This window comes from Leptodactylus fuscus, chromosome 9 (genome assembly GCF_031893055.1).
Source record: "Leptodactylus fuscus isolate aLepFus1 chromosome 9, aLepFus1.hap2, whole genome shotgun sequence".
Classification (NCBI taxonomy): Eukaryota; Metazoa; Chordata; class Amphibia; order Anura; family Leptodactylidae; genus Leptodactylus; species Leptodactylus fuscus.
Genome location: NC_134273.1, coordinates 42585434 through 42657522, shown reverse-complemented (window position 1 = coordinate 42657522; position 72089 = coordinate 42585434). Strand labels below are relative to the sequence as shown.

General features: G+C 42.0%; 1 protein-coding gene across 2 annotated transcripts; it reads left to right on the top strand.

Annotated features, from left to right (window-relative positions):
• The first annotated feature begins 12253 nt into the window (after positions 1-12253).
• Positions 12254-61313, top strand: MGAT3 (beta-1,4-mannosyl-glycoprotein 4-beta-N-acetylglucosaminyltransferase). Of its 2 annotated transcripts, none has more exons than XM_075286841.1 (2): positions 12254-12813; positions 57663-61313. In XM_075286841.1, the coding sequence occupies exon 2, from the start codon at positions 57664-57666 to the stop codon at positions 59176-59178; it is 1515 nt and encodes a 504-aa protein (XP_075142942.1). In that variant the 5' UTR covers positions 12254-12813; position 57663; the 3' UTR covers positions 59179-61313. The 2 variants fall into 2 exon arrangements, with proteins under 2 accessions (XP_075142942.1, XP_075142941.1); XM_075286840.1 differs by lacking the exon at positions 12254-12813 and adding an exon at positions 46922-47332.
• Positions 61314-72089: the final 10776 nt, after the last annotated feature.

Genomic DNA, 72089 nt, shown 5'->3' with positions numbered 1-72089 from the left:
TGTGTATAATGCGCTGTGGCAAGTTTATCCCCACTCTCTTCTAAATTGACTCCGCCTGTTCCAATCCATTTTATGTTGTATTCTCCAAGTAGTATAATACCCCTACTGTTACCCTAATATTATATGCCCCAACATTATAAAGTCTCTCTCCTGGTGCCCCAGTTTAATGTCCCCCTCCAGCTGCCACAGTTTAAACTTGGGGCAACTAGAAGGGGACATTAAACTTAGGTAGCTGGAGAGGGACATTAAATTATGGGGTTAGCTGGTGGGGGACATTAAAGTGGGGGCAACTAGAGGGGAATATTAATGTCCTTCACCAGCTGCCCCCAGTTTAATGTCCTCCTACAGTTGCCCTCAGTTTAATGTCCTCCTACAGTTGCTCCCAGTTTTATGTCCCCCTCTAGTTGCCCCCAGTTTAATGTCCTCCTCCAGTTTTCCCCATTTTGATATCCTCCTCCAGCTACCCCCAGTTTGCTGTCCCTCTCCAGTTTAATGCCCCCTCCATTTGCCCCCAGTTTAATGTCCTCTCCATCTGCCCCAGTTTAATGTCCTTTTTCATCTGCCCCCCACAGTTTAACCTCTTCCCGACATGCGCCGTAATAGTACGGCGCGTGTCGGGTCTGTAACTATGGCGACCGCCCGGGAGCCAGGCGGCGGTCATAGCCGCCGGGTGTCTACTGCTTTAAGCAGTAGACAACCGGCTCTAATGCCTCCGATCGGTCCCCGGACCGATCGGAGGCATTAACCCCTGCGGCGCTGCTGTCAAAGGCGCCATTTTCCCGGCGGCGCATGGGCGCCGCCATTTTGGCAGGGATCGCCGGCTCCTGGAGCATGCTCTAGGGCCGACGTCATGTTGCCATGACAGCCGGGAGCCTTGTTAAAGGCTCCCAGCCGGTCTGCAAATTCTCTCTTTTGCAGGCTGGTGTATGCAGCCTGCAAAAGAGATGATGATTTTTTGCAATGCATTGCAATGCATTAGCATTGTAATGCATTGCATTAGTGATCAGACCCCCTGGGGTTCAACACCCCTAGGGGGTCTAATAAATGCAAAAAAAAAAAAAAAAAAAAAAAAAATAATATAAAAAGTTCAAATCACCCCCCTTTCCCTAGAACAAATATAAAAGTAGTTAAAAACTGTGAAACATATACATGTTAGGTATCCCCGCGTCCAAAATCGCCCGCTCTACAAATCTATAAAAATATTTTTCCTGTTCGGTAAACGCCGTAGCAGGAAAAATAGTCAAAAGTGCCAAACCGCCGTTTTTTCACTGTTTTGATTCTGATAAAAATTTGAATAAAAAGTGATCAAAGCAATAACATTTCCCGAAAATGGTAGAATTAAAAAGTACACCCGGCCCCGCAAAAAAAGACGCCCTATGCATCCCCGTACACCTATGTATAAAAAAGTTACGGCCGTCGGAATATGGTGACTTTTAGAAAAAAAAACATTTTAACACCGTTTTGGAATTTTTTTTAGGGGTCAAAATGTAAATAAAACCACATAAATTTGGTATCCCTGGAACCGTACCGAAACACAGAATATAGGGGACATGTCATTTTGGCTGCACAGTGAACGCCGTAAAACCAAAGCCCGTAAGAAAGTCGCAGAAATGCATTTTTTCTTCAAATCCACCCCATTCTGAATTTTTTTCCCTGCTTCCCAGTACATTATATAGAATAATTAATGGTAGCATCATCAAGAAAAATTTGTCCCACAAAAATTAAGACCTCATATGGCTCTGGGAACGGCAAAATAAAAAAGTTATGGGGTTTAGAAGGAGGGGAGTCAAAAACAAAAAACGAAAATCAAAAAATGCCATCGGCGGGAAGGGGTTAATTTCCCCTCTATCTACCCCCAAAGTTTAATGTCCTCCTCTATCTGCCCCAAAGTTTAATGACATCATCATCACATCAAGCCTACAGCTCCCAGAGCTGGAGCACGCAGGGGCAGAGTGTTGAGGCTTCACCATTGTATTCAACTCATCTGCGCCAATACCTCGCATCAACCGGGACCATGGGACAGGACCTGGAATCCAGGACTGTCTCGCTGAGTCTGGGATGGTTTCAAGGTATGCAGATTTATCACAGTGACTGATGCTGGATGCTAAATTTGGTGCACTGTTTTGTTTACATTTCTACCACCATTTAGTTGGCTTACTCTGAGCCACAATTTCACAACACTATTTTAGTACATTTTTGACATATTATTTAAAGGGGTTGGCCACTTTCAGACCAATATTGACAAACAAATGTACAATAAAAAGATATATAATTTTCCAATATATTTTCTGTATCAATTCCTTACGGTTTTCTAGATCTCGGCTTGCTGTCATTCATTGTTACTTCTAGAGGATAAAACTCTGACTATGGTCATGTGATTTACGGTCCATGGTCATGTGATGAGCAAACAGGTGCACAGCTGATTACCAGGCAGATGTCTGATTACTGTGCTGTGACTGTAACGAGCGGCACCTGTGTGCTCATCACATGACCAGGGACCATAAATCACATGACCATGGTCAGAGTTTTGTCCACTAGGAGTAACAGAATGAATGACAGCAGGCAGAGATCTAGAAAACCAAGAGGAATTGATAAAGAAATTATATTGGAAAATTGTATATCTTTTTATTGTATATTTGTTTGTCAATATTGGTCTGAAAGTGGCCAACCCCTTTAAGCCATGCTCCTGTTCCCGAGAATCCACTCCCTAATTCCCTCCCAAACTAGATGCGTCAAGATGTGCGGAAAATGCACCATGTTTACACCAGTCTTTAGCCTTATAGTTATTAGCAAATCTGGGCTTGTTTGCAGTGAATTTACACTGTTTTTCAAGGTACATATCTTTGTAGCAAAGGAGCTTTCAGGATTTCATGGTATCTATGGTTCGGACAGAAAGAATCTCGAGACACACTCACTTTAAGCTAAGGCCCGCAACGTGGGACCTTAGCTTTATAGTAATATCTAACAACAACATTTGTGAAAAAAGGAAATTGTTTGTGAAGCCAGGCCCTACGTTGCAAAAATGCTGCAATTTGGGTGAGGTGGAAACGCCACAGCAAACACCATGGTGTTTTACCTTACCTGCAAAGTGGATAAGATTCTGGCTAATCCCATCCACACATTGCAGAAAAATAACCACAACAAATATCAAAAAAGCTGTGTGTCAATTATATGTACGGAAAAGCTGCCGTTTTCTCTATAGGTATAATAGAGGCAGAAAGTCTGCAGAGGAAAACTCAGAACATATTCTGTGAAAAACACTGCGGAAAAAAACATGATGCATTTCTGATTTGCCCGCGGCGGAAACGCTGTGGGGAAAAACACGTTTTTTTTTTTTACAGTAACTGTAAAGTGGTTGGGGTTTATGCGAATTTCATATCCATTCTGCATTTAAAATCGCTCCAGTGCGGTTTTGGAAATCGTAGCATGTCAATTATATCTATGGAAACGCTGTCGGTTTCCTTATACATATAATGGTAACAGAAAGTCGGCGGAGGAAAACTCGATGCGCTCCCACTGCAGTTTTTCCTGCAGCACTTTAGCACTGCGGATTGTCCCATGGGGCCTTAGCCTTTTGCAGTGTTTTTTTTTTGAGCCAAAGTCAGGTGTGGAAACATCTAGGAGCTTCCTGTATATTTTGGATTCCTTTTCAAGCCACTCCTGACTTTAACTTAAAAAAAAAAAAAAAAAAAACACGCAGCAAAAACTACAACAAAAAAACAATGCGCTTTTTGCAGCATGGGACCTTAGCCTTAAAGGGATAGTACTAGCTTGACATTTATGGCTGTATCCATAAATTTGCCATTAATGCCTGCGAGATGTGAGTCTCGCTTCTGGAACCTGGACATATTTTGAGAATGGGCCCTGTTTTCTGCTGCACGTGAACAGATAGGGGTTGTGCTTGTGTATTCATCATTTACAGTGTCAAAAACTGGTAGAGCAACCTCAGCTATTTTTCAAACTCCAGTACAAGTGAATGCAGAGACTCACACATGTGCGGCCCCTCCCCATTCACTTCCAGCCGTGTACAAGACCCCATTCTTGTCATAGATGCAGGACTCACATCTATCAGGCATTTATGGCATGTCCTATGGATATAGCCATATATTCCAAGATGGAAGTATCTATTTAGACTAGTGAATAGCAGCTAAAAAAAAAAAAAAAAAAAAAAAAAAAAAAGGATGTACAGTAAAACCTCAGGAGAAAAACCCCAGCAAAAATACTTTCACTGCTCAATATTTCTCTGCTGCCTTTTGCATTTTTTCCCTCTCCCTTGGAGAATACATAGTGCACCACAATTACCATGACAAGTATGCCTTGAAAGTGGCCAAAAATGTGTCTCTACTGCCAACTTTTTGGCACTTCTCAGCCTCTGTGCCCTGCTCGCCACTTTTTTAGACAGTGAGCAGAGCAGGGTGGGAATCTAGGATGCCCTAATCCTCCAGATTTTACTATAACTCACACATAAAGCTTGCATGAGTTATATCACATCCGTACAACAGTTCCTGACCAGCGCAGATTTGTGATCAGGCGCACCTATGTGTGCTAGAATTACTAAGGGTAAGCTCACACGGTGTTTTTTGGTCAGGATTTTGAGGTCATAGCCGCTTCAAAACCTGAGCCTCTGCCTCAGGTTCCGGACCAAACAACCCCATGTGAACTTACCCTAAGAGGTCAGAGCCTCTCAGTAAATTGGATATATCGTGTATCTGGGGTATGCATTATTACTGAAGTAAGAATCACCAGTCTTAGGGTGCATTCACACGGAGCAAAATGACGCAGATGTCGCGTGGATTTTGGCGCAAATCCACGTGGAATTAGCGCAGAATCTGTGTTAGATTCGGCGCAGTGAGGCTTTTTTTCCCCATGCCGAATCTAATGCGGATTCTGTGCTGATTTTGGCACATGTGCACCATTTTGCTCCATGTGAATGGATCCTTAGGGCTAGTTGACACGGGGTCTTTTGGCAGCGGATTTTGAGGTGGAATCCACCTCAAAATCCGCTGTCAAAAATGGCTCCCATTGACTTCATAGCTGCCCTATCTTGCCGCGGATTCCGCAACTGAATCAGCCACGGCATCCGCGGCACAATCCGCTAGCGGAAAAAAGAAGCTAGCAGAACCCATAGAGCTCTATAGGGAGGCTTTTTTTCCACGTGGATGCTGACATGGATTCAGCGCCAAACGTACAAGTATAAAGCTGGGTTCACGCTGGGTTTTTTGGACCAGATTTTGACGCAGAACCCGCCTCAGAATCCAGCTCTAAAAAACACCTCCCATTGACTTCAATGGGAGCCGTTTACTTCTTTTTTCTGAGAGTGGTTTTTCCTGCTTGCGGAAAAAAGAAGCAAGCTGCCCTATCTTGATGCGGATTCCGCGGCTGAATCCGCCGCGGCGTTCTCGGCACGACATTCTCTCCTGACTAGGCCCATTCATTTGGGCCTAATCTGGAGAAGAATGCCACAACTGGATGCATCCAGTCGCAGCTAGCCATGGGAGAGGCGTTTTCTGGACGGGATTCTGAAGTGGCCTCCACGTCAAAATCCGGTCCAAAAAACCCTGAGTGAACTCAGTTTAAAAACTTCTATATATATTTTCCATTCCTTTTGTAGCCACTCTTGGCATTAGCTCAAAAAATAGCAGCAAAATCTGCAACAACAAAAAGAAAAACGTTTATGATGTGGGGCCTTAGTCTTAATAAATTCTGTAAATTGTGCAGCCCAAAGCTCTTCTGAGGGGGTGTCCAATGCTCTGTTTCATTCCAATGAATATAGAGTATATTCCTATCCTGCTTTGTGTCAGTGGAACAGAACCCTCAGTTTGTGGCCCCCCAGGGCACCAAATGTCAGACATTCTTGCATTCTCAACAGAATCTGACACAGGTATTCACAATAACAAGAGAGCAAAAAGTATTCAACTGATGATGTCATCGGTAGATCAAAGTGGTCTTGTACAGCAGAAACTTATAATAAACACCTAAAGACTGGTTGATGTATGAAATTCCAGAAACCAAAATGTAATTCTTTAATAAAACTTTATGCAACTATCTAATATGCTTTGTTATATCCTCTCTGTTATACAGTATATATTGTGATGTACAGGGGATTCAGAAGCTCTGGTTTCTTTCCCAAAAGCAGTCTCTATTGCAGCAAACAAGCTTAAAGGTACAGGTAGTGCTGCTCAGCATGTCAAAACAAACAAATGAAAATAAAGACCTATGCCTCTCCGGCGGCTTACTAAACGAGTTATTCCCTCACTAACCAGGGTGTCAGCCTATTGCTGACCTCCTAACAAACAAGGTTCACAAGTAAACAAGGGGTACACATACCCGGCCCTTTAACAGCATCCTTTTTGGCACAGCTTTCCCAGACTGGTTGAGCGTGTGTTTCAGTCTCTCTCCTCTCTCTCACTAACCAGCCCACCTGTGCTACTTACAGAGCTCTACTGGTCGGTTCCCAAGCCTGGAATGGATTGCCCTGCAGGACTGGACCGAACTGTACTCCAGTCCGGGACCTACAAGCTAAACGCCTGTGCATACTGCAACAGTCTTGGGGAAAAATAGCGGTTCTCCCACACTATACCTCTCTCCACTTCACAATATCTATTATATCCTCAATATCTCTGCTTGCTTAAATCTGTACCGTCCTAGTACAGGTAATAGATTGCAGTTCCCACCGCAGTTTTTCCCACAGTGCTTTATAGCTACGAATTGTCCCGTGGGGTCTTAGCCTAAAAGTGTCTAAAATAAATGATATATGTAGCACACAGCATGTTAGGCAATTTTTAGGTGCAAATTACTTCAGAATTGATTAATCTGATGCAGGCTAAGGCCACACTGGGCAGAAACGCAGCAAAAAAACAGTGTAAAAAAAACTGCAGAGAAAATGCTGTATTTTCTGTCGTGGAAAAAAACGTGCATGTACATGCATTTTTCATTGTGGTTTTCAGTTTTGTGCTGCGGAAATTCATATGAGTTTTCTGTTGAGTTTTCATTGCGTTTTTGCTCGAGTTTCTCATGTGCAATAAAGGTAATTGAATGGCTATGTTGAAAATCCTAAAGAATTATGGTCCTCTGCTATTCAGGCTGGGGCCCCATGGGCCGGAAACACCGCGATTTGGCCACGGCAGAAACGCTGCAGGAAAAATTGTGGCATTTTACAGTACTTGCAAAGTTGATGGGATTCATGCGAATCCCATGCCCACTTTGTGGAAAAAAACGCAGTGCGGACCACTGCAATTTCCAAAACTGTTGTGGTTTTGAAAATTGCTGCATGTCAATTATATCTACGGAAACACCGGCGGCTTTCCCATAGATATAATTGTAACAGAAAGTCTGCGGGGGAAAACTCTGTGAACTTTCTGTTCAAAGTGCTGTGGGAAGAACCGCAATGTGTTCACACAGTGGTTGTTCCCGCAGTACTTTAGCGCGATGGGGCCTAGCCTCAACCAAGCAAAACAGTAAGTTTTTGTCTGTGGATTTTGATGCTTTTATGCGGCGTTTCTGCAGAGTTTCTGCAACACATTTATCATGCTGCGTTGTAAACCACTGCAATTTTTACTGCAGTGTTTCCACCACGGGCAAATCACGGCGTTTCTGTTACATGGGGCCACGGCTTAAGCAGCAAATTAGTCTTTTTTATTCAATAAGAAAAGGTTTGTATAGTGAATTCAGAGATACCTACAGTCAGTATGACAACACTTTCCAACTCAAAAGGAAAGATGCACATTATAGCATATAGTAGAATTCCTTTAGTTCTATACCCTTTGTTCGAGAATAGCACCACATGAACTGTGACAAATTCTGGCACATTTTGGCAGAAAATATTGTATCTCATATTAATTTATATTTATTAAATGAATGACCAAAAAGAATACGTTTCCAACAAATGTGACACTTTTCAAATGTGTCTAGACAAGTGGGTGTGGCTTAGCAGGAAGGGGGCATGTTTTAGAATGCAACATTGTATACGTTTTAGTGTAAATATTAGGGGTAAATTAAGACAAACTAAAGATAGTATAAAGTTGGAAAAAAAGTCTAACGATACAACCAAACCAACCATATTTGTTGATAAATTTACCGCATTTTCAGAATGCCTAAGTCCACTGTTAAAGTCATGGGCATAAGTTGTCAATGTTTTGCGCTGCGGGGTTTGAACCCGCAGCATATCAATTACTGTGGTAGATTGCAACCGTTGCAATGCAAATATTGTAAGCTGCTCCAGTGCAGGAACTAAACCCCTGGAGGAAACAAGCCAGATTTTGGCGCAGGTAAGTCCACTGCAAAGTATCCTGCTGCCGGTGTCCCATAGCAGACCACCACATGTGCTCGTAACCCAAAAATCTGAATATAAAAATAGAAACCGTAAATCTGCCCATTGTTTGTTAACTCCAATCTAACAGGCCACCATTTTATGATATACTGACAGAAAATTAAAAAAAGCAAAAACAAAGGATCCAACATCTTCAGTTGGCACCACAGCACCCCTGGAGTCAATGGCACCAAATTATATGTTTCCGTCATCAGACCTGAGGTTAGTCTAGGGTTGTAGCCATAATATTGTCACTAAAAGTGGCCCCTTATGGCTGTCTGAACACGACCTAACATTTCATGAGCATTGGGCCAATCTTTGGATTGATTCTCATACAGTGTAGCAATAGCAGAAGCTGCAGTTTCAATCAGTTCTCAATATCTAGGGGGCCCATAGTCAACCCTACACATCCTATAAGCCGGGATATGAGATGCTACATTTATTTCATATCCATACTACATAGAAATATACATATCTTATAACATATCGTAGTACTTTATTGGGTGGCACTACATACAGATATCAGTGGTCAGATAGTGGGCTCAGGATATGTAAACTATACAGTACATCTAGATCTGTATGTATCTATACTGTGTATACACCATGTCTCTATACTGGACATGTGTGCATGTAGAAATGCTGTAGACCCCTTTGCAAGAACAGTTTTCTAATATCACAGCACAGAGCAACCTCTTTATGTCTCTCTCCAATCCACCAAAAATTATTAGCCACAAAGTTCAATAATTTAGGCTTTTGTTGGCTTTGTTGCTGTTGTTAAGGTGATAGGGCCCCGTGCACACCTGTACAGGTTACACAAGTGGTAGGTGCACCCCTTCTGTGTATATATGTAACTATTTATATACACTTGTGTTGTGTGTAAGTATATTGTGTCTGAGTGTATTGTTGTGCATGGACATGTTTCCTGTGTGTCTATACAGTGTGTATCTAGATGTGTGTGTAAGTAGTATTACTATATAATATATATATATATATATATATATATATATATATGTGTGTGTGTGTGTTTGTGCTGTGTGCATGCAGCTATTCTGTACCCATTTGTGTATGTAGCAGATGTAGCAGTGCTGTGTTTATAAGGGTTTATGTATATATACTGTGCTATGTGTCTATGATGTATATATGTGTGTTTCCACCCTGAAACTGCAATACCAACAAAAACAAGCCGTGTTACGCAATTGAGGAAGTAGTAGATGTCAACAAGATCTGAAAAATGATCATATTTTCAAGCCCCTTGGCATAAAAGCCATGAAAGTTTTTTTCAGCTACATGAAACGTCAAACATGGCAAAAAGTGGGGTAAGATGCCTCCTGTTCAGTTATCACAAATTGTCCTAAACTGAGATGGACAGAGAGCCTGGTTTATCACTCTGTCAGATCGCTATATACCTCAGGCCCTATTCACATCCGCTTGGGGACCCCCCGAAAGGAAACCTATCCGCATAAAAAATTACCTAAGGAAACCCACGGACCCCATACACTATAATGGGGTTCGTGTGGTTTCCACTCGAAACATTCAGCACTTTTCACTCTGCATGTTTCGTGTGGAATCCAAGCCCCCAGTCTATAGTCTATGGGGTCCAAGGGTTTAGGTAACTGCTTTTTTTATGCAGATAAGTTTCCGTTCAGGTGTTCCCCAAGCAGTCTCCCCGAACGCAGTTGTGAATAGAGCCTCAGCCGAGATATCACACTGTCCATTCTTGCATGTCCTGACGGTTAGGAGAACAACGACAAACTGGAATAACAGCAGAAAGTGCACAGAATCGAACCTCTGCATGGACGGATTGTCTGACTGGCAGAATGGTGCATAGTGATCTATTCTATACATGAGCCAGATATCAGCTACGATGTGCATGGCCTAAATGCACTACAATGGCCTGCAGCGTCTCCAGACTTGTCTCCCATTGAGCACATCTGGGATGTCATTGCTTGACAATTGCAAAGGGAGCTGCCAGTAGCCCATCTTGATGATTTGTGTGCCTAAGTGCGGGTATTTCTGCTTGTGGTCTTCATACTCAATACTGAATACATCGAGAAGTTCTGAAAATTTTAAATTTTTTTTATCATTTGCATATCAATCAATGTCTATGCTGTGTTTATATCTCAATGGTATGTTGTATATATGTATATATGCTGTGTATGTCTATGTTCTATATTATATATATATATATAGTATACATAACTTTTATCAATGTGTGTATAGTCTTATCCTCTCTGTATATACTGTACATAAGTGCATGTACCTACAATGTATACATCCTGTATCTATGTGTATATAGTCTTAGCCTTTTTGTATACTGTATACAGTATGTGTTACTGTTACTTTGATAAATGTGGGTAGTTTGCATAATAACTAGGTATTATACACAATAAGCAATAAAGGTGGTTAATGTAATAAATATTTTATATTTTGCAGAATCACATTAACGTGTTATTATGAATAATATCCAGCACCTCTGGTTAGTATGATAAATGCCACACTTATGCAGGTTTGAACCTGTCTGTTTCTGATGTCGAAAGGGGTAGAAGTGACTCCAGGAACATTCTTGGGGTCATTCTGCAGGTGGTTGCTGATGGAAAGATGTATGAGATTGGCACTAAGAAATTACAATTGGCTCAAAAGTATTCTAGGAACCAGTTTGTTTCGTGAGAATTTCATTTCATAAAAGGAAGTTCCTGGTGTAATTGTGACTATTCATCAGTGTGCCAGGAAATCTTCAAAAGATATCTGCAGAGGAAAATGTCTTTCAGGAAAATATAGTAGCAATAAGCTTGGGTAAGGCTGGTTTCACACTACCAGCGCTGTCCGCCCTGGGGTTTCCATCCTAAACCCCGGGGAAACTGGACAGGAATCGACTTGCCGGCGGTCAGCTTTAAAACCCATTCATTTGAATGGTTTTTTAAAGGTGACTGCTGGTGTTCGTATGCAGCCTCTCCGCCTGGAAACCTGTTTTTTTTGGAATGGACACAATGTCCTGCATGTACGACTTTTTGTGTTTCCATCCTAAACCCAGGGGCGGACAGCGGGGGTAGTGTGAACACAACCTTAGGGTATGTTCACATGGCGGAATCCTTTTCCGCCGTGTGAACTCTCCACATGGCTAGCCACGCCGCGATGTTGATACAGCGCATCGGCATCCATTTGTGGCATCTTGCTCCTGATTAGGCCCAAATGAATGAACCTAATTGGGAGTGAGCCTTGTGCTGAAGACGTCGCCGCTATCTCAGCCGTGGAATCCGGGGAAAGAAGGGGCATGTTAGCGGAAAAAGTGAGTGGCTCCCATTCAAATAAATGGAAGCATTTTTTGCAGCCAGATTCTGCGTCAAACTCCGCCTGCAAAAAACTCTATGTGAACAGACCTTTACTGTGTAATTCCACGTCATGATAGTTTGCCATGTTCTAACAAGTAGAAGGTTGTTTGTTCACAAATGGTCAAAATAAAACATTTTATTGAATAAAACATTGTCCTTTTTATTCCACAAACACTGATGACAATTCGTGTACTGCCTAAATATTGTAATCTATCACTTCAGCCAAGAGGGTTTGGGTTGTATGTAAAATAACCAGACTACATGTCATCACATTAACCATGTTTATTGGTTATTGTGTATAATACCTGGTTATTATGAATACTAACACTATCAATGTAACAGTAGTGTATATATATATATATATATATATATATATATATATATATATATATAGTGTAGGAATGTGTATTTGGTGCTATGTCGGTGCAGCTACAGTATATACAGCAGCCCGTATCTGTATACATATATAGGTGACCTGTGTGAGGTATCTGCCCCCTCCTCAGGCACCCTCCACTCAGTGAGCTAGGACTTAGAGGGGCTGCTGACTGTCGCCCTTTTATTTCCCTTGATTTGACTTATCATGAGAGAAGGAGGAGTCACTGACTGGACGGTAACAGGGAGAACAGACACTCTCCAGATAGGCTCCGAGCAAACACAAGGAGAGAGGGAGGAGGGGGCTCACAGAAATGGGGGACAGGGAGTGAGGCAGAGACAAGAGCTGCGGGCTATGGAGACATGAGGAGACGCGGGCGGGAGAGTGCGGGGAAGATGCTGAGAGATGTCAGCACAGGACATGGGCGCCTCTTCTAGCGATACCTACACATCTACATAGCGGCACAGCAGGAAGGAGGGGAGGGCGCTGCACCGGCTCCAGAGGACGCCGCACATAGAGCCCCTGTGTCTGCGGGGGGCACTGCCTCAGCCGCCGCTACGGCTCTTTGTTGATCGCCGCCTGCTACACAGATCCTTGGTGGAGCCCGGACACCGGCACGAGCCGGGCACTCTCACAGAGCACGGCGACTGCTCGCCTCACTGGATATGGGCTCAGAGGCTGAGGGTCTGCCGGGGCTGAGGAGGGGGTCGCTGGACAGGAGCCCGGGCTTTGCCGGCTATTAGTGAGTCCCCCTGCTTGATAAGACTGAAGATCCGCCGCCTGGGACCCACTCTTTGCAATGGGTGAGTAGGGGGCTCCTTCTGGGGGCTTCAGGGATGGGGGAGGCTGTGGGTATAATGCAGAGGGGGCGGGGGATGATGCACACCCACCCCCACACAACATCTCCCCCTACTACCACCTCACATCAGCTGTACCTATGGAGAGCACAGCCATGGGTATCAGCCCTAGTGCCCCTGTATGAGGAGGTGGATGTGATTTCTATACATGTCCACCATCATCATCATCATCCTCCTCATCATCATCAGTGGGAGATTACGGCTAGTCACAGATGAGCTGCTGGCCAATCCTCACAGCCGGCCCCACTGGCCGCCGATGCTATTGCAGGTTTATGATCAATGCCCAGTGCCCTTAGATTCAGGCATATGCAATGGCAGCAGTCCAGCCCTGACATTCTGTTTGCATTCTGCATATGGCATCTTCCAGGTCTCTGCCCCTGTTCACATGATATTATCTTGCGTAGAATCTTGCATTTGCCTATGATGCGCAATAACTTACTGCAGGCAGAAGCCGCCCCTCCCAGCACTGGGCCACAGAAGCCCTGATATTGGCTGACCTTGTGACACAGGTGCACCCAGGCGTATCACAAGCGTCACCACACACGCACACAAAGGGTTAATAATACCTATGATAAGAATTCTGTATACACTGCACGGTTACCAAGACACCAATATTTCTACACTCAATACTGGATATGAGTATGTATAGAGATCAGTGATGTCATATGAACAGGATGTATATGGTGAGCAGCATTTCATTTGTCCTTTTTATGGCCTGATTCTGGTTTGTTCTCATTCACATTGGGTCACTAATGAGTTAATAAGCCTTTAACTGTTACATCGCAACCATAATTTGCAATGGAGCTCTTCACGGAGTCATTTTCTACCATTCGTTCTGGTGGCTACGGACAGAGGTGATGTCATCTGTGTGCCGGGCAGATACGTCATGCAGTTGGATGCCTAGTATGTATGATGAATATTTTACAAGTGCAGTTGTGTAACAGAACCAGATTATGATGAACATATCACATATCTTTACAACTTGCACTTGTTGCAATATGAAGTTAAGTGTGTTCAACGGTGAAGCAGAAGAAGGGTTAACACATAGTAGTTTATGTGCCAGCTACTGTTGATGTCCTGTCAGTGACTACGGGATGTCATGCTCTATGCTTATTACTGACTCTCCAGTATTGTACAGGTTGGGGTGGGTTAGCACCTGCGCCCGGTCTCCGCTTTGTTGGTTTCCGTCTTTTGCCCGAGAAACTGGAAAGGAGATGGAAACCCGGCAGTCATTGTCTGCCCGTGAGGGTCTTCTGGTCTCCGCGGCAAAACCATTTTTTTTAATTTAACGGTCTGACTTTGTGTCCGGTTAAAAGAAAACGGTTTTGCTGCGGAGAGGCAGAAGACGCTCACGGGCGATCACTTTGCAAACCCAAGTGAATGGGTTTGAAAATTGACTGCTGGTTTCCGTCTCCTGTCCAGTTTCTCGGGCAGAAGACAGAAACCTGCAAAGCGGAGACCGGGCGTAGGTGTGAACCCGTCCTCAAGGAGGAGAACATTCACTTTGCAGAATTGTCCTTGTCTGAAGTGCCCGTACACAATATCGTGAATACCCCACCCCCCTTCCTAATAAACAGTGTGTATACAGGAGCCATCGCTGCCTCCATTGTCAAGGTATTTCTGGTTTTGGCAATATGCAAATGAGCTCTTTGGACAATGAAGGTGATGCTGTTGCTCCATAGAGGTAAGCGATTACACCCTTGTTGCACCAAAGAGTTCATTTACATATTCCCCAAAACAGCAATATCAAGGCAACACAGTCATCGATTCACAAGGAAAAAACACAATTTGATTCAGGTAACCCTAACCTATGTATCTGTAGGAGTGGGTTGATAAGCCCATAAGATTAACCTTGGCCAATGGCCAATTTTGGCAGGACTGAACAACTATCTCATGTATATGGGGGTGCCTTTACTTTCGCCCGCCAGCAGATGTAGGCGGTAAAACCGATTGGGCTGGGGGATTTCAACATGGATGAGTCATTTGTTCTCAGGGGACATAAGCTTCTAGCAGACATGTCTGGCGTCTACTTGTTTCCCTTTCCCTATTGAGATGACATGCACACTCGGGAGGATTGGCTGTCAGCTTTCTGAAGTGTATGGCCAGCTATACCCCCACATACATGCTGGGCTGAGTCCAGTGTGCCTCTGTATGGGGCAGTCAGTTATATCCAATATATGGCCGGCCTATGGTCCTGCCTTTCTTTTGTTCTTCTTATCTATCTTCTGAGCTGATTCCATAGATCTATATGCATTAACTAGTCCAAAGGTTTCTGACTGACCCCCGCTGTTGACCCTGCCCAGTAAAAGGAGAAACGCACTCAACGTTGTATGCCTACAATAGGTAAGGAAGACAATATAACAATCTGAGAAATAGGAAGCACTTGACTGTGCTCTAACATTGGACGGTGCAGCGGGATCTCACATCGGTAAGATGTCAAACCACCTGGTGTCTGGTTTAATGGGACTTGCACTTCATAATGTATACCTTATTAATAGATCCATGTGGGATCAGACAGAGGAAGGTATTGTGTTCAGCAAAGTCAGTTATACATTCAGCAAACATTGGCAAATTACTTTTTGTCCTAGGGTTGGGCCACTTTTGCTTAAAAGTAAAATCTCCATTTTTTTCAAGTTTACGGATGATGCTCAATTTTAATCTTGATTTTCTGAATTTTTTCGCTTAAAAAAATGTAAAAGATTTCAGTGAGATGGCATACTGGGAAATTGTCAGATATATGTGATGCAGGGGTCAGTAGTTGGGTCCTACCACCAAACTATTGACAACAGTGAAGAATCTGTTGATCTGAATAGAATATGGAGATTCCAACGCAGATGTGACCCCAACCTTAGGTTGCCAAACTGGACATCTAGACTGGGGGCTCCAGCAACTGTGGCCACCAGCTAATCTTGTCAGCAAGTGGCCATTTTCAGTTGTGTGCTGGCCACATATTTGCGGTTCTTTTCTACGAAAATCAGTGGACCTAACATAAAACTACTCAGTTACAGAAGGTTCCCTGGCAAGAACAGGAGATGCTAGGGGCATCCATTAGAGTTTTCACCCTTTTCGGGCAGAAACCAAGCGGAAACCATTATAGTCTATTGGGGTTGCAGGTAACCACTTTTTTAAGTGGATTAGGTTTCCTTTCGCGGGGGGTCTCCAAACAGACCCCGGAACGGAAACCAAAACAGAGATGCGAACCTAGCCTCAGAAATGTTGGAACCATGACGTGCTCAGTCTGGTATTTTGTTAGGACCTGGTTCTGAATCTTAGGGTTTATGTATTTAAATGATGTAATGTAAAGCTCTACAAATATATATATATATATATATATATATATATATATATATATATATGCATTGTGAAGTCATGTATAAGTGCTGACAAGCTCAGGATAAGTTCATCCTGTTGTGTAATGCCAGAGCACTACTGTACATAGTGATTTTCATAACTCGATCGGTATAGTTGCATTTCTATCTTTTCCAACATGTCCTACAGAATTGTAGTGTATATACAGTACAAATGCTGACCCCTTGACTAACTCCACAGCTTCAAGACCGTTCCCATCATTTAATGATCCGCTGCAGTGTACCCTCAAGCAAGAGCAGTGCATCATCATGTTAAAGACACGGTTAGACTGGAGAAGAAACCTATGGTAGATGATCGGAATTTTTTGGGAGTCAAGTCTTCTCCAAATGATCAGCTATCCAAATAATATTACACGATGGCTATACGAATGAATGGCAGTCTGTATAATACTTGTATGGGCTGGGCTCTCCTGAGATCTTATGGAGTAGCCCTCTGCTCCTGTTCCTAAAGGGGATCACAGAGAGCACATATGGACAGGACTTGTTTTTTATGAGATAACCCTTTATAATCATGGAACTAAGAATCTGTGGAGTCTTAATGACATTTTTGGCAGTTTTATCATACTAGATGATGGTTGTCATAGATATTAAGTTATATGCAGAATTGTTTGCACAATATTATATAAAACCACGTGAGGATGAAAAAAAAAAAACAGTTTTCAGCTAAGACCTCATGGGATGACCCGCAGAAAAAAATGCTGCAGGAAAAAACGTGGTAGCAAAACATTGTGGTTCTTTCCACAGCGCTTTAAACAGAAAGTTTACATAGTTTTCCTCTGCTGACTTTCTGTTACAATTATATCTATGAGGAAACCGCTGGTGTTTCCATATGGTATAATTGACTTGCTGTGATTTCCAAAACCGCCACAATTTTTCCCACAGCGTTTCCGCCGCAGGCAAATCGCAATGTTTGGGTCCCATGGGGCTCCGACCTTAGTCTGAGGCCTCACATTGCGGAAAAGCTGCTTTTTTTTTTTTTTTTTTTTTCTGCATATTTTGCTTTGTTTTTTTGAGCCAAAGTCTGGAGTGTATGTAGCAGAAGGGTATAGTATAAGTGTTTCCTATATATATATATATATATATATATATATATATATATATATATATATATATATATATATAAATTTCCCATTCCTATTGAAGCCATTCTACACCAAATTTCCCATTGGATCAGCATCTAGTTAAGAGTCATTAGATATGTGTACTATAGCAGGTTCTCAAGAGTGTTAAAGAGAGTCTGTCACCTGAGAGTGTTACACCAGGAACACAGATAGGTCACACTCACCCGAATGAAACATCGTTTTCCCCATGACAATTCACACCTCCATTGTCGAGATACTCATTTATTTAACAATATGCAAATGAGCAGTTTGGAGCACTGAGGGCAGTTCTGTTGCTCCAAACTGCTACACCACACACTGCTCTAATATGCCCACCTTCATAAAAAAATATGTGTATATATACTTCTAAGAGCGACGCTGGGTTCACACTAGCGCCCGATCTCCGCTTTCAGAAGACAGAAACCTGGCAGACCATGTCCGACCGTGATTGCCTGTGCTTGTTTTGTGCTCTCCGCAGCAAAACATTTTTTTTTTACCCGGACACAAAGTCCTGCATGTCCGACTTTTGTGTCCGGTTAAAAAAAACACAAAACACTCACAGGCGCTCATGGCCGGACACTTTCCAAACCCATTCAAATGAATGGGTTTGAAAAATGAATGCAGGTTTCTATCTCCTGTTCAGTTTCGGGAAGGAAACGGAAACCTGCAAAACGGAGACCAGGGCGCTGATGTGAACAAGCCCTGAGCTGTAAATTTATGTGGTATTACAAAACTGATTGTAGGACAACTCACAATATGATCGGCGAACAGATATACTGGAAGCAAACATATATACTGCCAAGAGGGAGCTAACTACTGAGCAGGCAATGTGAACCACTATGCTGGGAGCTGAGATACTGTGCAATATAGGGGGTACTCAAAGTGGGAGGAGGGGAGTCAATATAAGCCGCATAGAAGATGCAATCAGATGACAAATAATTGTTTTTTTTTATTTGCTGGCTGATCACAATAACACTTAAGCAGATGAGTTATTGAAAATGACTGTTCTTTATTTATTTAGCTTACTTATATAGCACCATCATATACAGAGATATTGTTGGTCACTGGTTACATTACTTATCAATATGTTGGAGTGTGGGAGGAAACAGGAGTACCCGGAGGAAACCCACACAAACATGGGGAGAACATACAAACTCCTTCCAGATGTCATATAATAGGACTATATAAAGAGGCCTTTAAGGTCTGATCTCATGAACAGTCAGAAACTTTTCACTTTAAGCACCCACATGTTATGACAGGAATGGATTTTTCTTTGGAAAGTTACTTCCTTCATCGGAACTATAGTTCCTGGTCATGGATGGTGCAATAAAGATAATAAGTAAAATACAACTTGCTGTTTGTGAATTGAGGCCAAATGTTAAGGGCTATAACTTATCCACTTGTTTCCTCACTGTTTATACTGGGAGAATTTTTTTTTCCTTATCAGTATGTTTTTGGAGTGTTGGAGGAAACCTATGCAACCACGGGGAGAACATACAAACTCTTTACAGATGGGTTTTGTTGTTTTTTTTTTAAGTGTAGATTGTGAGCCCCATATAGAGCTCACAATGTACATTTTCCCTATCAGTATGTCTTTGGAGTATGGGAGGAAATCCACACAAACACGGAGAGAACATACAAACTCTTGCAGATGTTATTCCTGGCAGGATTTGAACCTAGGACCCCAGCGCTGCAAGGCTGCAGTGCTAACCACTGAGCCACCATGTTGCCCCCAACTCCTTGCAGATGTTGTCCTTGGCAGTATTCAAACCCAGGACTCCAGCGCTGCAAGGAGCACTGCACTGGGCCACTATGCTGCCTGGGAGAACTTTTTCCAGGTATTTCATCAACTTCCTTTTGTGTTGTTCTAGCTTATTCTGTGAACAATATTCTCCTTTTTTATATTAGTTCTTCTCCAGTTTCCCTCACAAACCTCTTACCTGTTCTTTCACAAGACTGCAACATTCTTATTCTCTTATATTTTACTGAATTTAAAGGGATTATCTAATTTTTACAATGCCTTTGATACAAACATCCACCCCAAAAAAGCTGATCATGGGTATTCCCAATTATTATCAGTGACTATAATGTGAGGGGGGTTCCCAAAATTAGGAAATGAATGTTTCCCCTGCAGCAACACTAATCCCAGGAAATATAAAGCATTACATGGTGAACTTTGAAATCAGTGACTAAGCAGATATACTGGATCCTCCAAAGAGAGACTGTGTTTGCAGCCATTCTCTACCAGGACTGTGGCGTTGTAGTCGTAGTCATGGAGTTCGGTTCAGATTTAAAGGGTTTCCCCATCTCCCTGTTTCAGCAGCTTTGCCTGATGTTTCTTCTTCTCACTTCCTGTATTTTTCATCAAACAGTCAAAGCTGCTCCCTCAAGCTTGCTGAACAGCACACTATGAAGTATCAAAATATAGACTTTGTCTTTAAGATGAGCGATTTTATATTAAGAGTACTAGAAATCTAGTATAAATGCAGATCAAATAACATGCCCAGTAAATGTATAAAAAAACAAAAACTTGAGTCTTTAGTAGATGATATCTTTTTTAATGGCTAACTCATAATGATAACAGAATATAACGTTTCAAAGCTCTTTGGCTTCTTCTTCAGATATAACTAAGAACAATTTCTGAAGGCTGCATATTTATGTACAACAGGACACATAGGGATAGGATTTCAGGAGGGAGGGGGATGAGGAGAAGAGGCTTATTAGTATATACATGTAAACAATTCACAGTTCCCAGGTTCTTATCTCTTCGGCTGTCTTAGTTCAGTGATTTCTATAGCATGACATGAACCCATGTGAGACATTCATTCCATTCTCCAAAGTGTTAAATAGGGTCATGCACTTGTATTCATGAATTCGTCTCTGTCTCCTTGATTTAAAATTCCCTCTTAAAATCTAAATTTTCATGCCATTGGTGATATTATGATCTTCATTGCAGAAATGTTTTGGCACGGGAAGGTCCATTCTCTGTTCTCTAGTTGTAATTGTACAATTGTACAGAGAGCAGTGACTGACATCATTTGTCCTATCTTATCAGACAGGTTCGGCTCTATGAAAACGATGTGGGGGGGGATAATCTCACAACAATGTATTTAGGAAAACTCTTGAATTTACATAACCTAGCAGTATAGATGGGATCATTGAGATGGGAATACCCCTTTAATTCAGATATGATATTTAGTGAATCATTTATTAAATACATAGCTTGCTGCATATCTAATTTCATAAGAAGTTAGGTAATCTTTTGAATCTTATTCTAGGATGTTCTAAGGGCAGTAGAAAATCGTCTATCACCTCTCCCTTAGGAGACTCTCAGGCACTGTATTTAGCATTAGATGTCAGAATATATGTCAGTTTAGATGTCCGCTATTAGATAATGTTACTCAATTGACTGGGTGTTTATGATCAGGTTTCCTTTATTACAATTCCAGGTATTATAGATTACTTTGTGAGACTTCTTTGAATATATATAATTTACAAATGCAGTCATCTATTTGGCAGTAGTGTGAGTCACTAAGATAAATGGTAGTCACTCCAGTCTATCCTGTAGTGTCATGCCACTGCAGCAAGTAGTGATTTCAGCCGGCGGATTCTTGTCAGTATCAGTCATTACGCCTGCATTTTTTAGACTTGTCCTTGAGACTTGTTATGTGTGCATGAAAGATGACCCGTACGCTGAATCCACAGCTTTGAGACCGCGCTGATCAGCCGCATTGTACTCTCAGGCTAGAGTGGTGCATCAGCTGCCGCAATGAAGATATGAGAAGACCGAAGCTCAACTCCGGAAATAGCAGACTATGGGCAATCATATTCGCTCATAAACGTGAGAACATTTTATTGGTCAGTGATTGGAATTGTTTACTTATCAAGTATTATATATGCTATTTCCCCACGTGGTATCTGCTACGTATAGATATAATACCAGAGAGTTTTGGTCCACATTTTATGTCCAGTCAATACTGGATAGACACCTAAGACACTGAATGAATTCGGCTCTCCATGACTTAAAGGACAGTAATAGAAAGTCTGCACACCACTGGAGAATCCTAAATGAAGCAATGGCGCCCTTCTTCATCCAGATACACAATTTGGCAGTTTAGTGGGGCAATAACTTCTTTTTTGGTCAGATTTAGATAAAAGGATAAAACCATATTCCCCAACTCTTTCCTTGGTTTTCTTGTATACACCTTATCTTTGATCACTCCGGAAGTCTTGTGATCATGTTGGCCATTTAACTAGGCTTTTCTATCTTCCTAATCTTCTTCCCATTTCTGTTGAACCGTTTGAGCATTCTCTGTCTTCCAGTATTGTTGGATTATCCGCTTTCGTTCTTCATCTGTTGTATTACCAGCCGTATTTAATTATCTGAATAATGGAATAGAAAATTAGGGGGGATTTATAGTCTAAACACAGAACAGGCACAGCTTCACTTCTGATAGTGCTCTTCAGAAATGAAGTAATTGAAGGCTTTTTGATAAATTCCCCCCCCCCCCCCCCCCATATACCTACTGATGCACCCCTGTATGTGGGACGTGGGCAATGTATGTGACAGTCACATCATAAAAAATGGGGCATGACTGGCACATTTTGTGTTTGTGTCATTAGAAGGTGTGTGACATTCATCTAAACGACGGGACGTGCTGTTCCTCAAAGGGTGGTGGAGCTTTAGGAAAAGGAGCATGAGGAGGAGAACATTTTCACAGTGAGCTTTACATGCTGGATCTCCCAGAGGTCAGCTTCTAAAAGTTGGCATCTATGACAATGCACATTAAATTTAGGTTGCCTGAACCCATCAATATCAGAGGGACTAGATAACCATCTAGCGTGTATGGAGGCCTCCTGAGAAGGTTGGAAAACGGCATTCCTGATACTTGTGTTCACAGGTGAGATGCCTGCAGAGATGTCTGACAGCAGCTTTCTAGTCTGACAGCATTCAACACATGCACACTTGACTGAGCTGGGTTTGTGTCAGTGGGGTCAGTAGAATAGGTTGGCAATTTCAGATTGGTGGAGTTCATGCCTGAGTGCTGTGGCCTCTTTCTCCAGTTATTGACCTTTATCCCCTAACCACAGGACACGAAATAAGTGTCTGATTGCCGAGTTCGCTCACTGATCAGGAGGCCAGACAAAAGCTGCAAAGCCCCTATATTCATTAAAAAAAAGCTGGTGATTGAATTTCTGTGGGAGCAAATATTGAAGCAGATATGCATGTAATTAATTATGCAATATTAATAATTTTATGATATAATTAATCATTCTATTTAGAAGTTGGTAACTTTTTTTTTTTTTTTTACTGATTCCTACATTGACTCTATCCAAAAGTGGTCCCGACTTTGACAGCTTTAATGGCTTTATATAATGTAGGTGACATTAATGTGAGGTTGATGCTGATGACTGGGCGCAGGTAACCCAACTGTACACATACAGCAGCAAGGTAAAGAGACGTGTAGGATTAAGCAACCTACATCTCACCCCCTTTGCACACGTCTCATATCCTGGATTAAGATGAAGTACACTTGAATAAGAAGTAGTTTACTGACTCTTAAGATTCCTTGTGTTTTATGGGCTTTGTGTTCACTCCCTGTTCATCCTGGTAGAACATCTTTCTTTATATCTCCTCTGCTTCCTTTTGTGTTGTCTTCATGCTCCACTTATCGCTATTATTTCCCCGCCAGTTTTCTGTCACCATTTTTCTACCTGTTCTAAAACGTTGATTCATCCATACTTTCAGAAATTTAGAAAGTTCAATACATTCTTTTGCCCTCCAGTTTCCTGATGCAAAAACGGTGTATTTTTGGTACATGTCCATTTGCGAAGAAACTGGCATGAGTTATACCTGAAATCCACTCCAGCTCATGACTGGCATAGATTTCAATTTTAGCACATTGGACCTTGCAAAATGTGATATTTAAATATCGGAGCCTCTTAATTCAGGCAAATCTTGATTTGGGGAAGTGAACGGACTGGTGGAGGAAATACCAGTCTTAATAAATTTCCCCCAATATCTCCTATGGTCAGCACTTCACAGTCCCCCCGGCATAAAGACTGATAGGTCCCGATGTGCAGTGACCACAGCAAATAATGGATGCTGCCGCAGATGTAGTCACGTCCCAGGAGTACAGCTAAGGCTTCCTGCGCACGACCATAGTGTTTGTCCACAATTGCAGATAATTCTATCGGCCCATACACACAACCGTAGTTTTTGCGGTCATGTGTCCGTGCTGTATACAAGGACCACAAATTATGAAGTATGTCCTATTTTTGCCCTCATTTACAGCACAGAAAGGTATAGGGGATCATACAAGTCTTTTTGCGAATCCATGATGACATGTGGACGTATTTTTTGCTGATCAGTATTTGCAACACTATAGTCGTGTGCTGAAGGTTTAAGGGTGCATTCACACAGAGATTTGTGGTGCTGATTTTGCCACAATAACTCGAGTAAAGAATCAGCGCTGAAAAAAAGACTCCCATTGACTTCAATGGGTTCCATTTTACGCGCGTAATTATTGTGGCAAAATCAGCGCCACAAAACTCTGTGCACCCTACCAAATACAGATTAAACTAGGCTTTTTCTCTATGTCACTACCTACTCTACAGCAATATAAAAGCGTAGAAGTGGATTTTGGTGGTCTCGAGCCATTTTGACCGGAGTTGCCAAGAAGGGAGATCGGTTCAGTTTGATGCCAGACAGGGAATCTGAGGAATATTAGATGTCATCTACGTACTATGTCTTGGCAGTAATAATTGTATAGGTTTCCAGAAGGGAATGCTCAGTCGTGGTTGTTTATATCTGGGCACACAACATCCTTTTTTCCCGTTATTTCTATTTAGTGGTTCTTTATTTAGTTGTATATGGCCTATTAATTATAGGCCGTGACATACAAGGTTCCTGACCAGAGACTTCTGTTCCTTGTTGTTTGCCATTGTCATCTACTTCTACCATTCACGACGTTCATTAAGCATACACGGTCATTAGAGACAAAACACAAGCGTGTTCACAATGCTGCGTGTAGCAGAGTTTACATGCATCTCCTCATGAAGTAAGCTGCTGCACAGTACACAATTACTATGTGGCTACACACTTGTAATAACAGGTCTCGCTGTGCACATATACACACCCAGCTATTTTCACATCTACACTCAAAAGCATCAGACAAAACCTCCGCTGGACTATATAAAAGTGCTGGAACAGTGAATCATGGAGCGTGGATTGTAAAATACCTGGCTGAGGTTATTACATAAAATCCCCCTCCCCTACTCCGCTACACTAAAAGCAGAATGTCTGGTGATATGAGAACAGGTAACTCCCTTCATCTGCTACATTAGCTATGAACTACTGGCAGAACTTGCATTTGTTGTGTTTCCAGAGATTTTAACAAAATCCTATGTTTTACCTTTCTGTTTTGTCCAGAATACGCCGACCTCATTAACTAGGGGATTGTTTCAACGGTCTTTTTTATGCCATTATAGGTACTAAGAATTGTAGTATGCTGTCCCTGTATAGGACAGTATATTAAGCTGAAGATAGCCATACACCTTACATTAGCTTCACACCTGTGCCTGGGTTTCCCCAAGTGGACTCGAAGAACGGAAACCTAATCTGCTTAAAAAGCATTTTTAAGTGAATTTGGGGACAGAAACCCCAAGCGGAATTCAGGCACAGGTGTGAACCTAGTCTTAGATAGTTCCTCTTGACCTCTACATACACATGCAGATTGGTTTTGGTCGTAGTTGAATGTGTTCTCAGTTGGAAGAAGCGTCTTGTGTTGGTGCCGAGTTGCTGGAAGTTCTGTGCCTCCTGTGACCGCTGAGACAATCAGTGGTTTCAGTGATCGCTGGAGAGGGACTGGTGAAATCACTCTCATGTGGCTCTGGTTCCTTACCAGTCACTGCTTTCACGTACAAATTCTGGATTAAGGATTCCTATACTAAATATTGGAACACACAAAGGATCTTCAAGTGAGTTTTTGGAAACTAACATTGTCTAGGAAAAGAAAAAAAATATAATTGAAAGGGAATTTTTATTTTATTCTTTTCAAATTGATTTTTATAGAATTTTCACAAAAGAGAGCATACAAACGGGTATAGTAAAAACACATACAGTAAAACAGGAAACAAGAAATTTGAGAATTTACAAGAGAAGTAAAAAGCAAACTATCGAACACTGCTAAGATAGAGCATAAATAGCACTGTAAGTACAACAAAATGAAAAAAAGGGGGAAGGAAAGGGACCAACTTACAGGAGGAAGTGACTCAGGTGCTGGACAAAGTGTGTGAGGCAACACAGAGAGTAAGAGTGAATAAACGGGGGAAGCCCAGGGATGTAGGACTATTTTGTTAGGAATTAGGGAAAGGGTGACGAGGCAGCCAGGAGGACCAATGGAAATAAAAGTCTTTGAGCTTGCCTTTCTGACAAGCAATCATATGTTCATGCATACAGTTAGTATAGACGATAGATTAAAAGTTCAGCGAGGTAGGAAATGGCAAGTAATTGTACGAGATGGAGGAGAGATCTTATGGATACCCTGTAAAAGGAGGGCCAAAGGGGGAGAAGGCATAATATTACAGCATGTGTATCCGCTGAGCATACTAAGAATGGCATGCCAGAATGGAGCAACGTGCGGACAACTCCAAAAGATATGTAAAAGGGAGCCAATTTGGCCAGAACCTATCCAGCGGTAGGGTGAAGATGTTTGGTAATTTTTGAGAGTCTTAGTGGGGTATAATACCAACGTATGAGGAGTTTATGATATTGTTTCCTATGAGAGGCACAAGAAGAAGATCTGTGAGCCCATGTCAAAGCTCTACTCCAGTCCGACACACCAAAGCATATGGCGAAATCAGACTCCTACTTCAAGAGGAGAGGAGTCTTAGAAAACTGGTGATTGTTGGCCACTAAAGGTAAAGAGGAAGTGGTAGAAGGTTTAGATAACAGAAAGTCCCGAAGTTGAATGTATCTGAGCATCTCCTGGGAAGGGAATGAGAATTTCAATTGAAGTGGTGGAAATGATAAGACGGACTGATTGTGAAATAAGTCAGAAATGTAACGTACTCCACTAGCGGTCCATGTTACTAAGAAGACATTAGGGATATAGTGTATCAGCCTGAATGGGAATATTCATATTTACCCTGGGTAGCGAGGAGAAAGGTGAGGAGCACCCCTCCCGCCAGGCCTCAAGAGAGACTCGAACCGAAGAGGGAACCAATGATGAGAACAAATTTGAATCAGGAGGATACAGCAAGAGCACTTTCATATCAGAAATGTGGGCTACTCGCGCCTCCAATGATGGCCAGAGTTTATCATGGGAATCCTGACGAGTGAACTAAGCACGAAACGATCGTCGCTGTTTGTTTCTTTGCATCATTCCGTCTTCTGTACCCCGATGGTCAAGGTTTGACCCTTTTTTTAAAGAGGATGAAATAAAAACGAATGTTTTATGTATCCCGTGGCGGGTGAGTGCCCTGTTTTCTACATTTCACATCGGTCCACCAATATTTTAAGTAGCTGAGAGTAAAAGCTAAATGATAGTGATATGGATTGGCAAGGCCCATACCACCATGACCTGGGAGCTTAGTCATAGTAGAGAAGGCGAGTTTTTAGTTTTGTACGGCAAGTCAGTTAGTGTTGGATACGAGGTGTCATAAAATTGCATTCAATTGGGAGCGATCTCTGGGCTGTGTGACGGTAGCGCGCTTGGCCGTTCCTAGGTCTCCCATTCATTATAATACAGAGTGAACATAAAGACCATTCCCACACTAGGTATAAATGTATGCCCGCAGGCTAGAAGCTCAATTTTCTGATGAACATACCATAAAAATGTCTCTGTGAAACGCCCCTTCAGGATTTGTATTGGTTATTACCGAAATTTGGATACAATACAGAGATGCTTGCTCATTACTCACTAGGAAATTCCCTATGGCTTGTTTTTCTGTCAATAATCTGCATTACTCTGTTATTGTCACTGAAGACTAGAAGACTGTATATGACTGTCATTTCAGAGGGATTGTCACCCAACTCACCTCGAGTCCTAGAGCGAGTAGTGGATGATTTACTGCATAAGTACAGGCAGATTTAACATTCAGATGTCGTCTGACAACCCCTCTGAGAGCTGTAATGGCTGCCATGCAGCTTGTCGGCAAGAAACAGATGATCATTGATCAAAGTCTACAAATTGTAGCAATAATGTTCAGTGTTAGTCCTCTGACTGTTGCTATACAGTTGCGTGTATTCACAATGGCAGCGTATGTATAATTTGTAGTGTTGTTAACGTCCATATTCAGACAATTAGCAATTTTATGTTTATTGGTCTCTGGTTTATAGAACATTTTTTGCATGTTGTTCAAAATCGACTCCGGGATTTAGGCTCTCATAAATAAAAAGTTTGTGAATATTCTTAGTATATCTTTAATGACTATTACATTGTTTCTTCAGTGGCTTCTTTACATTTATTTCAGCTGTATGTTTGTTTCTTTATTTAGCGTTTGGCTAAAAAACAAGATTACAACCCGGCAAATGGTTTGATTCTTTGTCCTTCCAATGTGTCACAAAAAATAAGCTATGAGTGAACATGGATCCCGGGTACGACCGTGTAGACAAGCACGAAACCTGCTAATTGCTTGTAAAGCTCCCCATTCAGGATTCACGCTTCTCATCCCCACAAACAAGGATTGGTATGATTTGCATGTGCTAGGCATTAATTTAGGGGTATCAGAGCGTGTCCTAATTTGTAGAAGGCTGGCAGATATACAAGGAACAAGACACCTAGAAAAGAATGATAAAAATAAACATAATAATAGACTTGCCCATAGCATACGTTACACCACGAAATGTTCTGCATGCTCTTGTAGAAACCCTACAGATATCATTTCCGCTGGGTCCTTTCTATTGTCACTTGACAGATGTCTGAGGGGTTGGAGCTTGGAGTTCCTAGTCTCTTGAAGGCAAAGCTTTGATGTAAGGCTTCTGCTACATCTAATAGCCCTAAAGTCCCTTGCCCATTGCCATGACAGATAGCACCCAAGCCTATTCTTTCTAAGGACCCATGCACACAGACACGATTTTCACGGGTCCATAGTAGATTGCAGTGAACCAAGTCCGTAAAACTCAATGTAGGTCATGCATTGGACATGCTTCATAATTTGTGGTCCTTGTATACGGCAAGGACACAGGTCCACAAAATCTATAGCTATGTGTATGGGTCCATAGAAATGAATGGTTCAGTACTTTTATCTGAAATTGTGGATCTGCAATTGCAGATAAAATCTAGTTGTGTGCAGGAGGCCTACGGTGCCCATACACTTTCATTCGCTTTCGGCTAAACATTCATTTATCCCTCTTGATTTCCTTGGGTCACGCTTGGGTCATTTTCTATGGTGATAGAGAAGTAAGCAGCTGCCAAATACTTCTGTTGGTCAGTTATATCTTGGAAGGATTGGTGTTGAAATACGTCTTGCACAATCTCCCTTTCCCCAACATCGTCTGTTGAGGGAGTGGGGACGCCCCCATACACAAACACTGCAGTTGGTGGGTTTGGTTGACTTTTCTGTAATGTGTGTGGGCGTCTTAAAAGACACGGAATAATCTTAGGTTTGTAAGAAGGAGAGCACAATAGATGGTTTGCTTGGACATACAAAGTAACTCTCTTTATTTTGTTGTGTATTACTATGTATATAGCATTATTTTACCAGTTGTCTTGGCGTTTTGCATGTTGGTACAGTTGTAGCCAGGTCTAGCAGAGTTACATAGCATCGAACAAACAACTGATAACATTTTTAAGTGATATTTGCTCATAACTTACACAAGACACAACTTAGCTTTGTGCTTGCTATGCAAAAACTGTGATATTTGCTCAGCACTTATGTGAAAAGCAATATAGATCTGTGTTCAGGCTGATACAAGACATGTCCAGCTCTCAATCATAGAGATGCTTTAAGGTCATCGTCTTTCCTGTGTCTCTAAACAGGAAAAGAAAAACAGAATTATATTCCACATATTTGGCAAGTGCTTCTAACTTAGACATTGTGGGGGATGAGGAAATTCTCCTGATTACAAATATTTGCAATAGGGCAATTGTCTGGATTCTTGGATACTTGATACAGTGCAATTTATATGGAGGCTTATCGTGTGCAGTTTTGATGGTGTCTAGTGGTGTTTCTCACTATTGGAGTGAGATTTGTGCAAATATTTTCTGTTCTCCTAATTACATCCTGGTGAATAGATTTGCATATTTTTTACCCAGAATCCCTAGCGGAGCAGGACTGACTTATAAGTGTCCGTACTGCCTATGTAGGCGCACACTCTCCCTAAGGTGTACGATTATCCCCTGACCCAAAAAAAATCGCAATTCATACATTTGTCCTAATCTTGGCCAAGCAGCACGTCATGCCCACCTTCCACTTCACTATTACAAACTTAAGTGCATGGCACAAATGGTTAATAAATATATCTGATAACAAATATTATACATTAAAATACACAACAAAAAAGGGGGAAATACCTTGATGGATATATGCCATAGGGAGATACATAAGGGCTCCTCTTTTTTAATGTAGATTGTGAGCCCCACATAGAGCCCACAATGTACATTTTTCCCTATCAGTATGTCTTTTTTTTTTTTTTGAATCGGGGATGGAAATCCATGCAAACACGGGAATAACATACAAACTCCTTGCAGATGGTTTTTTGCCCTTGGTGGGATTTGAACACCAGGACTCCAGCGCTGCAAGGCTGCAGTGCTAACCACTGAGCCACAGTGTGGCCCCTAAATAAAGACACTTTTGCAAAGTAAATAAATGGTCATGAATGTGGTGTTGGCAGTGGCACTGCCTACTTTCAGAAAAGTGTCAATAATGGCACAAAAATGACAATAATGACACCCCCCCCCCCCCCCTCACAGTCTTTCTGGGCTGCACAAATGGCAACAGCAAAATTCATAGCATGTCCTGACTACCTTCATCTGCAGTGACAACTACCAATATACCCCAAATGCTACGTCATCCATCAGAACTACTGCAAATCCGAAGTACTGTATTGCCAAAAGGTGATAAAAGTCGGTTTATAACTCAACAACCCCTGAGCATAGGATCATCTGGAGAACCATCGCTTTGCACAAACAGCTATATACATTTTTGGCCATTACAGTTCTTCAAACCTGCCATGTATGTCTTCAGCGATACCAGGAAAAAGGACACATTTTTACTTTCATAGGAATTCAGTCACTAGCCTTTATTAGGTTAGAGGACCGACTTCTGACTGACCATTGCCAACAACCATTTATGAAGGAGTTGGTCTGTACAAAATAGAGGAGTGGGAATTGGTGGTTTAGCTTACTGACTCCACAACCCTGGTCATAAGAACGAAAGGTCTTTCATCCAAGTATTGGCCAAAGTCAAACATGGCCGGCTTACTTCCAAACATTAATGGTCTCATTTGGTCACTATAACAATTGTTTGTTATCAAATGTCACCCAGTGGCTGATCCTAATGGTTGACCTATATGAGTGGTGTCCTTGTTCTTTTCCTTAGGTGGGTGAGGCCAGTCACCTGTCACTTGTCACGTGTGGTAACAACTTGCTGCCAAACCATTAAAGATTTCCTATTGGTAAATACTTTTGTGTAAGCAAACGGCATTAACATGAGAAGATACGTCATGGTAATTGCTATAGAGAACACACACAGTGTAACCAGGTATACAGGTCTACTCTCTAGATGTGGTCTATCACTCTGCCAAGACACATATAATTAAACACACCCAAGGGGACTATTATTCAAGGATGTAAAAGTTTAACCACATAGAAAACATGTTTTGCTCCAATGGTTCACAAGACTGAGGCACGGGTGTGCCAATAATAGTAATAGTGAATAATACTGTCCTTGTTGGTATGATACCACCACGAACATACATATATGGGCCTATGGATAGTATTTTCTTCATAGTTATGAAAGCAATGGTGCTGTTGTGGCTCTGTCTGGCCAGCACAGGTTAGGCCATATTCACACAACTATAGTTTTATCCACAATTGCAGATAAAGTACAATCCCATTCATATCTATGAGTCCAGATACACAACCACATATTTTTTTGGTCGTGTCTGTGCCATAGTCAAGTACTACAAATTATGAAGCATGTCCTATTGTTGTCCGTATTTGCATCACAGACCACTGTAGGGAATCATACAAGATGTGTGAGCATGGATGACTTATGGATGAAATGCAGAGAGGTGTTTATGTAGGTTGCTGATCAGTATTTGCGAACAGTAAGTCCATGATAGTCATGTGTAGGAGGCCTAAGTATATCTCTCTGTCAGTTACCTGGGTAAGTGCTGAAGACTGAGGACCACAGCAAAAAATGTATATCATGCAATGGGTTCCTGTGGGTGGTAGAATCTATTATATGTCATCTGTCTCCAGCATCTATCAACCATACGTGTACTGAATATATATACCCAGTAGTAGGTGTAAAAGCCATGTAAACTGAGCCTTACTGATATGTACTTGTATAAAGGTCTCACAAGTGTTGCACATATATATGACTCTGTCTCTATGGCCAATATTCTTCTCTTGCTATTACTACTGTTGTGCAATAAAAGATCTGCGTGTGTATTGCCAGTCTGAGCGCGTTCAATAAGGCGGGTGTATGCTGGCATCTGCTTGGTGGCTCATGGAGAAATCATTACAGTTGAAGTAATTTTTATAGATAGAATTTTAACAGTTTTGACCTCAGTTTTGTTTAGTTAAGAGCGGAGGATGGGATTGGTCAGGAGCCAAAATAAACTACTGAAGAATTGCATAATATCCTATCTACTTACTGGGATACTGTTACGTTCCATGGACTTTTTGTACTTCTGAGAAATGTGTATTCTGCTTAAGTATAGAGATAAAAACGATGACTCTCATGGATACTTTCCTTCCAAAAAGTTGCAATATTTACTCTCTAGTGCCATATGAATTTAATTTTTTATTGTTTATAAGATGTGTCCAAGTTATTAAATGGGGTTTTCCAAGATTTCCAAGATTTGGAGGAAGTTGCAAAAGAAAATTGTATAAAATGGAAAAACCCATTACTTACATGTTAAATCCAGGGCTACATCTCTGGTGGTCCACATTGGTCATGCAGTGATAACCTCACGTACATAATTCACATGATGGCTGCAGCCAATCCCTGTCCTCCATAAAGATATATACTTGTATACTGTGACCTATGAGGCCAGTGATTGTTTGCAGCAGTCATGTGAATGATATACGTGATATCATTGCAGTAGGAATGGCGGCGCTGCAGGAACTGTAGTGTATAGATTGAATTCTCTTATTTAGACATTGCAGCAGGTTTATCAAGACTGGTGTTTCATACGTCAGTCTTAATAAAGGGTCTGCCCGGTGCAAGGCATGTCTTATCTATCAAGAGGGTCCAATCGAGCGCCAGAATGGAAATCTACATTAGTCTATTCATGTATAACTAATGACAGAAACGGGTTATAATAAATATGTCCGGCCAAGGGGCTCCTGCCCCACCCTGCTCTACCCTGTCTAGAGTGGGGCCTTGAGCCAAAATGGGCACCACATTAGCACTCATCTGCGTCAGAAAGCTGGTGTAGATGGAATAATGAATTTCCCGTACTATCTTGCAAATTGTCTTTTATTTTGGACATTTTAAAGTACTTCAGAAAGGGTCCCCCATTGTCCATTCCTGCCTCTGCTCTATTGAACTAAACCAAAAGAGATATCAAGAATAACCCTCTTCCTTGGCGAGACATCATCTGTTGAAGTCAATGATCAATGGACACTCATTGATGGAAATGGTTGTCACATAATCCTTCATCTGGTGAATGCGTTTAGCTGCTGGTCTCATAGGATTCCCATAGTGACAGTCCACCGTCCCAGCAGTCCGCTTTTACACCATAGTCTCCCACCATCTGACTAATGTCTTGTGTGGTCCTGTATTTCTAGAACACTGTAGGCAGTTACATTGGGAATGATATTTATGGCACATGTATGACACACGGTCTCAGATGTCATTTCCATTGCTAGTGGCTATTTAGTCTTAGCTGAACTGTCATGGGGAATGAGATAACTATGTTTTATATAGGAAGTGGTTTCTCTGGATATTGTTCATTTTGATTTAGTATATAGGGACTATTGTAGTCACTAAGAACGTTGGACCCAAAGCTTTTGTGCTAGTAGTTTTGGCTTTATGTATCAACTGATAAGCAGCTGTTCATAGTATTCAGTGATGACCTGCAGTTGTACTTGGGCACCTGAGCTGACCATGCAAGGGCAGTTTTAATAGAAATCCTGAAGGATCTGAGGAAAGTAGTTGACGGGAACCTGTCAGTTCTGTTATGCTGCCCTCACAGACTGTCACTTACGTGTATTTGTGAAGTGGTTTTGGAGAAATTTGGTCTTTACAGTGCACAGCCAATGTTGCCAGTGTAGAGTCCAATGTATTCATGATTCTCCTCCAGTTGCTGATTGACAGATTTGTCCCTATGTACAGTAATAGAGTGAAATCTGTTAATGAGCAGCTGGAGGATGGGAGAGAGGGTGGGGTGGTCATGTAATAGACATCAATGTACTCCTTTCTGGCTATATGATGCACACTTTAAGAGGGAAGGTCTCAAAATCTTCTGCCCAGAACTTCATCAGTGACCGCCTGCAGAAATCAGTGTCTGTCACTGCTTCATGAAGCCCTCACAGACCGGGTCCCTTTAAGGATCTTTTGTGGAAGCTTTTTCATAGGAAGCAGTGTTACCTTATGTACCCTGGCACAGAGCATGGTACAGTACCAATCCTCAGTAGCTGCTGGGCAGTGTTACTATGGCACGGGACACAGAAGTGCTATAGATGGCTTTATGCGTTCTGTATAATCAATAGCTATTACAAGACTATCAGACATCTGGTGAGTCGACAAATTGTTAGCATGGAAAGCATTTGTGCTGTGGCCCTAGGCACAAATAGCAAATAAATCTATCATGGCACATGGCCAGACATAGGCTGATTGTATTCACAGCCAAACTATTGTAATAATCGTATCAGCAGGTGCAACAAGGCAGAGAAAATTGGACTACATGAACGTGTGACTGCCTTTACTGTGCGTTCGCATGTCTGAACTATGTCATGGCAATATAAAGACTGTTCGCAGGCTTTTGAAAAGATCCATTCTTTTAGGGACAAATTCCACCGAGTCACAAAACGCCTAGAAGCTAAAAGGCACAGAGACCCCATGTGACGAGCAGAGGACAAGAAGAACACAGTGGTTGACACAGTGCTTTTCTACAATGATTATACTGTTTTTATAGCACATGTATTAGGCTGAAAACCACGCTATTCACAAGTAGGTCAAGCACATCTTCATTGGATAGCACACTCTTTTTTGGCTGGACAGCAGGTTACAGCAGTTCTCTGATAGTTACTATAGAAGTCCGGTTGTCCCAGAAGTTATAATGGCGTTAGACTATTTCCAACATACAGTGGTCATTCCTTGGTCATTGTAATGTAAGCCACATTCAGCATACAGTGCCAAAGTCTGGATCTGTGCCACTAAACATGGGCATTTGTGTAATACCTGGAGGGCTTAGATGGGTTGTCTAGTGGTATTGGTAGTCACACCATGTCAGTGACAAAAGATGATGGGGTGGTGATCTTTTCCGTTTTGGCTTCTTCTTTCTGGGCAGTTATACCCCACAGATATCTGTGGTATATCCTGTCAATATGCAATCCTGTTAATATGGATCCTGAAAAGTCAGTTTTGGGTCCAGATTGTCCTGACTTGGTCTATAGTGCTATAGTCCAGACACGTCATCAGGGTCATTTTAACACATTAGTGGACCCAGTTCAAAGGTTTCGTAAGTGGTGACGATGAGCAGTGGACTGTCCGCATGTGGCAGAATCTTACAGCCCCATATACATGGTATATACATGGTACTACACACTCACCTCATAAAGACTTTCAAGTATTCCTCACACTACATTCTCACCAAAATCATCTTCTTGGCTTAAACACGGTTGACTTCCTATTTCACCCTGCAGTCAAAGGAAATAAAGACGGACCTCACCCATCAATCATGAAATTGACATAATAGATACATAATAAGATAACAATAAAACAACGTAAAGCTGTATCCCAGTCTTATACATTACCTCGGGGTCTGTTTTATTATTGTTTCAGTGTCAAAGATCATGTAAGTGGTGCTGTAAAGTGCAAATTATATGGCTGTCATGTCCTCATTACCACAGGCTTTAATTTATTGTATTCATATACACAGTATAGTTTTTCGCTGATATTGGCACATACATGGAAGTAATCAGGACTGGTTTATACGTCACTTTCTGTAAAGTAGCAGGTGTTGGCTGCTACAGTTCATTATATCGGGTGTATGTACACAGACTGGCATTTCTGGAAAAACCTAGTACTTGTTGTAAATGACTGTGGCCTGAATTCTGGGAGTTGTATTCTCTATGTAACATGTCTATACTAGGAGGAGACTGATGAAACTGAAAGAGAAATGCTTGTGGATAAATGTATTAAAGGGATTTTCCAGGACATAGCAAAGTTGTATATACCTGCACTGCTCAGCTCTTTGGCTACCAGACGCTGTATAGCAGGTATACATCCAGAAGCAACTGTGCCCCAAAGCAAGTGAATGGGAGCAGAGCTGCCATCCCCAGTGGCCACAGTGTGTGGCCAGGAATCTGTATACAGTGTATGGAGCCATGTACACTGTAGTGGTGCTGATGGGAACCGCACACTACTCCCGTTCACTTGAATAGGAGCAGAGCTTCTTCCTACTGTGTACCTGGTATATGGCTTCCAGTGGCCGAAACAGCTTATCAGTGTAGGGCTCTGATCTAATACTTATGACCTATCCTGTGGATAGCTCATCAGTTTCCACTTTTGATAGGTCCTTGACAACCCCTTTAAATTGTCTGTTGCCCATATCAACCAATCACAATGCAGATTTTATTTAATATCCTGCTAGTGAAATCTGAAAGCTTCACTGTGATTGGCTGTTATGGGTAACAGGGATTGTTTTTCCTTTGGGAAGTTTTTGTACATGACCCCATGCACATGACCAAGTGTGCATCCGACGTGGGGCCAAGTTTGCAGCAAAATGCACTCGGATGACACAGAGCAGAATAGGAATGGACCATCGGACACTCCCATGGAGGAGCATCAGATGGCACACTCGGACGTGTGATTGAATTACCTTCCTACATGTTGCTAGTTTTAGTAGTTACCAGAGGTGCGGAGGCTGTATCGCTTACAATCCTGTATGTGTAGTGCCTGGTAATACGGCCATTGTTTATATCGGGAAACGTGTGTAGTGAATGTATAAAATATTCAGAGGCAAGTTAAATTATGCAAAGCGTTATCTTTTCTGTGAATGTACCTGGATGCCCTATGCCAGATCATTTGTTCACACAGATGTATGTACTGTACAGCCTGCGTGATGACAGAAGACACCTTACATGGCTGAGCACAGTATTATATTATGTCTCCGAGCCAGGGAGGAGGCATGACAACTTTCCTTCTGTCTGAGTAGGTCTGCCATAAGGATAGGTTCTTTTTTAGGGAATGTGTTGCCAGAAAATGACCTTTTTATTATTAAGTATATCCAATTTATTTATTTTTTTTACTTTTCATTTCCCGATCTGAATTTAAAGGGAGTCTATCATTGGCAAAACTTATTTTGAACTAAAGACACGTTGGAATAGTCTTTAAAAAGGCTATTCTACTTCTGCCTTTCCTTCTTGGATTCTCCCCACCATTTCTTCTAAAAACGCCTTCTTCTGTTAAGCTAATGAACCCCACGAGCACCATGGGCGTTCCTCCAGCATAAAAGGGGACGTCCCTACTAATGTCAGCCATGGGACCTAAATACAAAAGACTAGAGGTGCCACTGGAAATGGAGGCCCATGGAGAGGTGAGTAAAGCCTTATTAAACATGAAATAAAAGAGTTGGACAAACCCCTTTAACATATCAGGGACAGTCAGTTGCTAGTTATTGCTGCCAGGTTCCCTTTAAGTTCAATGTTTTGTTCATTTATTCTCTATATACAAAATAAACTGAGTTGACAGGGCAGAGTATAAGTTAACAACTGCACAACTGCAAGTAAATGATGGCATTGTGTTCACTTGCACACAAACTGGCGTCCTTTGTGGTTGAAATGCCATCTGTGTTGACTTCTAACAATAGTCTGTCCGATGGGTCTGCTCTGGAGTCCTGACATCCCCGCACACTGAGGAGGCTTGTTCTCCAGCAATGCTAATTTGTGACATTTACAGTAAAAGCCTGCAACTTTCATCACAACCTGGAAACACAAAGCTGTTTGTCGCACAACATCTCGTCTTTAGTTTCCCAAGCTGTGCTACATGTGATAGTGGAGTCCTATGTAGGCGTAAATCAATGCCATGTATATGGGTGTATCAGCTGACAGGGATGGAATGTGCACTAATGGTACACAGGCTGATAAACGTGTGGCTACTTATTTACTGACAAGCTGGGATGTGGCTGCAAACACATCTGCACTGTGGCGTAAAGAAAAGCAAGAGGAAAAATCACAGGCTGCGTGAACGCTTCTTCCACAAATCCTGCGTCTACAAAACAAGCTTTCTACTGTGACATTTGCTCGCTGAGCCCAGATAAAGCACTTTATGTGTTACTTAGGACTCACTAAGACTCCAACCGCGATCAAAGGGGAAAGCACTTTAGGATAGCTAGATATTTACTATAATATTCTAAAGTGATGAGCATTAAAACTATTAGTTGATCACCGCTTACACAGAGGAGTAAGAAATAAGCAATATTGTCCATTTCATTTGTCTCCAAATCTTAGTATGATTACATCATGTTTCCTTTAGATGACAAGCGTATACACAGCCTTTACCCTCTCCTGTGGTATTTCCTGTGCATTAGGCTTCATTCACACCTGCTCAGTTAAAGGGTCTAACTGGGGTATGTTAAAATACCTAAATGTTGCTCACCCCTCCACAATCCCCCGATTATACAGTCTAGAATTTGCCCAGCATGCACTGAGCTCCATTTCCTGGTCTCTCCCAACACCCTACGAAACGTTCTAAGATGGCGATCCAGCCAGGCATCCGCCTCAGCTACTGAGCAGATGAGAAGAGCATTTCTTGTGGTGTGGGGAGACTCCAAAAAACAGAGCTTTGCACAATCCTGGGCAGCTTGTGGGGTATCATGGAGGTGTAAGTGACCAGTGGTTGTGTGAACATGCCCCTATTAGATACCTTTAACTTTCTAGGACCAGAAAACCTATTTAGGCGGAGGCCCCACGTTGCGAAAATGCAGCTTTTTTTCTTGCAGATGTTTCTGCATTTTATAAAGCCAAAAATGGCTACAGAGGGAATGGGGAATATATAGGTAGTTCTTACCTTCTGCTTAATCCACTTCTGGCTTTGGCTCAAAAAAAAGTTTGACAAATCTGCAACAAAAAACAAACAAACTGCATTTCTGCAAGCTGGGGCCCCATGTAGCGATATGCAACTAAAAACCCCTGTGGTGAAAAAGCTTTTTCACGCCTTGTTTTCTGCAATGTGTAGAATTAATGAAATCTCATTATCTTTGCCGGTACTGTAAAACGCAGCTTTTTTTATCACTGGGTTTCCATAGCAGCCAAAAACACTATTTCTGCAACGTAGGTTCTTAGCTTAAGGACCCTTGCAGATGACCATGGTGTTGGTCAGTGTGCTATCCATGTATCTCATGAATAGCACACTGACCCATTCTTTATTAGGGTCCCGTACACACGACACATCCCGTGTGCGGGCCGACAGTCGGGGCCGCATCAGATAGGTCAGGTCCTATTCCTGTCCTCTTTTGCGGCCTGTGCTTCTGTGGCTTCTATTCATTTAATAAAAGGAGCCACGGAAGCACAGCCCATGCACAGGCAGCACACAGGGGCATTCCTGTGTCCCCTGTGTCCAGCCCGTGCTTTTAATTCACGGCAGGCGGGTTGCAGCACAGTCGTCTGCTACTGGCCTTAGGCTGCATTCACTCATCAGTGTTTGGTCAGTGATTTTCATCAGTGATTGTGTGCCAAAACTAGGAGTGGATTAAAAACACAGGTATAAATATTTCTATTATACATGATCTTTGTGTAGTCTCCACTCCTAATTTTGGCTCACAATCACTGAACAAAATCACTGACCAAACATTGCCATGGAAAGCAGCCCAAGTCAGTAGTTTGCATCAGTATTTGTAAGCCAAAGTCAGAGCCGAGTCTCAAACACTGAGGTGTAAAGCTTTTCCATTTATACATTTTTTGTGTGTGTAGGTAGTTTTCCTGAATAAAATCAAATACCGACCAAAATATGGAAGTGACCAGGAGCTAGGGCAACTTTAACCATGGGGCATCTACACCAAGCCCTATGGCAGTGGGAGCCCCCTGAGCTAACCCGCATCAAGCGGAACAGTCCTGCATTTCAAGTGCTGTCTTGCTGTTTTGGGTGGCAAGTAGCAATTTCAACTGTGTCCTGAGGATCACTACAGCCAGCAAAAGCAAAACAGCCTTGAAAGGATCCTGTACCTGCACATGTGTGCCTGCACCATAAATCTCCACGGTTTGCAGCGAGGACTCACCATGGCCTTGCAAGATGTCGGCACTTTCATTGCACCTATGGCAGCGTTTTTCTTTATTATTATACTAACTCCTATTAACAAGGCTACATCCAGACAGGATTAGAAAGCTGAACAATTTCTCTGTGGAATCTTTTACATTTTATAATAACCGCCAAGTAAATTAGATTTTGAGAAATTTCATAAACACACTGCAGGAAAAATCTGCACAGAGTACAGTGAGGGGGATGGCAGTGCTATATACGTATATATTTCTGCTGCGATTTTCACCATTTGCACAAGACCTGCACAAGACCCTCACTGGACCACACATATACACTCACTGGCCACTTTATTAGGTACACCTGTCCAACTGCTCGTTATCACTTAATTTCTAATCAGCCAATCACATGGCGGCAACTCAGTGCATTTAGGCATGTAGACATGGTCAAGACAATCTCCTGCAGTTCAAACCGAGCATCAGTATGGGGAAGAAAGGTGATTTGAGTGCCTTTGAACGTGGCATGGTTGTTGGTGCCAGAAGGGCTGGTCTGAGTATTTCAGAAACTGCTGATCTACTGGGATTTTCACGCACAACCATCTCTAGGGTTTACAGAGAACGGTCCGAAAAAGAAAAAACATCCAGTGAGCGGCAGTTCTGTGGGCGGAAATGCGTTGTTGATGCCAGAGGTCAGAGGAGAATGGCCAGACTGGTTCGAGCTGATAGAAAGGCAACAGTGACTCAAATAGCCACCCATTACAACCAAGGTAGCCAGAAGAGCATCTCTGAACGCACAGTACGTCGAACTTTGAGGCAGATGGGCTACAGCAGCAGAAGACCACACCGGGTGCCACTCCTTTCAGCTAAGAACAGGAAACTGAGGCTACAATTTGCACAAGCTCATCGAAATTGGACAATTGAAGATTGGAAAAACGTTGCCTGGTCTGATGAGTCTCGATTTCTGCTGCGACATTCGGATGGTAGGGTCAGAATTTGGCGTCAACAACATGAAAGCATGGATCCATCCTGCCTTGTATCAACGGTTCAGGCTGGTGGTGGTGGTGTCATGGTGTGGGGAATATTTTCTTGGCACTCTTTGGGCCCCTTGGTACCAATTGAGCATCGTTGCAACGCCAAAGCCTACCTGAGTATTGTTGCTGACCATGTCCATCCCTTTATGACCACAATGTACCCAACATCTGATGGCTACTTTCAGCAGGATAATGCGCCATGTCATAAAGCTGGAATCATCTCAGACTGGTTTCTTGAACATGACAATGAGTTCACTGTACTCCAATGGCCTCCACAGTCACCAGATCTCAATCCAATAGAGCATCTTTGGGATGTGGTGGAATGGGAGATTCGCATCATGGATGTGCAGCCGACAAATCTGCGGCAGTTCTGAAGGCAAAAGGGGGTCCAACCCGTTACTAGCATGGTGTACCTAATAAAGTGGCCGGTGAGTGTATATACATACAGGAGGCTTATAACCTCGGAGATGTTCTTACATTTTTATGTGTCATGTTTCATTTTCTGGACATGATCATACAGGAAAGGGATGTCATAACACTGAACATAGCAAGATCAAAGGGGTTAAACATTAACGTATTAAGAAGACATCTAGCGGTTCATCTGCTGGATGCATTTGGTTTTCTAGGTATGATATGTAGGACGGTTGTGTGATGACTGCGGGGGATTAATTGCTTAATCACATTGAGAGGTATTAAGAGGCTTGGTGGGCAGCTTCAATTATACAGTGCAGGTTTTTGTTTTTTGTTTTTTTTTTACATTTCTCGCTATTGCAACAAGAAATTGCTTTCTCAATCATGATAAAGTTCATGTTAAAATGCGTGCAGATACTGGAAAGAAAAAATGACCCCTAAGGCTGCAGCTACACAGCAGCTATTTAGCATGGAGAAATGCTGCAGTTTTACCGCCGGTGGCGGGGAAGCGAAGAAAGTTACTATGTAGTGATAGCCTTAAGCTGGCTACACTTATTGTATACTGTAGCTGCATATAGCTCAGCTTACTTCAAGGAGAGGAAGACAATGACTAAACGTTACAGCCAATAAAAGTTTAATTGTCATAAAATTTATGGACCTGTATTATAAGGAGTGACCCTGTAACAACCTGACTAGCATGCCTGAAACTGGAATCAGACCTAGTGCATGTGGAGAGCTGTGGTATCATGCTCCAGCTTACTCTTCTAGATTCATGAAGAAGTACAGCAAGGGGCTTAAATGGGTATGTTCAGCACAGACATTTTTTTGCATATCTACAAGGAATGGCATAAATGTCTGCAAGATAAGGAACCCTCCTTTAGGACCCTCATGTGTCTCCAACTCGGCTGTTCTTGGCAGTCCAGTAGAAGTTAATAGAGAAAGCTGCACATGCACGGCCACCTCCCCACTCACATACACCATGTACAATGTTACCCATTCACTTGGGTTCATACCTGTAGGCACACCATCATCGTAGCAAGATGTGCCATGTCTCCTATTTCAGTGGCAGAAGAAGATGAGTATATTAAAAAATGTCACAGTTGTCCAGATTTATGAAGCAGTTTAGTAAGTTCTCCCTAACAAGACTAACTAGGGAGATCCATTTCAAACAATATCAAAAGCCCTTTTGGTATTATATCCAGTGACCTAAATCCAGAGATACAGCTTTTGGAAGTGACCTCTCCCCCTTGGCATCTGCTATATCTGTGCATTCTGTCAATGCGGGGTGAATATAGGAAGGATCTCCTTAACGTTTAGTTATTGTATTGCTAGGGAGAACTTTAGAGCCTATGTCTTATTAAAAGAAAGTACAATAGGTTAATAAAGTAAAAAATGTTCAGCAAACCCCTTCCTACACAATAGTGAAATAAAGGAAACCACACACTTTAAATTTGGCGCAGATCACGCCAATAACCTGCTCTACTTTACTTTTTAAATGTGGATTAAAAGGGTTGTGCAGGACTAGAGAACATGGCTGCTTTCATTTTCTCATGAAGTGACCTTATGTTTGTTAGTCACCTGGCTACAGTTCAGAGCCATTGAAATGAATGGGTCCAAGCTGCAGCATGGCCATGTGACCAACAGATATAATGTCATTTCTCGAGAAGAAAGCAGCCTTTGTTGTCCTGCACAACCCCTTTAATGTATAACAAGATGCTGACAATGTATAGACGGCATGAAACATATTATAGTGATGGTATAATCAAAGCACTTATGAGATTAGAGCCATAATATCTTGTATTATAGGCCCCCGGCCTTCAGCACATTTACTACACAATGGAATGTCCCCGTCTATGATGTAAAACTTTAGACCCTTGTAAGATCTGTCTTTATGAGCATTCCAGAACAGTAATGAAATTATAGACACGCAATGTGTAGACATCTTTCACGTATGCACCCACATGAAGATCCTGTCACAGGTATATGATCAGGGTGAGGCATACACAACCTTATATCATCTTAGAAGGGAGTGGAGTTTTCTCTTAAGAAGGCCCTAAGCCTACATGCACTCCAAAAAAGGCGAAAATGGCTGTGAAATAAAACCATATTTCATGGCTGTTTTGCACCCAAGGAGCGTCCGTTTTCACAGGTCCCTCATACATTGTAGTGTACGTAAAGATCTGTGAAAATGGGCAAAAATAGGCCCAATCACTATAGTAATGAAGTGGCATAACGCTCTCAGTTCATTACTGTATCGATTGGGCCGATCAGGAGCTCATCGCATTATGCAGTGACTCGTATACATACGGCCCAGTTCAGTTCTGAGAATACGGACCATTTTCCATGCATGGGACTCGGTCGTATGCAAGGGCCCTGACACTTTAAATGTGGAGGATTTGTTCTTCTGTACAATGGCTCTATCCACAAAGGAGGAGAGCTGGAATGTTCCCTTGTCCTTTGTGTAGTGATCTGATCTAACAAGAGATAGGAGGAGACCGGATCTTCAGTATGTGATATCCTCAGTCATGTTGTATCACTTGTTACTAAAGTGACTCCAGAAATGATCTGTAAGTCAGTGCCTGCACAGGATGATCACTTTTCTTCAGATTTTGCTCTGTGTACAATGCCCCCCATTCACGTTGGTTCATATTTTAGACCTGTAGGCGGTACAGATTTCCCCTCACCAACTACCAAACATAGATACTATTTTCTGACTGTTATGGCTACGTTCCCACGGAGCAACGCGCCGTTCATTCTGACACGTAAACACGTGTCAGAGCGCGGCGCTTCAAAACAGATCCCATTGACTTCAATGGGTACCAGCTTACACGCGCTACACATTGAAATCAATGGGAGGCTTTGTAACGCATTGATTTCAATGTGTAGCGTGCGTAAGCCGGCACCTATTGAGCCTTAGGGCTCTTTCAGCTGAGCGGTTTTTTTGTGTTGTCTGTGATAAGAAAAAAAAAAAAGCCAGGCCACAAACTAGGCATAAACCCATTATAGTCAATGGAGCCATTCACACATCCAATTTTTTAATGCCTGATTTTGTTTTTTAGTTCTGCTCCTTTAAGGCTGTTTTTGCAAAATAAAAAAACACAAAAACACCAAATTTTTTAAAAATGCAGTAACAAAGACACAAAAATTCTACAATTTTTTGTCTTTTCCTTATTCCCTATTGTAAGCCAGTAGGAAATTTGGAGTTAGTAAGTAGAGTCAGAGCCGCACCTCCCATGAGGCGACCTGCAGCGACTGCTTCAGGCGGCGCTATGCCAGGGCCCCTAGGAGGGCGGCATTTTTACTTACCTAAGGCAGTCCAGGACAAGCTGTCCTGGACTGGCTTAGCACCGAGCGGTGGATTGGGGAGGCCACTGGAGCAGCGCTGCTCCAGCAGCCTCCCCTCATGCTCAGGCAGAGAGCAGGTCATCTCCGTGCCTGCTCTCTGCCGGCGAACGCCGCTAAGCCCCGCCCCCTCCTCCCGGGAAGGGGGGGGCGGCTTTCTGTCGTTCGCCTCGGGCGGCGAAAGGGGAAGGTTCACCCCTGAGTAGAGTTTAGGAGATGTTTTTTTGTCAAGAAAAATTGCAGGAGAAGCACTGGAAATTTGTGTGCATCCATCCCTTATGAACCTTTGCTCCCATTTTGTGTACTAAAGAAATGGCTGAGGTTTTCCGCATGACTTAAATTTTTTTTTTTTTTTTTGTGGAAATTGACGTTGTCATTGAAAAACTATTTTTTTTTTCTTTTTTATTCACCTGTGGTACAGGGGTTGGCTCTACTGCTTGTTTGGAGGCTCATACAACATCTGCAACAAAACTAGTATGTGCCCTAAAAAACATAATTTTAGTTTCCTAGTAAATTTGGCAGCAACCAGCCAATGCCAAAAAATCATACATGCAGCAGTGTATCGGTGGCAGATTGCTATGTCCAATTTGTGAGTAAAGGGTGTGAATGTCAGCAAACAGCCCTATTAATGCCTGTCACAATACTACAGAGACTGAGGCCCCACATTGCGGAAACATAGCTTTTTTGTTGCAGATTTTGCAGCAGTTTTTTAAGCCAAAGCCAAGAATGGCTACAAGAGGAATGAGAAATTATAGGAAACTCGTATACTTCTACCTTTTGCACAATTCACTCCTGGCTATGGCTCAAAAAAATGCAGCAAAATCTACAACAGAAAAAGCTGTTTCCGCAACATGGGGCCTCAGCCTAAGGCTCCACATTGCAGAAACGTAGCAGAAAAAAACATTGTGTTTTACATTACCTACAAACTGAATGAGATTCTGACTAATCCCATCCACACATTGTGGGAAATATAAAAAAGCTACAGTAAAACTGTGTTTTAAATCTGCTTCAGTGGCCTTCGGCTTATGGGGTGTTCACACGTAGTATTTTGATGTGGAAGAAATAAGCGTCCTGCTTGTTCTTCAGATAAAGTCCGCCAAAGAACGTCTATTGAAATGAGTGGGAGGCAGAAATTACACTTTTTCTGTAGTCGTGGAACTGGACGTGGAATTTGCCTTGTCCAGTAAATGCAAATTCTGCTTCAAATTCACTGCAAAAATCCTTGTCCGTTTTTGGCAATCAGAAAATTCTGCATCAGTCCTAAGTGTGGACACACTCTTAGGCTGAGGCCCCATGTTGCAGAAATGCAGCTTCTTTTGTTGCAGATTTTGCTGCTGATTTTTGAGCCAAAGCCAAGAATGGCTACAGACGGAATGGGAAATATATAGGAAGTTCTGATACTTCTACCTTCTGCTCAATCTTGTCCTGGCTTTGGCTAAAAAAAAAAAAACTGCAACAAAATAAGCTGTGTTTCTGCAATGTGGGGCCTCAGTCTTAAGGTTAGGTTTACACAGTATTATTTTTCACAAAAATACGTGTAAAAAGAAGTGCATTTTTAGGGAAAAAATATACTGTGTAACCTACCCATATTCAGAAGCATTGGTTTCATCTGCACTGAAGCCACTGCTACGAATTCTGTGAAAATGGAGGACAAAAAAATTGCAGCATGCAACTTGGTGCTTCTGTTATTCACCATATGAGGGATTCGGTAGTGCCGGTGGGTACTTCACCTGAAGTGTACAGCCTTCTTTACAGCTGAGGCCTTGAGCTGCCTCCATGGATTTAGTAAGACACGGAAAGCCTCTCCACCTTTATCAAACTGGAGAGGTTATAAAAGGGTTAAAATATCGTAACGTCTGCATGTGCTAATTTAACGAGCGGATTAAGAGTACATTCACATGTTCAGGATTTTGAACCCAAAACCAGGAGCGGATTGAAAAAATAGAGGTTATCCAAATTCAAAAACTGCATGCAAAAACTTGACAGTGTGAATGCATTCTGAAGTGATAGATTGATGCATAGGTGTATGCAGAGTTTAGGAGAGGTTTATAAAGAGGGATGCCATATCTTTATTCGGCTCCTGGTTTCCTTCCTTACGAGAAAGGTGTCTCACACACTCAGAAGAAGTGGCAGCAGTAATAGGGGAGTTTCTTGTATCAGAATGTTTGTCTTATTCACCTGTGTTTGAACAGCACTCCTGGTGGGTTACCTGGCTACAGGCGTCTGAATACAGGACTCTGACAAGCATCTAGCTGGGTTTCTGCTGGGTACTTGGCGTCCTGTTGGTGAACACCTTGACATTGATGTTACAGGGATAGTAGAGCTGTAAACTCGCCGCTATCTGATTGCCTTTTGAACTCATTTGTAGCTATAAACCTGGCTGGAAGGAACACCACCACCCCCGGGTGCGACACTATGCTGTTCACCATCAGTGCACAAGCACACTGCACTGCCAGCTCAATAGATAGGGACATAACAAGACAGAAAGAATCAGAATACGACATGACCAAGTGAATGATCCACTTACCATACAGGCAGAGCAGCAGTGTTTCCTACATTGTCCAAAAGGTCAAGATGGGCAGGTACTGTAGGTGTGCTGTGAACATGCTGTGTTTCAGGTACGTACCAATGTAAGCTATTATGCTGCTTTGTACATGGTTAATGCAGGAAATAAAATGGGGCACAACTGGCACCCAACATTTCTTTGGAGAAGGTGATAAAAAATTAAGCTTTATGTGCAGGTCTCGGAGCCCATATCACCGCCAGATGAGTCACGTTGTACAGTATAAACAGGCTGCGATATATAGAAATGATGCATATATCTATAAAATATCCCTGCCAAATGTGGAGATGTAAAAACTACTGTCACCAGGGTGCCAGGACCAAACTGTAATGTAACAGTATAGCATGTTTAGCAGTATGCGTCACCAGTCATATACATATTTGCTGGACAAATGTTTTTCTTTGGCTGCCAGCTTATCCCTCCTGATAACCCCCTTTCCCTGCCCTCAGCCAAGCTTGCATGTTTACCCTGTAGAGCTGTGAGAGACAAGCTGCTATTCCTTATGGATTATGTCAATGGTTCCTGTAAACCTGTGGATGAGGGACGCCATATTGGCAAACAAGAACATAGAGTTATGGAAATGTAGATTGATAGAGAATTTTTTACATGTTTGATCCACATGTGAATTGGATGATGTTACATGTGTATAGAGTCTTCAACTTGCCAAATATCGTGTGCTGGGGACTTTCCGATCCCGAAGTGTCATTCGGTTGGTTATCTCCCTTGTCTGGGATGTCATTGTGACAGCATTGGTCTTTGTTGATTTGGCCAAGGCCACGGAACACCATTGCTGCCATATAGATAGCATTGCAGGCAGTACTAAAGTGGCGGCGCTGTGTCTGTCTGGATTTATCAGTAGATCTTTTATTATTTCTTATTGAGAGCACAGCTTTTGATTATTTTTAGGAAACCCTATGAAACTGGTCCCAGACCAACTTTCCAACAGTAGCCAACCCACAGTTTACCTACTAACATACACATTCAGCTTGGAATTGCTCCAGAACTTCACAAAACCTGCACCTAGTCTCCCCAGACGCCTCTGCCAATGGCGTTTCTAATCTCTAGGTACGAGAGCTGACGTTCTTCATGCATATAGCTTCATTTTAAGGCAGTATTCACTCTTACTGTTTTGCTGCAATTTTTGACTCCTTAATAACAGTACTATATTTATTGTAAATAAAAGTTGTTTTTCCACAATTGACATAGGTTAGGTGATATACAGTCCTATGAAAAAGTTTGGGCACCCCTATTAATCTTAATCATTTTTAGTTCTAAATATTTTGGTGTTTGCAACAGCCATTTCAGTTTGATATATCTAATAACTGATGGACACAGTAATATTTCAGGATTGAAATGAGGTTTATTGTACTAACAGAAAATGCGCAATATGCATTAAACCAAAATTTGACCGGTGCAAAAATGTGGGCACCTCAACAGAAAAGTGACATTAATATTTAGTACATCCTCCTTTTGCAGAGATAACAGCCTCTAGTCGCTTCCTGTAGCTTTTAATCAGTTCCTGGATCCTGGATGAAGGTATTTTGGACCATTTCTTTCTACAAAACAATTCAAGTTCAGTTAAGTTTGATGGTCGCCGAACATGGACAGCACGCTCTCAAATGATCTGAAAACAAAGATTGTTCAACATAGTTGTTCAGGGGAAGGATACAAAACGTTGTCTCAGAGATTTAACCTGTCAGTTTCCACTGTGAGGAACATAGTAAGGAAATGGAAGACCACAGGGACAGTTCTTGTTAAGCCCAGAAGTGGCAGGCCAAGAAAAATATCAGAAAGGCAGAGAAGAAGAATGGTGAGAACAGTCAAGGACAATCCACAGACCACCTCCAAAGAGCTGCAGCATCATCTTGCTGCAGATGGTGTCACTGTGCATCGGTCAACTATACAGCGCACTTTGCACAAATAGAAGCTGTATGGGAGAGTGATGAGAAAGAAGCCGTTTCTGCACGTACGCCACAAATAGAGTTGCCTGAGGTATGAAAAAGCACATTTGGACAAGGCAGCTTCATTTTGGAAACAAAAATTGAGTTGTTTGGTTATAAAAAAAGGCGTTATGCATGGCGTCCAAAAAGAAACAGCATCCAAGAAAAACACATGCTACCCACTGTAAAATTTGGTGGAGGTTCCATCATGCTTTGGGGCTGTGTGGCCAATGCCGGCATCGGGAATCTTGTTAAAGTTGAGGGTCGCATGGATTCCACTCAGTATCAGCAGATTCTTGAGAATAATGTTCAAGAATCAGTGACGAAGTTGAAGTTACGCCGGGGATGGATATTTCAGCAAGACAATGATCCAAAACACCGCTCCAAATCCTCAGGCATTCATGCAGAGGAACAATTATAATGTTTTGGAATGGCCATCCCAGTCCCCAGACCTGAATATCATTGAACATCTGTGGGATGATTTGAAGCGGGCTGTCCATGCTCGGCGACCATCTAACTTAACTGAACTTGAATTGTTTGTCCAAAATACCTTTATCCAGGATCCAGGAACTGATTAAAAGCTACAGGAAGCGACTAGAGGCTGTTATCTTTGCAAAAGGAGGATGTACTAAATATTAATGTCACTTTTCTGTTGAGGTGCCCATACTTTTGCACCGGTCAAACTTTGGTTTAATGCATATTGCGCATTTTCTGTTAGTACAATAAACCTCATTTCAATTCTGAAATATTACTGTGTCCATCAGTTATTAGATATATCAAACTGAAATGGCTGTTGCAAATACCAAAATATTTAGAACTAAAAATGATTAAGATTAATAGGGGTGCCCAAACTTTTTCATAGGACTGTATGTCTAATGACTGGGGGTCCTACCATGAGCACTAGGATAGATGTCCCAAAATCCCCCCACACACACACACACACCTCCCAAACAACCGTGAAAAACGTTCAGTTTTCCAAAAAAAAAAATTATTTTTTGAAAAACAGATGTTTTAACCCTCTGATAGAAGAAAAAAATAAAATGGTGTCAGCTTTTTGTAAAGTTTAATAGATAAGGCCGGGTTGAAATGAGATAAATCAACACACCCAGCAAAAAACCATGGAAAGTATTTGGTAATGTTGTTATGAAGGATGTACAATGGTTCACAGGAATGGAATTTTCTATGAATATACTATTTGTCTGTGAATTCAGTGCAGCTGATGATCAGCTCAGTCTTCCCATGGATAGTATATACCCTTTAGAACTTGTATACTAGTGTCACTGCTTTAGTAAGTTCATGGATCCAGGCATTCATTCCACATAGCACTGTCAGTGCACCCACCCAATGACCTGAAATGGTTAATTATTATAGCATGCACTTGCTGCCCTCATCCTGTTCTACAAAACAGCAAATATAGCAGGTAAAGGCCAATGGGAGCCCATTCTATAGTGTTAGCATTATCATATTACATCTGATCTTTGGACTCCTCTCATTCATGTGAACCATATACATATTAAAGTGACATTTGCTCTTTTATTACTTCTACATATGTGTAAGTAATATCTACATATATTTGGATTTGTGATATACAACTATATATGATTTGTATACAGATCCAGCACCTTGACGGGATTCCGTATATCCAAGATCATTCTCTATCTTCCATACAGATCTTGTAAAATTGCCTTTCTCTGGCAATATGAATGTCTGACCAAAACTTCTTGTATTTTGTTTCCATTGTATTTCAATAAATTCCTAAACTATCTATATATTAAGAGCCAGAACCTTCCGATTTTACAATCCCTGTTCCTATTGACATCATCGAGGCCTAACAGATCGTCCCTTGGTCTGTGCTCTCTCTTTCCTCCCATTTTCTGTCTTGAGTTGGGTTGGGCAGAGATAGAGAAGGTGTTACCCCGTATAGACTTTCCAGTCGCCATATTCTGTTGCTCAGTGGTAAAAAGTTTGTGCTAATTTTTTTTTCTATAATAAGTTTGTTCTTTTGTGCTGTTTCCACATTGGGGGATCCTTTCTGTACCTGCTGAGTAATGTATTTTGTATGACCTGCCAAGGGGTGTGGAGAATGAAAATGACGGCGTCTAACACTGTGGACTATGATACGTCTAAGCTTATTGAGCCGTCAGGGGCCTAACTAGTAAGATAGCAGTCCTAGCCGCTACTATGGGATACAACAACTACAGGGGCCTATCCTGATGTAAGCTGCAGTTAGTGGTGACCACAGAAGGGGTGTATATATATATATATATATATATATATATATATATATATATACGACTGAATGCAGTCCTGGGCATTAGCTTTTAGCATCATGTTTGTACTGTAACTTCATGAGTTATTACACCAACATGACCGTATTGTCTTTACTATGCTTCACAGTCACAGGAACGTGGTAACCAGGGGGCCACACGGTGGCTCAGTGGTTAGCACTGCAGCCTTGCAGTGCTGGGTCCTGGTGTTCAAATCCCGCCAAAGGCAAAAAAACATCTGCAAGGAGTTTGTATGTTCTCCCCATCTTTGCATGGATTTCCATCCCATATTCCAAAAAGACATACTGATAGGGGAAAAACAATGTACATTGTGAGCCCTAAAAAAAGGAACGTGGTAACCTATTATTTGTGTTATCTTTCTGCGATGATGCCATGGTGTGCATGATTTCTGTACTGTGATGTTTGTATAATTCTTGTGCTGTAACACCACTGGGTAGATGCAGAACGCTATACTGAAAAATCATTGGGAGTGCTATCCCTGTCCTGTAGCGTCCCTCTGGACATCCCCTCTGTCCTGTGGGGTCCGTCTGAGTGTCACCCCTGTCCTGTGACATCACAATATGGGTTTACATGAGCTCTATATCAATAACAGCATGGAGATAAATGTATGATCCAGAACTGTGTGGGTTAAAACAAAATCTACCAGACACTAGCAAAATACACAGTCATAGAACCAAGACTTGGTTTAAAGGGCATAAGCGGAGTATCTTACAAATGTACACAATGGCAGACGGTGAGCGAACTCCGTTTTTATGGTAAGCTATTGGCTAGAATGAAAATTACAAGATTATAAAACAGAAATACAAGAATCTTAATTTTCCAGCTTAATATGTACAAAAAATTATTTTAAAAATGCTTGAAAATATGTTTAACATGAGAAAACTTGTATTGAAACAGTCTGTCATTTTCTGGGAAGAATTGCTTGAAATCTAAAATATACAAGATATCACATGCAAGATATACCAAAAGTGTATTGACAGGTTAAAGAGATAAAACTAGGTATGAGAAGACATGCGGCTAAGAAAATGAAGCAAAAGTAAATGAGCAGTCATTTGGCTTTCCCAAAAAATAACCTTAACCAAGTGACCAAATATCAGGTGTTTTTGGCTCTTTTTTTTTTTTTTTTCTAATATACCAGACACCACTCTTGGCCATGGACCGGGTCTACTATTACAATTTACCAGTCGGATTTCTACATGCATGAGATGTTTCCAGAGGGCAGACAGATTAATCTTTGTATCCTGTAGTCCAGGATTTGTGGAAATGATAGATTTTCTTAAAGGGAAGAGGAATGTGTGTTGTGTATGTGAATAATCTGCATGTGGGCCACATTCCTCCAGTGGAGTACGAGAGGCCATGTTCTCAGGCTCTGGTGTGACGGAGGGTGATGTTATTCTCTGCTTGCTTTTATCTTCCTCCATGCATCATTTAGTTTACAGTCTTCCCAATACATGATTTCTCCCAAGCATTTTTATGAACGTCCCAGTAGAGTTTTTGTACTTTGTTTTCCCTGCTTGAAGGAAATGGTAGTCAGGCATGTGCACCGCCGCTCCTCGCCGCTCCCCGCTGTCAGTGACAGCTGAGGGCAGCGCTCAGTTATTTCTACCAGACCCCTGTTCTCATCATTGAGATGCATGGCTATTTGTAAAAAGGTGAAACCCACAAAATATATGAACAAGATCCTTATGTGATGTGCAATGGTATGCTAAACAGTCAATGGGATTTTGACAATTTTCTCAAGCTATCCAACAGTATATCAATATTTGCTCTGGTAATATTCATCTGACAGCCATGTATGACGTGTAAGGGCACAATACACTACTTTTCCCATCCAGAGGATGGACATCAGGACAGAAACTTAATAGGCACATATTACGTCAGTGACGTCCATTGAGCACCTCTGGTGTCTGTCACGATAGATCCTATATTCCATTGTTTCTCTATTTCTGCTGTGAACAGAGCCCAAGTCCTTATGTTATATTCATAGCTTGAAAAAGCGCTATAAGCGCGAAACGGCTGTTGCCTTTTTTTTCTGCCCTGTTGCCATGTCATTTTATCCCGATGTTTTTAAAGAATTTGGAATAAAGCAATTCTTTTAAGAAAAAGTGCCATGGTGAGTGCCCCCATTTTTCTTTTCCTTATATACTTATATTATATTCCCCTTCTGGCTTTGGCTCAAACTGCACCATTTTCAAAAAATCTACCTGGGCTGCAATATGGCAATGGCATATGTATGGTGTACTATGTATGGTGAGAGAGTATACTATGGATGGGCAGTCAGAATGTGCTGAGGGTATACTATGGATGGACAGTCTGTATACTATGGAAGAACAGTCTGTCTGTATACTATGTATGGACAGTTTGTCTGGCAAGAGGGTATACCATGGAAGGACAGTTTGTCTATGGTGAGAGGGTATACCGTGGATGGACAGGCTGTCTGTATACTATGTATGGACAGTCTGCCTGGCGAGAGTGTATACTATGGATGGACAGGCTGTCTGTGGTGAGAGTGTATACTATGGATGGACAGGCGGTCTGTATACTATGCATGGACAGGCTGTCTGTGGTCAGAGGGTATACCGTGGATTGATATGCCATTTTTGTAAACTTCTCATTACATTTACATGAGCTAGCCCTTTTAGCTGGAGATAATTCTCATCCACTCCTCGACCTTCCCGGTAATTCAGATTCAGCAAGTCTTCGGTGATAGCGTATCTACATCCTGCTCTATTGTTACTGAAATTATTTTGCTAATTTTGCAATACTTGTTTTAGTAGTTATGAGTTGTCTATTGCCAAAGGACATTGAGTTTCCTCCTCTAAAAATTCCTGAAACCCTCAGACCTGACCACAAGGTCATAGCATTGGGATTTTTGTCTTGAAAAACTCAACTTTCACAGATATGAATCATTCCCTTCAGAGTCAGTTTATCTTGTGCTTGTTTAGAGGTTTAGTTATCCCTTCTGGCTGACTTTGTCATTGGTACATTTCAGCGACCGCCCAGTAAGCTGTCACTAGTAAAGTAGTCTATATACCGTAGTTACATGACTATTGGCAGAATACTTGTTCAGCTGACTGCTATCCTTTCCAGGGGTCAGGACATGCAATACGCTTATCTTTGTATATCCAGTACCTTTGTGCTTGGGCAATCTCTTGGGAACAACGATCACAAAACCAGGATATTCCAAATCAGGACACAATGTTAAAATGTTGTATCTGCTAAGAGAGTTCAGAAACCAAGACAAGGCTATGATAATGGAGAAGAGTATGACTGGCCAATATAGCCGACAGCTATCTTGTGTAATACATCATTAGATCATTGATGGCTCAGGAGATTATTCTCACCAGATTCTCACACATTGTGACTATTATTGTGGGTCATTGTATGGAATAAGTTTCTATTTAGACATTTATTGCAGACGTCTGTAAATTCCATCACATATCTGTAAAGTCCCTTCTTGCTTAATGTCCCTCATATGGAACAGATTATACACTTGTAAACAAAGTAGAAAGATCCGAGGGCTGAGATATCTGCAAAATCCCGAAACAGCTGGCTATGTGTCTCCAACAAGAATCCAGAGCGGTCTTGTTGATGGTACAGAGCAGACTAAGCTCATAACCCCTTCAAGATTGTAGTGTTGGGTCCTGACAAATGATGTTGAATTTCCACACCCAGTTTCGCTAGCGCCACCTATTGCAGGAAGCTCCCTTTAAGTCAATGTCTGACTCTTTACCAACAGCAGAGTAGGGTTTTGACTGACCTGGATTCCATTAATACAGTTTTGGGTGAGATGCTGGCTCTTCTTCAAGGGGTATTCATAACAAGTAGGGGATCCAACTACTCAAATGCCCAATGATCAGGGGAACAGTGTAATTCATGTCCCCTCTTCTGAATACAGTGGTGATTGGGAGGGCGTGCGCACCACTCCATTCATTTCAATGGGAGCGCCAGACACAATAAAACGCATAGTTAAGCTATGTCTGGCACTCCCATTGAGTAAAGCTATGTGCACCCCATCCCATGCACTGTTCTGCTCAGAAACAAACCCCCACCCTTTTCTTTTGATTGGGGTGGATCTGAAGAACCATTTCAGGCTTAGGAGAAGTAGTGTATTGTTTTTCTAGGGGATTATTGAAAAGCAATGATCACTTATTTTCTATAGATATCTAGTTCTGAGAACCTTCAGAAATATTTCCATAGATCTGTCTTTTAGATCTGTAAGCTTTATACTTTAGGTTTTTAGGGATATTGAAACAGCAATGTCCTTTTATACTTTCACAAGCCAGTGAAACCGGATAAAGGGGACCTTTCACCCCTTCACGAACTCCAGTTCTTAGCTTCTGGTAATCGATGCGGTTTCACTAATTCCAGAGCAGTTATTATTTTTTCTCTAGCCCCCACCATTCCTGTGGAATCAGTGCAGTTAGTTTGGATGGCCGACTTGCTATTTAGGCGCTGTACCAGTGTCAGAGGTCTGAATCACACCCCTTGTCTGCTCCTGTCTGACACCGCCCTCCTGACAGTACAGAGACTAAATAGTATATCAGGCACCAAAACTAACAGCATTGATTGCTCAGGAATGGTGGGGGCTAGAGAAAAAAAACTTCCATGGTATTGGAACAGCTCCTATTAAGTTATGCAAATAGCTGCACTTGACGGAGGTGGTGAAAAGGTGTCTTTAAGGTTATGTTCACACTGCTGCTATCAATAAATTTCCCTTATTAATGCTACAAATGGAAGGATTCCAATTTACATCTGTCAGAATTCACCTCAGTGTTAAAATAAAAAATGGATGTGTTAGAATAACGGAGACTATGTAGAAAAGAAAAACAGATGGCAGGGACTATTTGTTATTATTTTAACAGTGAAGTGAATTATGACGGAGACAAACAGGAATTCTGCTATTTGATATTTGTTGTTACCTCCAGGCTGGACACAAGTGGGAGAGTGATGTTAAATCTTGGTGCGGTGTAGCAGGAGCCCCCAGTGGGGACAACCACTAGGTCAGTCCTTTGTAGACATACGATATTTGTCTGCAAGAACTCCTTCTAAGTGCTTTCCTATTTGTAATGGTATTGCATGTCATGCCTGTGGGGGGTTACCACTACAGTGTGGGGCGAAGAAGGCTTTCTGTTCAGCCTGTTACATTTCTAGCGCTTCTGTGGAATGTTTCTGCCTTCTGCTTAGTTGGGTTGAAGAATTTACTACATGATGTTTATATGTTAGAGAACTTTGGCTGACTTTTGTGCGAGTGTTAAAATGTTTGCACCATGGAAAAAATTTGGAAGAGAAATGTAGCACATTGGTTTCCTGTAGGTGCACGGTGAGTCGAGAAGCTAAGATGTATGATTTAGGACTATAAGACTTGTTGTATGTGAAGGTACGCTGGTAGTAAAAGGAACGACCTTACAGGGGTATTCTCATGGCCGCCTTTCATAACTCAGATGAGTAGCAGAATGCAGCTTTTTCTGTAACTCTCATTCACTTCTATGGGAATTATGAAACATAACTAGCAGAGCAATGTTCTGACCTGGTGGCTGTATATTGTCATGACTGCCTGAGATAGGAGCTGAGAGGACCCTTTCACCACGTCCACCAAATCCAGTTATTGCATCCTTCAATAGGTACAGATCTGGTGATTCCAGCACAGTTGGATTTGTTTTTCTCTAGCTCCCACCACTTCTGAATAATTGGTGATAATAGTTTCAGCACCCAATTAGGCTCTCAACTGTCAGGTGGGTGGTCCTGGGTTGGGTGCAGACATACAGGGACCATCTACCTGACAATAAGGCACCTAACTAACATATTGAGTGCTAAAAGTAACAGAACTGATTACTCAGGAATGACGGGGACTAGAGAGAGAATACCATATGTCTCAGAATCAGCGAAGGGTGGAAATGGTCAGAGTGGTGGAGGTGGTGTAAAGTCTCCATGGCTTTGAGTGTTCTGCTTATTATTGTTGTTCTAATATACACAACAAGGCTAACAAGTGAGCTACAGATCTAGGTATTTTCTGATTTATACATTTCCTTTAAGGAATTAAAGCAGTACTTTCTTCTTTTTTTTTGCTCTTAACCTATAACTGTAAACTGTAATTTTGGTCAAATTGGGTAGTACAAATACTTATGGTCTTCTTTTTTTTTTTTTTCTTTGACAGGATGAAGATGAGGTGGCACAAGATGTTCCTGCTCCTTTGCATGGCTGGACTGTGTGTAATCTCGGTTCTCCACTTTCTCAAAGCCCTGTCTTATGTTTCACTGTCAAAGGACTTGGTCTCTCTTAGTCCCAATATCATTTCTGGTTTCTTTTGGGAGTCCCGGCCTTTGATACCTCAACACATAGAAAGGACAGATGATGGCAGCCAGGTTCTACGTACTCCTGGCTACTACAGACCTCCTGAGGCTGCTGTTCAGCAACCCAGGCCTCCTCCGTCAGGACATAGTCAAGGTATTGGCTCAGATGAATTGCACCTAAAGGAATATGTTTTGCAGGAAGATTCAGCTGAGTATTTTGTGAGAACTAAATCTGGCGGTCTATGTTTCAAGCAAGGAACTAAGTCACTAGACCGCTTGCCTTCTGAAAAGCCAGAGCGGTCTTCTCCACGGAAGGTATCGCCTAGCATTTCTCGACAGACGCAGCAGCAAACACAAAAACGTAGGAAATGGGTGGAATGTGTTTGTTTACCTGGCTGGCACGGACCTAGCTGTGGGGTGCCGACTGTTGTCCAACACTCCAATCTCCCCACCAAGGACCGACTAACACCGCGGCTCAAGCCACGTCGTGTTATCAATGCCATCAATATAAACCATGAGTTTGACCTGCTGGAGACACGGTTCCGGGAGCTGGATGGGGCTGTGGATGTTTTCTTAATATGTGAATCCAATTTTACAGCATATGGGGAGCCACGTCCTCTCTTATTCCGCCAAATGCTTCTTAATGGAACGTTTGACTACATTAAATCTAAAGTAGTCTATGTGTTCCTGGACCATTTTCCTGAAGGTGGGAAACAAGATGGGTGGATAGCAGATGACTATCTGCGGACATTTTTGACTCGGAATGGGATTGCTCGTCTGCGCAACTTGCGAGATGATGACCTTTTCATTATAGATGATGCAGATGAAATCCCCAGCAAGGAAGGAGTGCTCTTTCTTAAGCTTTATGATGGGTGGACAGAACCCATTGCTTTCCATATGCGCAAATCACTCTATGGGTTTTTTTGGAAGCAACCAGGGACCTTGGAAGTGATTTCTGGTTGCACCATTGGAATGCTACGTACTGTATATGGCACAGACGGTATCCGCCTGCGCCGACGGGAGTATTACACTATGCCCAATTTCCGTCAGTATGAAAATAAAACTGGGCACATTTTAGTTCAGTGGTCTGTGGGGAGCCCTTTACATTTTGCTGGCTGGCACTGCTCGTGGTGCTTCCCTCCAGAAGGAATCCATTTTAAACTGATCTCTGCTCAGAATGGAGATTTTCCAAGATGGGGTGACTATGAAGACAAAAGAGACTTAAACTACATCAGATGGCTTATAAAGACTGGGGGTTGGTTTGATGGAACCAAGCAAGAGTATCCAGCAGCCGACCCCCATGAGCACATGTATGCCCCGAAATTTATCATGGAAAACCCCCAACGATTTGGCTACTTAGTTAAAAATCCGTATAGCTGAGGTGAATGGTAAGGGAAGTAATGTTATCTGCAGCCGCTTGAACTCTTCATTTATAACTTGTTTTTGCTTGTTCATTCTCTCCCTTGTGGATCCACTGGAAAAGAGATTTACCACTAACCAAAGGGAGTCGAGAAAAATGGGCGATTCCATTTTTGGGTTGTTGCTAAGTGAATTGGTTTCTCAGGAGTTTGATGGTGGCGAGGGTCTCCCACCAAGTGGTATTTCATCAGTGATACCCCAACCTATCCTATGTCAGTGCAGCTGTTTATGCAACATTGCATGTTTACATGTCTTTCCAATGGTCTCTCTTTATGTTGCAGGGAACACGCACCGCTTTGCTGACCCCTGTGGCAGGGAAAGGGTTATAGATCATGCTGCGTATATTACTTGAGTATGACTATGCACTTCCAGGTCCATATGCATGCCAACACGCTTTTAGGAAAAAACAATACAATAAAACAAGGCTTTTGATGAAGGTCTGTAGTTTCCAAGCAACACTCCTTGGCATCAAATGGGTTATAGTTTATTAACCCTCAGTAGCATGAACATGGAAATCCATCGTGATACTCTTCTGCCACATGATCACTTCGTACAGAGGGTAAACTGTGCTATATTGCTGTAACTTCATTAGCATTAGTGCCAATGCATTGTAGAGCCTGGAAGAAAGGTAGAATAATGGTAACAATGAAGGTATAATGCACTTTTTTTGTGTGGGGTAGGGGGCGCTATTTGTGGGTTTTTTTTTGTTTTTTTCATATGCTGTTTATGGTAACTTGGCATTTTGAGTTGCGAATAATATTCTGCCAAATGATAAACTGAGTGTATATTCTGCACAGAACTTGGTCACCTTCTAGCAGGCAGCATTCATTTGGGAAAAGACCAGTTTTTGGGGTGCATAAGACTGGGGTCATTGACAGGTGGAGATCTTGGTCTTCTAGGGTACCCTGGTCTGACGTGTGTATGTCCAGATGTCATCGCAGGTTTAATGACTTCATACTTCTTAAAAGAAACCTGTTTACCCATCATGAGGAATCTGAAGAGATGACCTCAATGTAAAGGATATGTCGGTGGCAGAACAAGCACACCGGGCACTACTGGATGGCACTTTCTCAGAAATGAGAGCCTTATTAGGTACCGTATCCATGTGGATGAAATAAAGACAATAGAGTCTATATTATATTATACCCCATAAAGGGATTTTTTTTTGTTTGCACGGTTGGGGGGTTTAATAGAAGGGAGCTCTCGTAATAATGTGTTCATTTTGGAGTGTTGGGCTGATAGAATTATAGTTCACAGATTGTGAATTATTTGCTGCACTGTAGACGCCACAACACCGAGAAGACATGATTCACTGTTATAGTGCCAGTCCCATATAGTTGAATGGAGCAGTGGTGGATATGCTCTACTACCGCCCTAGTCAAACAGTGTGGCACAGGACACCGTTTTGGTGATCAGTAGGGGTCCCAGCGGTGGAGCTACCAGAGATCAGATATGTATCTCCTATCCTGTGGATAGGAGATACAAGACATCCCCTTTAAGCCAAACATCTGATGATCTAGGCTTCCCATTGTTAGTGTTGTCATGATACATGGTGTGGGCATTATTGTTGGTGTCATTGACTACTATGTACACTACTAAGTGAAGATATCATATAGTAATGGATTTAACCATCTAGCTTGGAATCAAGGGTTTCCTCTTGCCTTTTCTTATCTACCTCCCTGATTCTTTTTTGCGTTTATGTATTGAAAATTAGGTTTTGTAACTTTTCTGTGTTCTACATTCCTCTCTTCAGCAGCGTGACGCCAGGGGCAGCTAAGGAGCCATACCCACAGGATACTTGTAGCATCACTCCAGCTCGATTCAGACTTTAGGTTTACTCCATTTCTGTGGGTTGTTGAATTTTAAGGGTATGTTCACATGTGGAAGTTTTGTTGGAGAATTTTCTGTGTCTCAGCCATCTGTTATATACATCTGAATGGGGTTGTTTCTGCAGTATACGCATCAGTTTCTGCAAGACCAATTCAGAACCAAAGGATCAGTAACAGAAATATCTGCAACAAATCTGCTATATGTAAAACTATATTAAAGGTGACCATACACATTAGACTAAGATGGGCCAAACATGGTGGGACTAGGTGATAAGCTAATGGATAATGAGTGCAAATGGCCAATGGTATAGGTATAGGATCACGTCCCAAATGGCCCTAGTAGTGAGAAACCAGGTCATTTGCAGAACTACATTTCCACCATGTTTTTTCACAAGTATAAGGCTTGGTTTACTTCACTCCATTGGAGCCTCTGTTACAGTGTCCACCTAAAACCGGCAGGGAAAAAGATCCTGTATGGAGGAACTCCTCCTCCGCCGGTTTTAGCTTTAAAGTAATGGACCTCATTATAGTCATAGGGGTTTGCCAGACTCCGTGTGTTACCTCTATTACAGTGGTCCGCCTGTCCGTTGTTCTTGTCGTCCAACTTGATCAGAACAACAGAAATGTGTCTCTAGTGTGAACCTAGCATAAGCATGGAATTAATAGAAGCCACTGTAGATCGGGGTGACAAGCTCCCAATAGAAAAGTTGCTTAATAATACCTCTATACTCCATAATATGTGATTTTGTTTCTTACTTTGTATGTTTAGGGGCCCAGGTATGCTGTCTGGCTTCTGTGGGCACCAGGAGGCTTTTCCTGGTACATGAGGCTTAGTAGAGAGAAAGTGTCAACCATTCTTTGCAGATTAGAAAGAAAAAATCTGATTGAATATTATGGGCAGCATCAAGGCTGGCCATGCACTTTAGGTGACTGTCATCTGAACACTCTCTCAGCAAACGGCTAAATCTTTCGACATTCCCCATGACTGACGCCGGCTTGGTTTCCTCAAGAATAAATGGATCAGGCAGTTGCAATCCATCATCTTGCTCCTGATCGCCCCCGACATCTTCCATCAGGGAGGAGTCAGTAGGATCCACCCTAGTCTCAATAGATGAAGTCGTCTATGTACAGTTAGATCATGATTTGCAATAGCATACGCTTAGGTATTTGGCCCACTGACTTTATAGAATATATACCACTTGGCACAGGGCACCATTAAAGGAGAACCACCAAATACATTAAAGGGGTTTGCAATTCCCCAGAATGATGGCTATACAGTAGAACAGGACTGCTGTGCCACTGCTATTACTTGAAAAAGAGCTGCCCACACGCTCCTCACCTACTGCCATGGGCAGGTGGTCATCAGTATGAAATCTCTATTTGCAGATGGGAGACCCCTTTAAATAAAAGCCTTTTTACTGCATATCAATGATTTACCAAAACCATTCTTTACTAGTGTCCTGTCTGGATACATAGTGAAACCTGCAGCGCCTCCTCCTGCGTCCCATCACCAGCACTTATCTTCAGCCATGTCACAAGAACATTGCAAGGATCCACATCACTATCTCCATCAGCCAGCTTTCAGTATGTAGACGTTGATGTGATTGGTGACAATGACAAGGCTGGTGAATAGTTATGGGGACTCTGGAGCAGAAGAGCTGCCGGATTGTCTCTCTAGTGTAGTCCTTTACTCCTTGATATCCCCGCACAGGAATATGATGGTGGGATGCGGTGGTAACACATGTTTGTCAGTCTTGCTATAGATATACATCTTTAATCCCATATCCTGATTCCATGCTTGCTACTTCTGTCATGTGAAGCTATTTGGCAATATTATACATCATTATGAAAGGGACTTGTATCATTTACAGGAAGGGAATCCAGTTACTACTGACAGAAAGGCTGCTGTTTCCACATGGCTTGTCCCTCACATATCATTTTTCATTTTAACTCTCCATTAGATGGATGCGGTGTGACGATGCCAAAGGTTCAGGAGAATTATGGCAAATCCCTTCTTTTGTAAAAGAGATCTTTGTAGGGCATTAGAGACGCGCCAAAACTGTAAGTCTGCAAGTCTGAACTTAAGAACGTATAGAATATAAAATTGCTTTCTGGCAGCAGTGAAATAAATCCAAAAGCCTTTCTCCAAATAAAGAGGGTATATCAAGTTCAGGAATATATGGCGAGCCTATACTTGTGCAGATCCACATCTGTGCTTTATGCTCATTGGATCCTCTTTGTAAACCTTCTAGAGAATCTAGCCTGTAATGTGGATTTGGCTGAGAAGTAATGTTATTACATGTAGCAAAAAGACCCCAGTCTGAGGCATTCGGCACCTCTAGATTGGAAGCCCTGTACGCCTGTTGTCTGGCACTATATACAGCCCTATATGGAGCCATCTTCACATGTACACTTTTTTTTATTACTATGGCTTTAATGCCAGTGGGCACAGCCATGAAGACATTCAACCACATTTATTACATAGTAAGTGGGAGACTTACGAAAGAATAAAATGTAAGGAATCGGTCGACTTCATGAGCAGAACCTTCATTTTTAGCTCTGTGGTTTATCTGACAGTAAACTATATAATATCGTAAACTGGTATAAAAGTACATTGCTGTAAAATATTTCATTTACTATCTTGGGTGAACAATCATTTCCCTCCTCCTGTGGTTGGCCCCGTTCCTACTCTAACATGTTGGCTGGGTTCTTGAAGACGTTCTTGCCACTGCTGAGGTCATTCTGTTTTGTTCTGTTTGTATTGCCTATCCAGAGTATAGGTGACAAGTGTCTGATCACTGAGGGTCTCGTCTGACAAATCGTACATGCACGCTACTGCTTCATGTAAAGTCTATGGAACTGACCAAGATCACCAGACCTTGTACTCTGCTGTCATTCTCATAGAACACGAATGAACCGGCGGCGCGCACATATGACTTGTGCTCCATTGAAATGAGACACACGCCACCCCTATGCTCATGATTGCTTGGCTCTCAGGAGTGGGACCCTTGGTCAGATGGCACTTATCACCTAGGCTGTGGGTGGGTGATATCTTGATAATGTGGGAAAAACCCCTTTAAAGGGAGTTTGTCACCAGAAGCCATCCAGCATATCAACCCGGCCCCGCAGATAGATAGGTCAGGGTCACCTGAATCAGATGGCGTTTTCCCCTTGTGAGTTGTTGCTGAGATCTCACCATTTCTCTGAATATGCAGATGTGCTTTTTGAAGCAATGTCTGTGCTGCCATTGTTCCATAGAGGTCAGAAGCAATGCCCTCATTGCATATTGATAAACGGCCATATCTCAATAAAGGAGGTAGCGATTCTCAAGGAGAAAACACAGTTTCATTCAGGTTGTCCTACAATGTTAATATACTGGTTTCTGATGACAGACTCCCTTTTAAAGCATCTCTTCATTTTGTACATATAATTTGCATGTGATAAATGTACTTGAAGCTTTAACGTGTGCCCAGAATTCAGCTTAAAGTGGTATTCTCCTCTCAGGTGTTTCTGGCATATGGACAAGGCATGGCCCCTGTCTTCTGGCGAAGGTGGCCGTGCATGGGTAGCTCCTCATTCACTTCTAAGGGAGCTCCAAAAATAGCTGAGTATGCTTGGTTGGTTAATTTTGGATCTGCTGTAGTATTGAATGGAGACAGTCAGGTATTCACGGTCACTTCTCAAGTTACAGTGGATATGTGGCGTGTGACTACTTGAGATCGGAATACTCCTTTAAAATAGAAGCCTAGCCAAAGTGATATTCTGATATGTCATGGATACACATGAGGTCACACTGGTGGAGTACACGGCCAAGGCCACTGGTTTTCATCTTCAAAGCTCTCTATGGAGAATTGTAACCCCTTTAGTACTGCACAGAGATTTGTTACTATGGGTAGTACTAATGTGTTTTACACACTCTATAAAGTCCTTTCATTCTGGAGATCAGACATTACAGAGTATACTGCACACTTGTATAACCCTTTAAACATTCCTTCCTACAAGATGTTACTAATTTGTAGGTAAAGTCAAGAATATTGGTGAATCTCACAATATGTCTGCCTTGTGTGTATACATTATTATGTCATAGGATTGCTCAATATCATCAGGAAAACCTACCCCGTAGATTACAGAAAAGGAAGAGAGATTGTCCGAAATCAATATTTATGATTGCATGTGATGTACTAGGCAAGAGGTGTGTAAATAATATGTATATGTATATTTATGTATGTGTATATACAATGTGTATATATGTGTGAATATATATATATTTTTTAATTTCTTGATGATATACAGGCAAATAATAAATACATTGCTATATGTAAATAAAGATGTTGGAGGACTATTTCACGTATGCTTTGTATTTGTCAGGTGTGTACAGGGTTTCTTTTTCTTCTGTTTTATTGGCTGTTTTGAGCTAGAGTGTACCTTGTGGCTATTGCCTAATTTTAAGCATTTATTATAGAAAGAAACCCCCTGCCCCTTAACCTCAGAGGAACCAGCAGAGCAGCATAGGGCTCGTTCACATCAGCGTTCGGGTCTCTGTAGTTCAGGTTTCTGTTTCCTGCCTAAAACAAAGCAGGAGACGGAAACCTGCAGGAGTGTCTCTCACCCATTCATTTGAATGGGTGAGAAAGCTGTCCGGCCGCGAGCGGCGGTGAGCGTTTTAGGCTCTCCACTGCGAAACCGGGTTTTATAATCCGGACACAGTCGGACATGCAGTACTCTGTGTCCGGATTAAAAAATCCGGTTTCGCGGCGGAGAGCATAAAACGCTCACGGCCGGACCCAGTCTGAGCTTTCCGACTTCTGGCATGCAGAAGACGGAAAGCTCAGAACGGACAGGTGAACGCTAGTGTGAACCTAGCAATACCTGTATTTGCAAGATGTTGGAATGGAAATGACCCCTGCTGCACCTTTAGGCCAAGGGCTAGTTCACATGCAATTACGCGTGTACATATTCCATTGCGGCTGCCGTGACGGGATGCTGGTGCAGTGCACGGCATCCCGTCGTGGCTTTCCGCTCTGGATTAGGCCCAAATGAATGGGCCTGGTCCGGAGGGTGCTGTCACGAGGTGGACACCACAGCTGATTCAGCCGCGGAATCCGCCTGAAGAAAGGGCAGCTCGTTTCTTTCTTCATGTTGCCGCTAGCAGTCTACATAGACCACCATTGTGGGGGGCGGATTATGACGTGGATTCCGCGCCAAAATCCGACCCCTCCTGTTCCGTGTAAACGGGGCCTAAGGTGGAAACGCTGCATTATTTTATTTTTTTCTTGAGCCAAACCTAATATTGGATACAGAAGGAATGGGAAATATCTAAGAAGTTCTTATACTTATTCTGCCCGATCCACTCCTGGCTTTGGCTCAAAAAAAGCGCAGCAAAATCAAAACCAGTGACAACAACAAAAATAAAAAGCCGTTTTTACCTCAGCCTTTAAAGTGTACCAAGTAGAAAATAAAAATTCCAGAGTTCTTAGATCTTCATATACAGTAATCTTGCTGAGCCGTTCCCTTCAGCGTTCAGCCATCTGTGTTGTGGACTTATCTTTCATGCAACAGAAAGTTATCGTAGTCTGCCGTGTAGGGGAAAGTTCACACTGCCGTTAGTAATATTCATGGCTCTCATCCATCATAAGGTGAGAGCAATGGGCATTAATAGCAATAGTGACGGATGCAGGCAGCACACCATACATCTGCATGACTGAAGCTTTCTTCTGTTACAAAAGTAAAGAAATCTGATGGTAGAAAGCTTCCGTCGTGTTTTTTGTTTTTCTTTTACATTACATTGAATGGGAATGGACACCAATTTGAGGGTGCTTCATCTGTATCCGCCCCACCACTGACCATTAATGTCCATTGCTCTTATCCTACAATATTTATAACGGTGGTGTGAATTTCTCCTTACCAATATAGGGGACCTGCTGCTGGATTTACCAGGCACGGACCTGTACGCTCGCTTACATTATACTAGCTACAAGTCCTCTCTTCCCTGTCAGGTAACTCGTACATAGTGCCTAGGCTGCTGGAAGTACAGGCGTCTACTAACTAACAACTTAACAAGATTACGCTAAAGACACAGCTTGCTATTTCTTGTTTGGGTAAAATATTTCCCCTGTATCTGCTCCAACAGCTCACTGTCTGCAGGGAGGAGGTAAATGCTGTACCTCCTCCTATCCCATATTGGAGTATGGCGGGTGTAGCCTGCCGGTAAATGAGGATATCCAAACAGAATGGAGCTCTTCTTTTCTATTCTGGGTTAGAATATTGAATTTACACAGAGCTGCGTAATCCTAAGAGGTCGATCACTGCAAAAGAAACGAAATCACTACAAAACAGCAACCGAAATGTGTGAGAACCCCCCAAAGAAATCTAATGAACTGTTCACACTTGTAGTCATCAACAACTCAAACAATAGCTTTGCACATCCTGCTGCGTCATCCCGAATGTGTCGTACCTTTACACCACAGAACAAAACATTCATTAATGCTCCAAGTCACATTCCTGAAATAAAGCAAGATCTCGCTGCGTCTTAATGTGTCCTGGCTTGCCCTGTTGGAAGTCTAAAAGATGAAACGCCCAAAGGCTTATAATCTCTGTTGTCAGATGCGGCGGTGTTCTGCAGTTATATCGCTATTCTTAAGATGATATTATGTAGGGACAGGTCATGTGAGCTACTGTATATGGAAATGTTTCCATTTGATAGCATACATCCCACCATTTATAAACAGACCTGGACTCCCTATTTACAGTCTATGAATGATGGCACAATGCAGAGACAAAGTATTTCAAAGCCAATACAAGTATTTACTAAGACAAGTCCGGATTTGGGACGGGTCCTGTTTAAACAAAACATGTTCTACTAAAACAAATTGTTACAGCAGGGAGTTATCAGGAGAATGAATTGGGGTCATGCATTTGTGTATCACGGCTCTGTAAAAACTTGCACAGAACTGTGATGTAGTACATACTGGTGTCCATTGGGCCCCACAGTACCCTATGGTATTAGAAATCCTACTTTAAGACATCTTATTCCTAACTAGCAAAATGATTTTGATATTTATCTTTAAGGGAAGTCCAAAATGCCTCCCGGACCAACAATGATAAGGCTATGTAGGGATTGTTAGTACGAGCAGAAACCTTTTTGGCCACAAATTGATGAAGCAATGCAGAGATGATCATGTTTTTATGGATCGGCCTGTAAATTAGGGCTGCCCCAAGAATATCTAAACTACCTGAAGGAGACCATATTAATAACTACTTAAAATTGCTACAACTCTTACCATAGAGAGAACTTGGTAACTTAAAGCATATTTGCTATGAATCGGCCATGTTAGCCCATACAGTTGCCAAGTTCTACTTTACATTAGCCTTTCATATATCCTTTGTCCAGCCCAATGTGTTTCTGCTGTATACATAAATTCCTGCAGCGTCATAAATGGTAAAGCTGCCAGGGCTCTATCTCGGCTCCATTAATTGATCATGTGCATAACAGTGTGACGGACCCTTCACCCAGCACTAGGGGATATTCAGGACTATGGACACAATGGGAACTCACTCGTTGATCCAATCCCCATATGGGCCGGATGGGGGAGTGCTGCTCACGTGACCATGATGTCACACTTTGCTAATTAAACCAGACTGGTGGCAGGTAACTGGGATAGACCATCATTATGTACAGTGTAACAAGGCTATGGAGGCACATTGCTTTGTGCCTTGTTGATAAGCAATGTCAGCCGATATCTAGCAAAGCCAAAGCTAATAGATGTTCATGTCAATTCTATAACTGACATATATCAATCATGAGTGAATGGGAGGATAGAAACTCATCCATATACATAAAGGGAAGGTATCTTCTGTTACAGGTGAACAAATATCAGGGCGTATATTATCATTAACATTGTATGCTTGTTCAGTATAGTGACCATCAAAATTTGACTTACCATTAACTAATGACTGCGTATTTGCTCATTATAATAACACAATATGCGCATCTACTAAAGATAACCTCCAATAAATTGCAAGATGAACACGTGCATAACAAAGCACCCAAACTTCTGCTCATATAGTGAAGACATGATGATAAGAACAGCATAAGCCAGAAGAATTACCAGAAGGTAAGTATATGAAGCATCAAGAGGATGGACGAAAGACTAAAACACAAGAGAGAAACCCCTAAATAATAGTTTTATATATATCATATAGGGTTCTATATCATTCATCCCCAATGTCATTCTTGTATCCATTTTAAATATTCATCTCATTTCATATAGCAATCAATTTTCTATAAAAGTCCACTTTCCTCGTATTGGGCTTCACTGCCCTATTGATGATGTCCACTCTCCACATCTCATCCCCAAAACCCACCTTTTCTATCCAACCAGCCAAGCGGAGATTGACATAGGTGGGCACACAATCGACACTCCCCTGAGTACTTATGGTTGAAAGTGAAATCATTATGTTCAAGGACATAAAACAATAATTGGAGCAGAAATGCGTCATGTTGTCTGCAGTGTCTACCTCTCTGCCATAGAAAGTGTTCCACCGCCTACGTCCTGATTCATGGGGTATAGAACTAGAGAGCGCGTCTACAGCTAAGCTTGCCAGCCAATACCCTTGTTCACAATAGACTCGGTCTAAATGTTTCAGAACATCCACCATGTCTGGCAGATAATGGAAGTGTAGAGACATAGGGTCTTAAATTTGATCCAGGTATTGATTGGCTTATTGAGTAATGTTCATTATATCTAATTCTGTAACTCTTCTGAACTGGGCTGTTGGATCCTGTAACAAGATCCATTTCTATCTTGTTATATGTTATATGTCCTATGTTAAATTGGGATCTACACTCAACGGACCAAAAATGTTATGTAACCACTTTCAAAATATCCATAGTTGTATGTATTATATATATATATATATATATATATATATATATATATATATATATATATATATATATATATATATATACCGTATTTTTCGGACTATAAGACGCACCTAGGTTTTAGAGGAGGAAAATAGGGAAAAAAAATTTTGAAGCAAAAACTGGTAAAATATTTAATATATGGGAGTTGTAGTTTTGCAACAGCTGCAAGGCCACATTGACAGGTGACCCTGCAGCTGTACGGGGATGCATAGGGTGTTTTTTTTTGCGGGTCCAGAAGTACTTTTTAGTTATACCATTTTGGGGAATATCTATTGCTTAGATCACCTTTTATTGAAAAAAAAAACGGTGGTTTATGATATATGATTTTCTACTTTTATATATATATTCTAGGGACAGGAGGTGATTTAGAACTTTTATTTATTTCATATTTTTATTATATATTTTTAAAGCTTTTTTTTTTTTTTTTTTTTTTTTTTTTTTACTATTTTATTCCCCCCCGGGGCTTGAACCTGCGGTCACTTGATCGCAAGTCCCATAGACGGCAATACAACTGTATTGCCGTCTATGGGACATTCTGTCTATTAGTATTACGGCTGGTCATAGAGACCAGCCGCAATACTAATACAGCAGTGACAGGCCGGGGAGCCTCATTAGGCTCCCGGCTGTCACCCGAACAGGTCGGCTCCTGCGATATCGCCGCGCAGGAGCCGGCCTGCATCTTTACAGGTACGGGGGAGGCACAGGTTCGGGGGAGAAGGGGCCGCTGATACTGACCCAGCATCCGCTGTACTAGAGAGGCGGATGCCGGGGAGGGATAGACGCCGGGGCCTGAGACATCGCTGCCCTGCCCTGCATGAAGCCAGCGGCGGGGGCACGGAGGAGCGGAATAGCATCACTCCTCCCGCTGCTGGCTTCATGAAGGGCAGAGGAGCACAGCGATGTCTCAGGCCCCGGCACCTGTAATGGCCTCTATCACTTGCCGGCTTCCGCCTCTCTATTACGGCGGGTGCCAGGCGCCACATTCGGCCTATAAGACGCACCCTTCTTTTCCCCCCAAATTTGGGGGAAAAAAAGTGCGTCTTATAGTCCGAAAAATACGGTATATCAAACTATACATAATTTGGCACCGCTTGACAATCAGAATGGTGAACCCAGTTTGGGGTTCCGATAACACACCTATGGGGGAGGGGGGATTTAGTTGACATGGGTGCTAAGTTGGATAACGGACCTTCTCCTTAACCACTTTGTCCTTTTTATTGCGTAATTGAAAGAATTTCTTCCATTTAAGTTTCCTTACAAATAAATTCAAATCCTTAACCCACTCAAATAGACTAAACTTACACGTGGGCACAAAGGACAAGCCTTTCTTAAGGATCTGAATCACAGCAGCTGAAAGTTCACAGGCGGACAGATTCATAATCTTGAGTTTGTCTCCATTCACAGATATCAGTCCTCCTTTTTGTCCCCTGAGGAGGTATTCTGAGATAGGGGATCCCTTCTCTGAAAAAAAGACCTTTTCTAGAATATCTAGAGCTGCCTCTTCTTTGACCTCTATTCCTCCAAATGTGTTACCAGATTTTAATTCATGAAGGTATTCAGAGTCATAATTTTCCGCTTCGAAGAAGACAGTACAGTTCCTGGCTCTCGATTGCTCTGAATTTTAGGTTTATATTCAAAGACTCTTCCCTCTTAAAAGTTGGAAATGCTTAGTCTTTTATTAACTTAGAGGTGACTTTTTCTATCACCTTTTGTAATATCTCCTCCTTCCTATCATAGTCAAGATGGCCACTGAATTTCCTAGCTGCTTCAATACATTTCAATGACTTAGATGTCTCCTTCTCCCCTTCCAATAAGACACATACATCTCAAAGATGACTCAATGGATTCTTTTTCCCATTTTCTAATAATCTCAGGTGTACATTGGAAGCCCCCGATAAAAAAGCTTGCCTTTTCCAATGAATATCACAAATATCTAAACTAGGCTCATAAATTGATGTAATTGGGTTTTCGTCCCTGTAACCTTGTATCCAAACTACTTGAATGAGACAATAGTAAAACTAAATTTTATTACTAAATATTTTATATTGCACAAATTCCTACTTGGGGTCCTCGGGTCTGCTTGTGCCATAGAGAGAACTTGGCAACCTTCACAGCCG

What these genes read in the sequence shown, in the direction of transcription:
- MGAT3 (XM_075286840.1), top strand. Translation starts at nt 47,229, where the DNA reads ATGATCCACTTACCATACAGGCAGAGCAGCAGTGTTTCCTACATTGTC. An exon ending in GTGAACATGCTGTGTTTCAG is followed by an intron (nt 47,333 to 57,662) that starts GTACGTACCAAT and finishes TTTCTTTGACAG; the next exon opens with GATGAAGATGAGGTGGCACA.